At 38.7% G+C, this 72,089-nt stretch overlaps 1 protein-coding gene across 1 annotated transcript; it reads right to left on the bottom strand.

Annotated features, from left to right (window-relative positions):
- Window positions 1-1,279: 1,279 nt before the first annotated feature.
- Window positions 1,280-54,645, bottom strand: SI (sucrase-isomaltase). Its single transcript, XM_075033185.1, has 47 exons — window positions 54,522-54,645; window positions 52,914-52,987; window positions 48,561-48,681; window positions 48,363-48,472; window positions 47,523-47,674; window positions 43,650-43,821; window positions 42,207-42,306; window positions 41,490-41,602; window positions 40,581-40,706; window positions 39,610-39,741; window positions 39,305-39,424; window positions 37,377-37,490; window positions 34,928-35,012; window positions 34,189-34,306; window positions 33,628-33,799; window positions 32,832-32,948; window positions 32,138-32,292; window positions 31,460-31,544; window positions 30,131-30,187; window positions 29,348-29,472; window positions 28,861-28,949; window positions 26,137-26,186; window positions 24,633-24,803; window positions 23,552-23,701; window positions 21,720-21,926; window positions 20,718-20,872; window positions 19,316-19,484; window positions 18,349-18,445; window positions 18,125-18,237; window positions 17,896-18,021; window positions 16,964-17,092; window positions 16,738-16,845; window positions 16,392-16,454; window positions 15,982-16,116; window positions 15,376-15,460; window positions 14,312-14,450; window positions 10,841-10,974; window positions 10,364-10,398; window positions 10,156-10,272; window positions 8,773-8,921; window positions 7,701-7,785; window positions 7,549-7,605; window positions 6,793-6,917; window positions 6,419-6,507; window positions 4,882-4,931; window positions 2,598-2,768; window positions 1,280-1,342 (listed from the first exon to the last, which is right to left on the bottom strand). Exons 1-47 carry the CDS (start codon window positions 54,643-54,645, stop codon window positions 1,280-1,282), a joined length of 5,433 nt encoding a protein of 1,810 aa, XP_074889286.1.
- Window positions 54,646-72,089: the final 17,444 nt, after the last annotated feature.

A 72,089-nucleotide genomic window follows, 5' to 3' on the forward strand; every position in this document is an offset into this window, starting at 1 on the left:
CAAATAAAACTAGTAATAAAAATAAGCTCTTGGAAGCCTTTGGCTGTACCTGGTGTTTCACGCATCGGTCGGGTGGGTACAAAGCGGTAGGGCGCAATGTGAGAGAGAATGGGTGGAAGGCTCGGTGACCTGCACCTCCCCTCCGCACCGATGGGACGGGTCCTGGTGTCTGCTTACTTACACAGCTGGTCATCGCTCGCTCTGGAGAAACGGTGTGGTTCGTTCCTTCAGACAAAAATATTTGTCAAAATGGTAACTTCAGTCCTCAATGATCATTTTCTCTGGACTGCCAGTTTCTTTACAGGGAAGTTTCAATACGTTCAACCCTATAATTACACTGATGCACCTCTGAGATGTTGGCTACTTAGCTGTTTTTACCACAGAATTTTAAAGCAGAGAAGAATCCTTTAAATGGATCTTAAGCACAGTCACTAGAGATTACTACTACCTCTGACAGCAGTTTATTCCCATCAAATTTAATTGTAAACACGGTTTACCAATCTGTTTAGATCATATGCTGCACTCTTGGGATACAAAGAGTCTTTAACATGAATTACTATTATAGTAAACATACAACAACATTTCCGTCAGTGAAACAAAACACTCAGAGACCAACGTTCATTAGTTAACCTTGAAACTTCAGGTCTAATTTTACAACTTCAGATGAAAACACGGGGGAACACAAATGTCTGGCTAAAATCATACAAAAAAAACTTCAAATGACTTGCAAGTATCTTAGTATTTTATAGCTCAACAACTTGAAACATCGTTTCATGCTAAATCAGTAATCGGAAAACATTTACTTCATCTGGCCTTAAATACCTTGTAGTAGTAACTTGCATAGGCATAATTAAAATCAAGATGAAAGTTAAATATAGGCAGAATTATGGCCCCAAATCCATGCGGGTAACAACACCAACAGTATCTTTTTTACAAAATTTGGCACACGAAGTCAGCCAGAAATTCAGTTCTGAGAAAACACTGAGTTTTACATATTCAGTTCTCAGTTTTGAAAGATGAAATTACACTGAAGTGCCGTACTGTTTAAAATACAGATTTTGCATCCCGTGGAGACATCATAGTTAGCCTTCAACAATACTGAAACGTGACTGCTTTATACGCATAATACCTGAAGATGAACTGACTGTAACTAGTATGTTTTTATTGTTAAAAGTATTCAAAGATGACAAAGAGGCACTTTGAAAATTGAAAAATTGAAAGATAGTTTTGAAACAATGAGAAGATCCAGTGGTGTGGCTGATGTTACTTTGCAGGCATTTTAGCTCCATTGCACGGTGTAGTCTTTGCCCAATTCAAGCTGAAGCTTGGTGATTGTCAGGAGCTGTGAATAAAACAGACAAAATGAACAATTAGTAACTCTGACCTGAAGATCCACTGCTTTTCTGTGTTCAGTAGAGAAAGTGGCTTCTCATTTTAGCTCATAAGAATTTATTCCTCTTCCTAGAAACATAGTTTAACCAGCATAGATTTGGGAAGTCTGATCGTGAGGCTCTGATCCCTTCCCTTCATTCAGAGGCCCTTTTAAAACTGAGGTTCCTGTTCTTTTTTAAAAAAAAAAGGAAGGAATTTTTAAAAAGCAGCAAATCTTGGAACATACTGTAATTCAACTGTGCATATGCATTCCCTTTTTTTCCATCCAAAAGTCAACAGCAGAACAGAACACTTCCATTCTCTCTTACATTTCTAAGTCGTCTTTTTGGTTAGGTACAAAACTTACATAGTTCTGGCTTTCCATGAAAGAGAGAAAGAACTAAGACTTAACAGAATACTGAATTTCAAAGGAAGGGTGGCAAGATCCCAGTAACAGAAGAGGTGAGGCAGTCTCTTTCTGTCGGAAAACTGGCAAGACTGAACGCCTCAGCAGTTCTGTTCATATTTGAAAGGTGCTCCATAGGAGTGCCATCTCGAACAGCTCTGCAGTTAGACACATCTAGTGCAGCTGCCTTTAGGAATGCTTCAAATTATTGCTGGGGCAGCTGGGAGGGGGTAATGCCCTGCATAGGCACAACCCATGCAGATGGAAACCTCAGTGCTCTGAAGTTGCCGGAAGGTATGCCGAGAACTTTAGAAGAAGTGGAATTTGACTTGTACATGTAGGAACCCTGTGCTGCAATGCCTACAGCCGAAAACTGACATGACAGAATAAGAAATGGTGGTAGGCAAACGGCTGGGAAATGAAAATGTTGTCGGACAAGACTGACAACAACAGGGTCATGTAGAGACTATGAAAATACTTGTAGTTGCTTTTCCTTCCTTCAAATCTCACAGGTTGCAAGTAAGCTATTAAGAAGAGTGGAAACCAAGCACAAACCAAAATCCACCACTTTTCCACTGTCAGAAGCAGTTTGCATTCCTCAACAGTAATTGCTATGCTTAAAACCTTTACCACACTTACTGCACAATATTTACTATATATTAAACAGTTTATTATATAGTCATTATCTGATGGTAGCTTATGTATCTTGCTGAAATATATTTTAAATATGGTACTATTACAGCTGAGAGCTGAATCTCCAACAGTTTAAGAGCACATATGCAGTTGTGAAGGTGGTATTACCCTGCCAATGGCATCTCACCTTCTTGGCGTTATTGTAGACCATGATGTGAGAGGATGCGATTGTCGCGCCGTTCTGCAATACGGTCACCTGCGTAACGTTGGTGGGCACCCCCAGGACTTTAATTTCAGTAAACATTAAGTTGTTTGGATCAGTGTAACCATGATGCAAAACTGTGATATCTAAAACATTCTGAAAGGAAAAGGAAAAAACCCTATCATCGGAGATTGTCATTAGACTGGTACAAGTCCACTTGAGCTTTTCACTTGCTTTCCTCTCTTCCTATTTAATTTTTTGTTGTTGTTGTTCTTAAATACCTGTATGTTGTTATTTGTTTTCCAAATGTTGAAGGCTTTGGTTTTCTCCACATTGTTAATCTGGCTAGATCCTGGGCTCTGCTGTGTCTTTAATTGCTGCTCGGCTGATAGATGTGAGGAGTGAAGCAAGGAGATGCTCTTAAACCCCTGACACGAGCAGCAAGTGCTGCATGGACAAACCCCTCCTTCACTGTCACAGCCTCATCTGCTAGCTTCTACGAGGCCTGGTCCAGGCTCTGCTCTCCCTGCTTTATGCCCTCCCAGAACAGCTCTTCCACCCCCATCGTCTCCCTCAGCACTCACAGGTTCCCTCTCATTTCCAGCTGCTGTGATTTGTAAGTAGATTACGGGCATACGGTTTCTTTAGGCTGTACCCAGCTCCAGTAGGTCTCCAGAGAGCAAATGCCATGCTAAGTAGCCCGAAGATGGTGCCTGCTGGTTCACAGACCAAGTGAAAAAAAGTGCTATGATATGATTCTGCATATTTAGTGTTTAGGCATTACTTTTAGTGTGAGTATTTTTCGCTGTTGGTTGATTTTCTTTACAAACTTTTTGTAAGAGCAGGAAAAGGTGCATTCATTTTATAATGTCCTTGCAACTGGAAATACAGAATATTAGCAAACCAAACTTCTCTTCCTTAGCAATTAGCATCCAATTTTTTGACAAAGGCAGAATTAAATGAGAAGAAAGAATAGTGTGGATAAAATTAGAAGACATTCTGGCACTCTGGAAAACTAATGAAATAACAAAGTGTGTTTTCTATTACAATAGAAAAAGCATTTCTTTTAAACCAAAAATCCATATAATTGCAGTCTAATTTAGTTCCAGATATTCAACTGGTTATGATAAAAATTGAAACCCAACATCCTAGAAATGCCAGTACTTAAACACTCCTGTTGATTGACTTCGTTACCCAGGAGTGCATGCCAGATTTTCTGTGTTGAAGAACAAAGAGAAAAAGAAATCCTGAACCGAGGCAGTGAGACTGCACGAGCCGCTGCACAAAGCTGTGGCTGGGACTCAGCTGGTTTTTCGGCTCTCCCGTCAGGCTGCTCTCGCAAACTGGTATGGCCACAGCAGCAAAACGCACCGTCTCCTATGGGATGCTGAGATGTTTCTATAGAAGGGGGTCAATGCACACATCCTAGGATGCCTGGAGAACTGGGACTTGGGTTTACGACTCATAAGCACAAACACATCTGGTCTGTCATCGATGGGAGGGCATGAGTAGGACTCGTGAACGGGGCAGGTCCTGTTCCCCCCTCATTGTCATTTTAGAGTGATTTATTTTGTGGTTGCCAATGACTGTGTATTCTGCTGTTTCTGTCCAGAACTAAGATTGCACACAGTAAATACATTCTACAGTGAATGTGGGCAAGTATACTAAACAAAGATGCTTTGGAGCAGCAACATAGCTTGAACAGCAAGACAGATAACAGCAAGGAGGACCCTGAACTTGCAAAATGGATTAGGAGCAATTTTAGGTGCCCATTCTTGAGAAAAAACCCAAGTTCTTTGCTGGGCAGAGGTATTTCTCTGTAGCTCTAAGCCAGGGTCAAAGCCTTTTGTCCTTAAAGCTTCCTGTTTGCAGCCTCCATCTCCCTTCTCACTGGCAAGGGCTGCTTTTCCTGGCATGGCTGTTCTGACCCATCTATGTGCTCCAGATGTTCTCCTTTGCTATGTGCTTTCAGTTTTTAGAAAACAAGAAATAAACTTGTACTTTCAGAATTATATCAGAAATTACAGTGCCATAAATGTACATCCTATTTAAAAATACACTATAATTGATAACTTCAGAATAATTCTTAAATTTGTTCTTGACAGTTTAATCATATTACTTGTAGTCTATTAGATCATGACCACAACTTAATGTTAGGGTGGGATATCTAGACATTATGAAGTCCCAAATTAAAATACCTATAGTTAAAATATAATAATAATAATCACCTAAAGTGATTATTCAAAAAATGTAAGCTAACGTTACTTACCTGATTAGCAGTAAATGATGTTAGCAGATATACACCATCTTCATATGCATCTGTTAAAAAGAAGGAATAAAATAAAAAGTATTTGCTATTCACCTTAACACACCAAAATTTCAGTTAAAAAATTGTGTCCATATACTATACACAAATATATGCTATGTCTATCTATACATAACTAAAGAAAATTTCTGTATTTCCCCAAGACATATGATTTTAGATGGAAAATACTTTCATTATAGGACTGTGTGCTATTTAAATGAGGACAAAATAAAAACATTTTAGAGGTGAGATACAAAAGAAGACAAACAAACAGTGTTAGGAAGATCAAGGATGTTAAGACCAGCAAGAGAAAAATGTTTCCCACTGAAGAAGACATGGGAGTTGTTTCCCACATCCACCTCTATTCACTGTTCAAGTACCCGTGACCGTGATAGAAATCGCTGTTGTATATTTTATCAATTCTATTATTCAGCACTAAATGCACTCCAAGTAGCGCTGATAATCATGGGCATTGTAGGTTCTTGCCTTTCTACACTACTGAAAACAGATCACAGGCATCCTGGTGAGATACACCTTGTACTCTATGCTAATGTCATTTATCATCAGACTTCCATAAACATAGCCATCATTTCCGAATTCCAGTGCTAGCAGGCAGTGGTGCCTGTATGTGAAGCACCTCAAAATACACTAACAGCATCCTGCAAACTTCCCTACACATCGTTATGCAAAATAACACCATTTTCTGCATTACTTGCAGTAATGTCGGGTGATAGCTTATTGTTATTACAAGGGTAATACGCTCTGGATGGAAAGGATCAATGACATTTAAGTATCTCTTATCTGAAGATGATTTAAATTTAGTAATGTTGAGGAAATTAGTTAAAGATTCCCACATAATTCATGGTTATGGTTCCCATAGGTTTGAGGACAAATCTTTGTTATCTGTGTTGCCTTTCGTCCAGGGCACAATTTCATTTATACAACATATTAACTCTATAGAACATAGCATTATGCGGTTTAAATCAGGAAGAATCATTTTACTATAATGCTAAATCTGAAGGTTGAAATTCATTTTTTTCTCTGAAGGCATGTTCAGGTACACCCTCCAGAAATGTGATTGCTTTGGCCAGAGTCCATCATTTCCATCTGCTCCTAAAGCTCCTCCTCGAACACCCCTCGCCGCACTGAGGACTTCTAAGGCAGAAACAACCACCAGCACTTCTTTTCCAAAGCGACGGCTAAACGATGCAGTTTCTTACAGCACGGAGTTGCCACTTTGACAACTGCATTACTGTTAAAAACTGCAGACAAAAAAGGCATGAGTCAGCTACTGAGCGTTATTTGCTTTCCAAGGACTGCTGTAATTTGTTTCATCTCTCCCCAGTTCATATCCTCGGGTTTTGTTTTGTCTGGTTTAATCTGGGCTTTGAATATCTCCAAGGGTGGAGGCTCCACAGCCTCTCTGGGCAACTTGTTGCAGTGTTCGACCATCCTCACAGCAAAAAAAGGGTTTGATGAAGGCAAGGAGCACCATACATACCAATGCGAACCCCGTCATCCCAATAAAGCTGTCCGTCTGCAAACAGAGTGTCATTCAAAGCAACAGTGAGTCCCATGGGGTTTTTTCGGCTATGGAAAACACAATAATTTTTCCTCAATTTCCTCAGCTAATCACATTTCATGTGTATCAAATGTTAGAAATGTTAAAGAAATATTGCATGCCACTCAGTTGATCTCCCATACTCATCTTCCTAAGCCCAGACTATTAAACTTAAAAGAGACCATTAGGAGGAAACCAAAAAGAAAAACCAGCTATAAAGCTCCCATGCTATCATACATGTAGTTTCTCTGAGGCCTGGTAGTATTTATATGTAATTGTGCAAAACTAAAATTTAAATTTTCAGTTCATCTTACCTGTAAAAAGTTGTATTAGCAGGTCTTTGCCAAGCGAGGATGTATCCGCCTCGGATATGCAGGTTGATATGTTCCAAAGGAGCTGGTAAAAGTTTGAATTGTCCCCGAAAGCCAATATCTTCATCCTATGTACAAAAAAATAAAAAGTTATCTACTGAACGGCTCTCACTTTACAGGGATTGTTTAGAGTGAAATGATAATTTTTTGCTAGACAGATTAATTAGTAGTTGTTACTGCTGGAGTAACTACCCTGTGCTTTTAAGAGAAACTCTGAAATTCTGGATCCATAAAAGACTGGCTTGACCATAGGTGACAGCAGCTGAACCAAAGGGGCCAGTCAGGTGAAATACAAACTTGTGATTAATGAAGTGACTTTTGATGCCTGCTCTTCCTGTTACCAAATCTGTTCTTATTTTCTGTGAAAGATGATGTGGCTAAACCTGTTTTGTCTTTCTCCATTCCAGCATTCCTTACAAGGACATTATGTATATCATTTGGGGGTTAAAAAAGTCAATAGAAGGACTTAAAATTAAAGGTATTATTTCACCTTTTAATTTATCCTAACTACGGCTGTGTTATTATTATACAGGAATCCAGGATTTTTCTACCAGCCAAGTAGATGTTATATTGCTAAGAACTGATACTGAATGCACATCGTAAAAGGGAGAGAGAAGGTTCATACCTCAGCACACCCTGATGCTGTCTGAACAGCACCGTGAAGAAGACATGTGAAATATAATTTTTAAAATGACTTACTGTGTAGTAATCATACCAGCGGGCATTGGGTAAGTAAGCATGCACTGTTACAGCATTCTGGAATTAAACATACATGTTTTAGGTACCTTAAATCAAAAAGTGAAGTTTAGCTATAATGACTTTAATATTTTCCTAAGTGCTTAAAAACGTACCTGTTGCATCACAGGGCTGATGAGTAGTGCAGGTCCCCAGAGGAACTGCTCATATATTTCCCAGGTTGTTCTGTCTTCCACAAACCTGCAAGGTAACAGAATAAGGATTAGACATTGGGTGCTGAACTTTTCCAACATGTTCCTTCTTTAAGACATTTTGGTCAGTAATTGAATCTGCTGTTCCTAGTATCTACTATTTCCTCATCTTTATTCTAGTATTAATAATTCATAGGTCAATTAATGCTTGCCAGGATACATAAAGATCCTAATGTGAAACTCATTAGGGTTATTAGAGCTACTACTTAGCTTTCTTTTTTTGCCATTTCTTTGCATTTGCTTTCCAGTATATTTACATCACAACACTCAGAAGGTCTGTTGTGCTTGGCCAGTATTAGCAAAAATAACATTAGGTACTAGACAGAGTGGGAACCACATTCTAATTTGTGCCACTGTTTTTCTTAGACAGTTGCTTTGAAAAAAAGCAAGTCATTACATGCAAATAACTTAGTGTTCCTCAGCCAAGACATGCACGTAGATACTAGACCACATCTAACTCCACAGCAGAAGTTAAAGGTTTTGCAGGTACTGCCCCGCCTGACAAGGAACAAAGGCGGCTTTATGTGTTTAATAACTTTTTTTAAAAAAAACTGCTATTTTAGATTGGACATGCACAAAAAAGCACCATTTTCCCCTGCAAAACTCTCATGATTTGTGGCAGAATTCCCTCTATTTTGCTTAAAGTTTTTGTCCAGCTTTTTTTGCAACATTTGTTTTTTTCATTCTGTATATGCCCAGCATTTTGTTCCTTGCCTCTAAAGAGGTTAAAGGTGAGCTTTAAAATTTAAATATTACTCCTAGAGAAGAAAATGTTTTATTTTGCATAATGAAAAATGGAGAACTAGTGCTGTTCAAGTGAGACTTGATATTGAAAGCTCATATTCTCAATCTCATGCTTTTTTTTTCTTAAATAAAAATTGCTGTAACTAAGAGAAAACTCTATTGTTAGGAGGGTCGTAATGACAGAAGTTTTAGTGGAAATTCCTAGTAAGTAGAGCAAAGGAGTCACACTTACTCATGGAGCATGGGGCGGATCACAGTGCTGCCATGGGCATGGGCATCATGCATTAATGTGTAGAGATAGGGTAACAGGGTGTATCTTATATTCAGCACGTTCCTGGAAATCTCCTCAAATGTTGAGTTCCAGGAAACAGGATCTTGCCTCTGAAACAGAACAGGTCATTGTTAGTCAAGCTGGATTGTTTTCTTCAGAAAAGCTTAAAAAGAAAAATCAACATAGCAAGAAAAAGCCAAGGAGTTCCTCTGAACTAGAACACCTTCATTTATTTATTCTTCAATTAAGGAGTAAGAAGTGACACTAAAAACTGACACTGTCAGCCCTGGGAGGGGAACTAGAAAGAGGGAAGGTGAGAAGAACCTGGGGAGGAGTACTCTAAAAAATGTTTGATGCAAAGTGTCCTGAAGGCATGACACATCCCAATGTACATAATTTATTATCCCTCTTTTCTGCAGGGCAGCACTCGGGACTTGCAAGAAGAGACTGAAGCACTAATGACTGATGTCAGGGAGCACTTCCAATCTTTATTAAATGTATTGAACAATACCTTGGCAAATTGGGTGAGACTGGAAGCAACATGATAACCCTGAATCTGCATTTTTAAAGGCTTTAAAAGTCCTATCGAAAGGTGTGCCGCTGCAAGATAAAGCACACGGTTTTTGAAAAGGAGACTTTAATCCATTAGATATATGCCGTATAAATAGCTCTACTCTGCTAGACCTGAAGCTTTAACTGGAATAGAAGTGCTGTTTCCATTTTTTTTTATTTTTCCAGTTATCTTGTTTTACAGCTTTCTACAATATAGTCCTTAGCCAGCACAGACCTACATTTAGGCAATTATTATTTCCTTTACTCTTAAAAGAAATACAATATCTGATGGTGGCAAATGTGCAAAGTACAGAAATTGCCGAGTCTTACTCCAGAATCTTATTACACTGTTCCATTTGCTCGTTTGTTGTATAATTATGGACAATTAGGGCTGAGAGCACCAAGGTCAGTTTTGCTCCTTTAAGTGTGTTTGCCATAAAAGCGCTCTATTTTAGTCTTGCCAGTGTAATGCATTTAAATAAAAATGGCACACAGGGAAAAATATGTAGGAGTTTGACTCTGTCAAAGCAAACTGAGGGCATGCTTCCTTCAAGTGCTCCAAATCCCAGAGCAGCCCTTCTGTGGGCATAAAACCTCCCAGGGGAGGGGGAGGCTTACAGCAGACCTAGTGTATAAACAAAGACAATTTTTATTTGATAAAGAGCCAAACGTGTTCTTTTCTTGTCCGTTTTGCTTGGAACGTACTTTTTTTGAGGCAGGCCAGCTTGTGTGATGTTCTGGCTGGCCTCTACATGTGTGTTGCAAAGGTCCTGTTAAAAAATTGTGACTCACCCTTGTTCCTTTCTGATTGTGATTCCTCGAATATGGGTAAAATGCGCCCAGCTGCATCCAGCGAAGACACAGCTCATACTCGGAGTCTTTGAAGAAGCCACAGATATCGGCTCCTGTCTGAAATTTTTAAAATTATCTGATTGGAATACTAGAAAATCATGTACAGCATCAAGATAATTAAATGTAAGGTAATAATTCATTAGCTCACATAAGATATTCCAAAGAGACTGAACTCCATCATACCTGAAAGGAAAAACAATGCAACATTACCAGCTGTTTTCCCACACACACACTTTGGTATGCTAATGGTTACATAGATAATACATACTGTAATGCTGAATGGGAAGAAAAAAAAAAACCAGACACAAACCCCACAATTTCTCTAATATGTCATGTTTTTCTGCTACAGAAAGAGATGGGAGCTGGTTGGTAAGGAGCAAAGAAAGAAATGAGTGGCAGGACACAGGGCATGAAGGGGGCTGCTCCCAAGGGAATAAAAGAGCTCCCAGCACCTAGTGCAGACACAAAGAAGACGAAGTAAAAATGGAATTGACCACGAATTCTGGTTCCTGAACTAAAGTGCTCATTTCAGCTAAAACCACATGAATACGAAAAGCAAGTAGATGAAGGAAAAGCAGTAACTGCCCACAGTAAATTGAATACAGATACTTTTCCTTCTACATACCAATAACAGATTTAGCTAGCTGATCCCAAGCTGCAGTGTTATCACCGAGCCAGTGTCCTGCCCATCTTCCACTACTGGGATATGTGGAACGGGTGATTACGATCCCACGCTCCTTGGTGGCACTCTGCAAACCGCTGACATTGAAAATAGACAAAAAAAACAAATTACACGAGAAATAGTACGTAAGAATTTATCACATAATATCCTCTGAAAGTAAACATAAGGGTTTATATTTTCATAGCGAAGGGCAGCATTGTTGTATGCATGAATATGTGTACATCCAATCCAGATGTGCTTTTTACAGCAATTCACTATGATTCACACATACACAGAAACTTGGCAGTGTCAGCCAACCTGTAGCTAAAAGGACAACTGCCATCAAGGAGGTGCTAAAATACAGATTTCCAGCTCAGGCTAATTACTGTGTGGGAAAATACAAATGTAGCCCAACTTGCACATTTTATACAGGCTCCATGATGTGTTCCAGGGCACATCATTGCTTTCTAGAAGTAAAAAAAAATCATTTTCTTAAATAAAGCCTTGGCTATTGCCACAAAATACTTGCAAAGGCAACCCAGTAAGATTTAGGGGAAAAAAAAATTTAAAAAAATTGCTGAGTTCAGGGGAATTTATGCTTCCTAGTTGCACCGCCAAGGATACGAGCACCTTTGCAGCATATGCTGTTGGTCTGTGCCATGTGACTGGCATGGACACATTACTGCTCCACTTTCTTAGAAGAATTCCTTTGCAGTCATGCACACGTACTGTGAATCTTTACAGCAAAATACTAAACCACAATACTAGTTAGAAAGCTACACTGATTAAATCGCACGGCTCGCCAGTGCTAGCTCCACAATAATTGCCTAAACAGCTGCTTCAATAAGGCAATGGCACAATTTATTTATTTTTCTACAGGATTTGCAGCTTTAGTGACACTATAATTACAGCAAAAATACACAAGTCCCTTAAATTATTGTAGTAATTAAACTAGACTAATGTGCTGTAATTATTTCTTCCAAGACAAACAGTAAGTTTTCTAGTATCTTTTCTTTCTTTGTAACATACTACCAAACATTTTCAGCCTCTGCTTGGTTTACTCTACTTCAACAATGCTTTGGAAATTGCAGCTAAAATTTCAGATGTAAAGAAAGTGAATGGTGCATGTAGAACTGCTCATGGATGAGCATGGCCCAAGTGTTTTGCCAACTCGAGGTGCCAGCTCTCTGCTCCAGGACTGAGCCAAAGCTGCACCCATGAAAAGCGATTACTCGTGTCACAAAGCCCAAACTTACCTCCAAATGGTTACTCTGTTCACATTCTCTACTTCTCAAGTCTATGCAAAAGCCTCATTATGAAACAATAGCGTTAAACCAATGCCCAGAAGCTCTCTCTGTCTAACCAATGGAGAACCGAAATTACATCAAGTTATATAAAAAATTGCTGTTCACTTTTAAGTTACAGGCTTTGTGAGTTTTGCGGGCATACGATCTTCCTGTTTAGATGGTTTCCTACTAGAATAACTTATTATTACAACATGTCTTCAGTTGCACAAGTAATCCTTCAGTTAGTACCAAAGAATAAATTGGGAGCTGAGATGTATATATGTATGTACATATATGCATTTTTTTTTCTATACTCACATTTTTCTGTAAATTTCAAGTGTGACAATATCTGTATAAGCTGTGTAATTTATCGTAGTCATTTCTGTTACGGTACCTCTCGAAACAGAAGGAAAGATTTCACTACATTATTTCAGCTCATACTTAATACACAGAAACAATGGTACTATTCCTCTCAGTGTTGAATTGTTGTCTACTTACAATGCCCAAACCACATGTGATTTGGCTGACAGCAGAGGTATGGGACATTCCTTCCTGTCCTGTCAGCAATTTCACTCCTGCCTTGACTGGCAGCGCTGCGATGGCACGCTGCCTAATATAACAGCCACTCAGTCAAAAATTCAAGCAGCCTTGATATTTTCTTTCTTCATGGTAATATCAAAGTTACCAAGGGCTTTAAGGTCGTTAAGACCTATAAAGAAACACTGTTCCTTGCTTACTTATTGAATTGGAAATGAAACAGCACAGATATATTATCATTAGATCAGACGTTATCTAAAGCAGGCTGGGGTGCTATTCGGAAAGGAACAGATAACGATGTTTGCCTTGGAACTGAGAAAATAAATTCTTAAAAGTAAAGCGTTATGCACACAGTTTGCATTTTAAAAGTCACCGTTTCCCCTTTTCGCTACTACTCCATTTGTTTTAAATAGAGGACATAATCGAGCCCTTCTTAAATTAACATTGTTAAAAAACGATATTCATTTTCCCTCACTGGATGTATAGTTTATGGCAAAACCAATATCGACCCTGAAGTAAACCAGGCTATCCTAGCAAAACCTAGAAACAAAAAGTATTTTATATTTTAATTACAGTAATTATGTGAGGCTATCATTGAGTAATTACTGTTCCCAACAGCTGATCAAAATGTTCAGACCTGTTCTCCGTTCTGCCTTGTGAATGAATACCCGAGCGGTACCTTTGGATTGACTGCTCCCGTTTACAATGCAGAGCATCGCCCCGCGATGGCCTTGGTGGCTGTCTCATAATAGAAACCTCTGCTGGAAAGGCAACATGTTGTGTTTGAATGTGTTGGGACAAGGAAATGCTCGGTGGTGAGTAATTGCATCCAAATTAAACTGTATCAGAAATAACACTGTCTTTGTTACGGACTCAAATATAGACAGAGCAGCACATTAATTACTGTTAGTGCCATCTTTTTTCATAATTCAGGTCAGCAATTAAGCTTGTACAACATAACATTTATATGGATGAAGTCCTCAGAACTGGTATACCAGGTATACCAAGAATTGCTCCGCAGCTAGGTGAGCAGTAGGTTCCTTTAGTACCAGGCTTGGGTAAAGTGTCTTTAAAATGTACCTTGAAAATTGCATCTGCTCAGGGTCAGTGATTTCAAAGCTGCTAAACTCAAAATAAAGACTTTGCCTGCATGTCCTGAGACAGTAAGTGATGCAGCCGCAGGCATGGACATGCACGAGCGGTGTGTTTTTTCTCTCGTAGCTGGCTCCAATTGCAGGCGGTATTTATTGCAGTGAAACCGTGGAAGCACAGCTTCAGCTCAGACCTGCGCAGTCCCACCTCACCTTCTCCTGCACATCCTTTCCAGCAGCTCAGGTTCATTCCAGCCGGCTTGCAGCATGGGTGAGATCTCTGCGTTAATTGAGCAGTAACGTGCCTGAAATAATACCAACTGCAAGAGCTATAGGGCTGCTGCTGAAACTTTTGAACATCAAACTCCACTTCTAGCTGAATTGAAGGTATTAGAATGAGAAGAAAGATTTCTCAGAAATGTTAAATAAACTGATGAAACTTTTGGCCATAAGAATGTACACAGAACATTCCTTTGTAACATATTTTGGAGACAACAAGAAAGTGTTCAAACTTCACTTACTCCAGGGTAGGTTTTGTTTGTGACCATCCATAAAGGCTGTGGACATCGTAGTGTCTAACTGGGGTACCATCTGGAAGATATTGCTGACCTTCCATGCACAGAGTTTTGACAGTTAATCCATCTGACCGGTATCCCAAATCTGATGGAAAGGGAACAAAAATATTTCTTTTTGAATAATGAACATTCAATAATGATTTGATTTCTTTTTCTTAATTTTCATAATGTCTTAGGAGTTCAGTCTCTTTTAGGCATGTATACTATCATTTATTTATTCGTAATTATATAAATAGCATTTCCAAAATGGAATATTTCTAATATTCACATGTAGGCATCTGGGTCTGTAAGTGTTTTAATAGCTTAGTTACAGATGCTCCTACTAAAGAGGCTCAGAGTAAACAGAGTATATCCAAATTCAACAGATATTGCAAATCTTTGTAAACACTGTCATATCATCCACATAAACAGAAAAAAGGGTGTGGTGGGGAGTATGGTCTGTGTCTGAATATTAACTTCCTGAGAATTCTTGAGAAACTCTTCATAATAACTGAAGTCAACAGTAAGCAACAGGAGTATGCTAATAAACCATTAATAAATAATTACTAATTAGTACCACTTTACAGCAGTACTTAAGTAAAGCCAAGCTAAGAAAGCTAAGTATTTCAAGTATTTGACTGTATAGACAAATGGTAATGAGAGGAGACAGAAGGATATTTTCTAAATTTTTAATTAATTGCAGTATTCATCTGAGAAAACTGCAAAACAGAGAACTACTTTCTCTACCATGCCTAAAGCAAAGCACCTAGATATAAAATAGGTATCAAAATCCATATGCAAGGAAGTAGTTGGAAATAACTCTATTTTTAAAAAATGCCATGCAGTTACTGCTCCCACGGAAACAGATGGGGTTGAAGTGTGCCCATAATCTCAGAAAAAAAGGGCCACTTTCAGTTAGGAGTTGTGGTTTTATATAACTAACTTTAGACATTTATGCCACATATACCATATAAGAAATTATGTAGTAACCAGAATGATCTAAAACTGTTTTAAGGAGTGGTCAGACTTACAAGGTATATACGGTGGCATATTTAGGAGGTCATTTCTGCAACCACCAATGGCACCATTCAGAAAAGCTGCTGGTTCATTCATGTCCTAAAAACATAGAGCAAAACTTGATTATATTTGCTTCAAACCTACAAACCACACTAAATTCTAAAGTACAAACAAGCAGCCTTGTAGCAGTCCTCAGGAGCCCTTGCAGCTGCAGTCTCCGTCTGCCGTTCCATGTTTTCTTGACACATTCCCATGCGGCACGCTGCAGGGATGGGGAGCCACAAACCGTTTCGAGGGAAGAACGGTGAGTCTGGGCTCTGTTTCTCCTTTGCAAATAGTATCGCAGTGGAGGAAGAAAGTCACGATACACCGAGGCAGTGCAAGCGTAGAACCTAGAGCCAAAGTGATGCCTTTGGCTGGGGGCTCAGGTTCTGCCCGGCGCTCTGCTTGCTTTCCCTCCTGCCTATGTTTTTTATTTTACTTAATGGCAATGTAATGCCAGATACCCTCTGAGCTTCAACAGCAGTACATACACTGTGAAATGTGGCCCTCTCTGCTTGTGTCTGGCAGAGGAAAAAAAAAAAACAAAAACCAGAAATCGAATGCATTTCTACACTTACAATCCACAGGCCATCAAACTTGATGCTTCTTGAGGCGTTGGTGGGATTGTTGTAGAACTCCAGGATTTCTCTCTTCCACCACCCCACTGTGGAATTGCGGAAGAAGTCTGGGAAAGCAGCATGTGCTCCATAGATCTGTACAAATAGTAGGAAAACAAAACAGATATAGGATTGAAAGCATCTCACTGTTAAAATGTTGGAATTTGTTTAAAACATAATTAAGTTTTTTAAAAAAATAATACAAAAAAATTAGTTGTTCGCTAACAACTTTGGCTCTGTTAGGAAGGCTAGCCAGTTTCTTCACATTATTCCTCCCACTGGATTTATCAGCTAGTTTGCTGCTATTTTCCTTAATTAATGTGCTACTCTGTCTACATTTGAGTCCATAACAAAGCCATACCAACATTTACCTGTATTTGGGTTTGCTCAGGCAGTGACTCATTGACTTGTACATTGGGAAGAAATGGCCAGACCTAATAGGACAAAGGACATTTAAAAATAATTAAACCACACTGAATATAAAGTGAGCATCAGCAACAGACAGATACAACCATTCTTCCCTGATACCTGTGTGAATGACAACACAAACTGAAGACAATTCACTTTGTAGTATTTATTCAATGTGTCATTTACAGCCAGGCATGAATATACCATTAGCAGACTTTCCCCTTATGGACAGCACTGAAGTCTAGGCTGACATGATACTCGCTTGGATACAGCATGCCTCTACTGTCATCAACTTTTTAAGAAGAGTACCTTGGAATATATGATGTCATTGGTATTGGGCCATTTTATGAAGACATCGTCCTGCACACCTCTTGAATAGGTAGGATAATTGGTTTCATTTGCAGATATGGCTGGATCCTACAATTAAAAACACTCTTAACCCTTATGTTCAAAAAACAAGTTTAGAAATGCTGTTGAATATATTCTGCATTCTGCAATGGTATATTGAAATTTAAAAGCAGTATTCAAAACTGACCAGGATAATGATAAATCTCATTCCCTCTTCTTTTATTCTGTTAATCAGAGCTGGTAATCCAGCGAAGTGTGTGCCAATGGTGAAGTCCAGTTGCCTTTCCATATGGTCAATATCTGCATATTGGACATCCTGCAGTTCACAAAAACAATTAATGTAAAATGAATTTTTTTCTTTTTTTGCCAAATACATAGTTATTGAAAATCTGCCAAAATAAGTAAGCTGCTAAACGTTTGAACTGTAATATTGGAAGAAGCTGTAACTTTAAGCTAAAGCTATTAAATGAATATTATACAACCTATCAGCAAGTCCAATACAAAATAAACCTTTCACTACTGCATCTAGTCTGAGGGTAGAAATTAATACATGATAGAGAAAAAAGTCCTGGATTTGTACATAGGAGTATGTACACAGAAACTGCACATATGTTACCATATCTATAAGGAAACACTGGAAACGGTCGTTCTGTAACAAAATAGTGGTGTTAATTACATTTAAAACGAAGAGTCACACTCAATTTACAGTATAACTTTGTTAGATCTTTGTGCTGTTCCAACTTTCCCAACAACAACCTGTGTCAAATCATAGCTGACTTGACACAGAGCAATATACCATTGAAATGATGCTGCTTCATTTTCTTTCCTGCTTGTTTTTCTTCATTCACAGCCAGCACGGCAAGAGCCCATGACTGACTAAGGCACCTGGGTGTTTCTTTGGTATGAATGGTAGAGAAAATAAAGCAGGTGAAGGCCCACATTTAACATGGCCCAGAATGCGCAGAGATGTTCAGCTCTGGCAGAAAACATAGTCTGCTCTACTCTACCATGGTGGTGGGTTTTTTGGTTGGTTTTTGAGTTTGTGTTTAACTAATCTTAGTTAATACTATGAAGCCAAAAGCTCGGGCATGAGCTCAAATGTTACTGCTGCCAGCATACATAGGGAATCCCAGCTGCCTTCATGCCTTCCACCAGCTGGGCAATTTCTGAGTCGTTCCTGTATCCATAGCGGCACAACTGGAATCCCAAAGACCAGTAGGGTGGCATGACTGGTCGTCCAATCAGCTAAAAATAAGAAAGAATATTTGTGGTGAGTAGGTGAGAACAAAACCAACCAACCAACCAACCAAAACCCAGCATTTAGTTTGTAATAGAGTAAGAATCCTACTCCAGTGTATTCCTGAACAACAAGTTCTGGCGTTGGACCCAAAACCATGTAGAAGTCAAGAATTCCTCCAGTGGTGCGGTACGTCAGGGCAGGGGTTGGCTGGAACGTCACGTCTGGAAATAGAGGAAGTGAAATGAGAAAAGTATGCCTGGATTCACCACTATTGCAAAACACTGACCATGAAAATAAAACACATTGAGACAATAAAGTGAAGGTTTTCTTACCCATTGCATTGCTGTTAAGCAAAAGAACTCCATGGGCATTACCATCTTCTTCCAGAGCCATGTAAAATGGCTGATAACCATAGGAATTCAACTTGTACTGCAAACAAAATAAAATACATTTTACTGGGGAAACATCATAAGCATTCACTTATTTACATTTATTAATAAATTTAATAAGACCAGACACACAACTGCCAAACATGCAACAAATAAACTCCAAAATTACATACTTAAACCCTACATACCTGCAAAACATACCCACAGAAGATTATTTTCAACTTCACAATTTGAGTCAGTCTTGTTCAGACTGACCAGGCAGGAAGGAAATTGGAGGTATTACTGCCTTTAAAATTCGCTAATGAGAAAGTGCTTTCTCAGGACAAAACTCTCCCTTCTTTTCAAACAGTAGCAGGTGTCTATATGATCAGGAGATGCTGGTGACATTCTGTTTTCTTTCATTTACTGAAAAATATATTAAAACCTGAACTGGAAATTAGAGTTATAACTAACCAACACTATTTCATTGATCATTCCCTGCAAATTGCAAACATTGTGCTATCTCATAAGAAATAACACAAGTATACACACAGACATAAGGTTTCTGATTTACCTCTCTAAACTAATCCCAAAGTAGTAGGAGTTGTCCTGACTCATGTCTAGCTTTCAGAATAATTAGCTGAGAAGAATAAAAAAAGGAGGAATGTGCTACTATTTCTAAGCCATTTGTTGTCTTCCATCATCTGACTCAGGGCCTGAGCTCCACACATTGGTCTTGCTGGTCACAAAGAACAGGTTTAGAGAAGACCATTGCCATTGAGACACCGACCAAATTATAAGCCCCGAGAAATACGGTCAAAGCCAATAGGTGTGTCCAGTACCAGCAGACATCCACTGGGCATTAAAGTCCTGCTGAACACCTCTGCACATTAGGCTCATTGGTCCAAAATCCACGTTTACTTCTACTTACAGTAGGAGGCTGGTCCCTTGTGAACATTCCCCAGGTATGCCAGCTCATGTTACGTCGAAACATGGTGTGCTCAGTTTCTCCAAACCCATATATATACTGGGAGGCTAAGCGGGTAGAAATCTGAATGAACATGTCACTGAACGTGAAGGTGGGCAGCTGCGAATCCCAGCTGAAATGGAAAGAGGAAAATAAAACCAAGAATATAGTGTCTTCAGTGCTGTCTTTAGCTGGCAGACACTTTTTTTAGGCTACTCTTTTTCTCTGAAAATCTCACTCTTCAGTAAAAGTGGAATAAAACTGTTATGGTTATCAAGAAAACTTAAAGCACATGAAATGGGGATGTCTAAGAATTTGATACACAGTTTAGAGACACAAAGTCCTCTGTGTCTCTCAGATATATATTATGCACAAGCATCATGCACGGCAAGTTGCATCATATTTTGGCAATTTAGTGAGAAAATGTGTTTCAGGAGAGTGTGATCATATTTTCCTCCCAGACTGATCCTTGGTGCCTCATGGAATACAGTAAATAAGGTGCTTTTTATAGTTCACTGGACTTTTTGTGTAGATTACACTGAAACTGTATTCATAGGTGTCATTTGTTGTAAATCAGCTTCTTTACAGTCGGAAACCAAACTGCAACTTGATGGTGCTCTGCCAAAGAATTACATCATTCTGGGAGACTGAACTGCAGTTTGAATGATTACTCTGGCTGGCAAAAAGTAACTCAGCTTGCAATTAAGTTTTGAGTACTTTAAACAATAACATAAGATTTTTTTTTTTTTTATAAAAAACATAACACATGCAACTGCTAACATCATTGCTCTCTGTTTTCTAGCTGTGACTTAAGCTTTATCAAGGAAAGAAATGAAGCTCCCATCAGACTTATTAGCTGTCATGTTACCAAAATCCATCTGCAAGATAGTGGAGACACTACTTTCTTTTTTCTTTTTTTTTTTTTTTTCCTAACTATTCCCCGAAACAGAACCAAATGATCAGTCCTTAATGATCAGTGCTGTGGTCCCCTAGGGAAAATTTTAGGAAGCGCAGAAAATTGTGCCTCCCAGGGACTTGGGAAACACACAAGAAATGGCCTTTGGAGTTGTCTATGTTCCACACTTCAACATGTTGTAGAGGACTTTTAGCAAGTGTCAGACCAGGAAGTGACAGGGGAGAAACCTTACATAATTATGAGAAAAGATAGGATATTGCTCAGGGCACCTTCTCCATCCTCCACCTGGTCAGTGCTCTCATACAATGCAGTGGTGGAGCAGCATCTGGCATTTGGCTTGGGAAGGATACAAAAGCCAGTCTTAAGGTATTTAAAAAGTAGTATACAAGAAGATTATTTGGCTTGAAAAGATCTAACAAAACCAAGTGAAATAAAATGACTATGGCTTACATGAGTGTTCTTGTGCTTTTGCGTCGAACTTGTATACCAAATGGTTTTTTCTGAACTGATACTTCATAGAGTCGTTCCTTGTCTGTGCTTGTTGGGGAGCTCGGGAGATTTAGTGGTACTGGAACCTCATATCGTGCATTTTGGTAATCATAAATCTATGAAGTAAAAATCAATTAATTTCAGTGAATGACTTGTTTGAGATCTTACCTGTTATTGATAGAAATCTGAATCTGATAGAAAATTGTTGAAAACACTTGCTGAGATGAGTATTTTCTTTCAATACATATTCTTTAACCAATTCTTTCACAGCATTTGGTTTGGGGAAAAAAACCCCACCAAACCTTAAGGATTTATTTTGGATCAGGAATGGCTTGTCTAATTATTTATATGAATTTAAAGTATATACATATATTTAAAATATAGGGGTGTGTATATATATGGTAAATATCTTTCTGATTCATCTTTTAGTCAACTTAGGGATTCTTTTTAAAGTTTTCTGTATTCTGAAAGCTGACAGAAGCTAGTTTTTGATGCCTGGCCATTTTAAGGCATCATACTTATTTCAGTATTATTAAGTGCACAGTAATAAGTTATAGTCTAAACAATTTATTTGTTTGTTGTATTAAAGATTTTAGAAGTAGAATGATTAATGTAAAAATAAATTGTACAGTCACGGTAATGTTTACAGATAAATTTACCTGTATATTAGTAAACTGTCTTCAGTTCCATAGTTTCTGGTTGACATTACACATATACATTGACATTATAACTTTGTTTCATATAATTTCATTGTAAAACTGAATACAAAGTTCTAGGACAAAAAAAGATGTAAGCTAAGAGCAATAACAACTAATTGCTCAGAAGGAGAAATCTATTTAGGCAAGGGTGCTACTGTCTGTGTAATATAAAATCATCCATAAAAAGCCCTTATAATTTCCATAAATAAGACTATTTTTAACAATGGGACATTACATACTTAAAGAAATTCTGGAATGACATTACCTTAAATTGCAGCATGTGGTTGAGGTGATATTTCACCTCCAAGCGTAGTGTACTAATCGGTGTAGTGAAATTCTCATTAGCTCTGGTCTTGGCATTGTTTAAGGTGAGGTTGGCTGTGAAACCTGACGAGGTATATTCTACTTTGTCTACAGAGTAAGCATTTTCGGAGCTGTAATAGCAAGGTGGAATGTCCGAGTTTGATGTTACCTGCTGCAAACAGAAATAACTTACAGGTTAGTGAGCTACACTGGCCTGCTGTATTTTTTGTTAGTTATTAGAATGGAATGCAAAGCTCCCATTTTTTTCAGATATCTGTCAAATGTAGAATATGGGGGAAAAGTTAATGCAACTAGTGAACAATAAATACACAACCTATTGATCTCTACACTAAATCAGATATAATCAAACAATCCAGTCAAGGCTGTACAAATAGTTCAGTCAGGAAACTGAATCCTTGTACAATGAAGGTGGATTTAATTTCCCTGTATCTGTGATCTTCAGTTCAATCCCATAACATGGCTTAGTTTTGGCCTGTTGAAATTCCTAAAGCTTCCTCCCTTTTAATCCCATTGCTCTCTGGTGTCTGGCTGCCTTCAAGGGGATGTGCCCAAAACCCATTAGATATTCAGGCAACATCAGATGAGAGCTTTCCATTGGCTTTATTCACACAAATTATCCTTAAAACATCCACTGAGAATTACATCCTATTTATCCAAGATCTCCTGACAGCAAGATCAAAATTACTTGCAGTTGCCTGCTACAGTTGAACATAAACACTCAAACTAGGTAGTCTGAGGTTAGATGAGCTGATGTAGGTTAATGCATTAGCCTTTCACCTCCGGATACTTACCATCAATCCTGCCTAGTTGTTCAAATGAAACCATGCCTGCGCTGCACATCTTAATTGCTAATGAATATTTATTCATCTGTCGTCACCACATTCACAGCGCCTTTCAACTTGAGCAAGCGTTCAAAACATACCCAGTCCATAACAGGACCAGAGTTCGATTTCACAGGAAAAGTCATTTCCAAATGTCCAAAATTACAAAAAATATTCCTAAGAGTGCAACAAGATCAGGACCGTCCATCAGCCAGTTCAGCTGTTGCTGGTCCAGGAGCAGCTAGCAGAGAATTTGGGGCTTCATGCCTAGGAGATATGTCCAAGCTGCAAAATTTAGATTTAGAGGAGCACGGACTAACTGAGTTGGAGGGACCCTCTAAAGTTCAACCCTGCCAGAGCACGCTGCTCCCATATGTTTATAGCCATGGGATATTAATAAATGAAACTATGTGGCAAAGCTCTGCATGTCAGAGATTATGATTTGGAAATACCTCCTCGACAGGGATATAAACAATTAAGTTCACATATGAACCAAAATTTCCAGGGGATTCAGGGATTTCCTCTCAAACTGAGATCCAGAGGAATGAGTTTGACTCAAAATGTGCTTCAGTGACTATAAAGGTGAGAGAAAGGGGATAAGCCTTGCAGGCCACTGTGCCAGTGAAGCAGAAGAGGTAGGTGAAGATGCGAGTCTCAAGCCTATTCTATTTTTTCATAACTAATATTATTTCTTTCCATCTTTCATAAAAATACCACCTTTTCCCTCAATTTCTGATATACTTTGGAAGAGCTTACACGGTTGCCAGCTACCTTAGTTTTAGTGAGGTAAATAAAATCTGCTAGTACAGGCCAGCTCATGCCTGTGCCCCCATTTTATTTAAATCTGACAAATGTGCCAGACTACTTTTTCCACTGTAACCACTGTGTAGAGAAAGCTATGATTCTGGAAATGTTTCTATGTCATTAGTTTAGAGAAATAATTTTTGCTTACTTCCCAGACACAGCCAAGTTGTTCACATTTTTCTTTTGTTGGATCAGGACTGGGATAACAATTAAACCTTTCATTGACACTCAGCTGTTGAGTCCATTTTATCGTGTAAGATTTTCCCAGTTCAAGTTGAAGTCCCGTTATATGAGCAACCTATAAATATTAAACAATAAACAGTTATTAAATCCCACATGACATTCATCTTTCTTTCCATCAGCAGAGATGCCAGTCCTTGAGATCAATACACTTTGCTACATGACAACTCACAAAACCCCCTGTCCTGTAACATTTGATATTGTCTCACTTTTACAAAAACACACAACTGAACTTCTTGCAGATAAAATCTGAAAAATTATGAATCTAAAAAAATTGAGTCAATCCCACAGCTTCCTTGGAAGCAAAGAGGAATAAAGATAATAGCACAGCTCGTTCACATTTTGAAATATGAATGAAGAGATAAGAAAAAGTTAAAATATTTTCATTTTGATTCAGTAACTAAGATACCATAACAGGTAACTCAGGTGCTTGTAATAAGGAAAGAGGGTGTACAATGCAAGCTCAAAGCAATGTCAGCACTATCCTTAGTGTGGGAAAGCACTTTCATGAAAGCTTCCCACTAGCAGTAGCACGTTCACTCGCTTTGCAGTTAAATGCACTGTGTTGCTGCTTTCCTGTATTCATCCTGTGCAAAACTCTGTATAAAGTGATAAAGGAGGCTTAAACAGTGTGCTTGATTTTGTTTTAAAAATCAATGCATAAATATTCATCTAAAACACAAGTATTTGTTACCCTCCTCCAATATCAAACAAAATCACAAAGCTATTCCTCCTCTTAAAAACTAAATGTTGCTACATGAATAACTGTATAACTAAACTTCCTCTGGCACTGAGGGTTTGAGAGCAAAACTTAGATGCACTTTCTATGCAGCTGAGTTGAATGCAATTGTACTTTTGTTCTGTAATAAAATACACGAGATATTCTGTTGAAACAACATTAGTACTGAGTACTGTCCTTTGCAATATATAAAATAAAGGTGATGCAATTTCAAAGATGTTTACTTCCCATTATTCTGTTATCATTTTACCTTTTCTGAAGGATAATAGGTGATATTAAGTGGAGAACTTTCCACAACATTGTTCTGAGATACAGTAACTGCCGTTATTTCCTGGAGCGCTCCCAATATCTTGATTTCTTCAAATTTCAAGTTGTTTGGATCAGTATAATTGCTGTTTATAGCAGTCATTTGTAGCACATTCTGAAATATAATAGTGATCACATTCTCATAATAAAAAAAAGAAATTCTGCCAAAAATCCTTGTGATTTAACTTTTTTTTCTAATTACATCTTCATACTGTAGCATAAAGTAAGCCAATACCTTTTCCCTAACATACCAATTATTGCCCTGCTTATTGTTATCACAATAATGCTTTTCTACCATGTACATAATACACTTCATAATTGTGTTTCAGCTTCTTTTTTGCTTGTTTCGGAAATAAGAAAAGGCTGACACATGTCTGTGACAGGGCAGATATAACCTCTACTCGACTGTGATCTTGTCGGGTTCTAACAAGTGAAGGTTCATATTCACTTTTCCTCATATAAAAGTACCAGTTCCTATTGAATTGCATTAGTTATTATTAGATTAAGAGTCCAAACAGTGGAACTGTACCATGGCTGTCACATATGCCAGTGTATAACTTCCTTATTACCCACCACATGAAAGTTTATGTTAATTTTTAATTCGACATCACTGGGGTCAACTGATGATTTGGCTACAAGAGTTTCAAACTGCAATAGTAACTAAGCTTTCTTATCACAAATAATTATATGATTACATAGGATTAAAAACCCCAAAATAATGCATGTACTTCCACTTTCTATTCCTTTGCTTCCACTCCTGTCTTCCTATGCATTCTCTCTCAGTTGCTGCCCTGTTGTTTCACTATGGCAAGGAAAAGAACACGTTTAGCAAATATTATTATTATGATACAAAAAAATTTGTTAGTTACTTGGAATCCTTGTCATATGATAGCTCCAGTCAATATTGAACAGAAATACTATCCAGACTTCACCCTGACATAAATTAACCCTGCCAAGGCAGTTTCAGTTAAAAAAAATATTAAAACTTAGTCATGAAGTAGATTCTGTGGATTTGGACAAGGCGTAAGTCTTCCTCACTCTTTGGAGATATTCAGATATATATTTTTACAGTATACAAAGATTTTTTTCAAATTTCTATTATTTTGAGAATCACAAACTCTATATTCACCTCCTTTTTGACTCTGTTTTAACTGCCACTGATGCTTTATAGTTCTCCCATTCAATAAATATTGCTACTGTGTTTATTTATGAAAGGAAATAGGAGTTCTTTACATATTTACATTAACTAGGAGAAGAAAAGACAAATAGCAGATTTTCACCCCAGTACATTACAGTATTTTGAACATGACTCTGCTTTGACTTTGCCAAATATTTTGCTTCTCAGTAAATATTATAGGAGAATAAGGAGAGAGAAAAGAATGCCCTTTGAAGATACTATTGATAAAAATAAAAGATGAAAATAAGATCATTTAAAACAAAATACTTACATTGGAAACTGTAAACTCATAGTAAATGTAGGCTTGACTCTCAACTGTACCTAAAAGGTAAAGAAAGAAGTTACAGTTGCAGTGCAGAAAGGAACAGCATTGAAACCAGGATTGTACACTGCTAGTGACTGATAAGTTGCTAACTATTAGCATTACTGCATTCAGAGACTACAGTGAGCAACTCAAATATTTACTAATGTTTATTTGAGGAACTGAAATTCCTCTTTTTATTTTTTCCTTAGGCCAGTCTCCTAGGAGATCTAATTTTCCAAATTTTCCAAAAATTCATTGAAATCAGCTTTTCTAAAATGTACTAGTTTTTTATTTTACTGTTATTCCTTCTTAGCTTCTCTTAAATGTAGATGTATGGCTCAAAGTTAATCCTTTAAAATACCCTAAATAAGTGCTTTACATGCAAAAATGACAATACTTTCTGCCACAGATCTCTAAGAGAGGAAATAACACATGACTGGGAAAAAGAAATACAAAAGTTGAGTCAATATCTGGCAGGTTTTTTTTCCATGTATGAAAAGAAAAATACCGTCATTGCAAGCAAATTGTAGACGGGTTCCCTGAAAAGACTGCAACCTGTAAGTTTTGGGCAGGAAATAAAATCATAAGATGTTTTATTGTTTTGTTTCTCAACAGAAGCAAGAATAATAGCTTCGTTATTTTAGGCCTTGACAAAGGAGTACATACAGCTGTCATATCAGCAACCACCCAAGGCCTTCAATATTTACGGCAGCAATAATCACCTGAATCACAGCTCTATTTCTTAAAAGCATCCCAAACTTCCACAAAATTTAAAAAAAGTAGAGGCTTGAAAACTTTTCTGAGAGATATGATTGGTATAGTTAAAATAACACAAGGGAGCTCTACAGGTGGAATGCATAATGAAGAGGACAAGGTAGCTATGAAATTAGGAAAGGGGGGTGCAGTTGTGAATCTCAAGAGGTGCTTGGTTCCATGGAAGTTGTCAGAGCCACGGGCCCTGCACAAATGAAACAAACAGATTGTGACTAAGGATAAAGGAAGCTTTTAGCAACTGGAGGATAAGCCAGAGAAACTGGACTGCTTAAGTATCTAGAAGGTGATTAGTTGTATCAGAAGGCAGAGATAAGAATGCACCAATTCAGTGGTGAGGTTAATTCACATGAAGATGTCTCCTGAAAACATGTATGCATAGTTAGACAGATTGTGTATAAAATACATCCATGAATCACTGTCTGCAGGATGTCTACCTAATTTCAGGATTATAAATTAAACATGCACATAATATTGTAGTGTTATTTATTTTTACCTCAGTAGTAATACTACTCCAACCTCATTCTTATCTGTACATTCTTAACTGTTGCAGATTTTCCTATTTTCTAATCTACATTTTATTCCAGTGTAGCTAAAGAAACCTCTGACACTTTTGCCACTGACAGCAGCCTATAGATACAGTAGGACGTCAATTAGAGAAGATCGGGTCTGCTTGAAGAAGTGCAACAGTATTAACTGGCATATGCCATAAACCAAAGTCCTCAGCTCTGACTGTTACAGTTTGTTGCACATAAAACAACAAAATCTGCAAAATACAAGTCCTTAAATCATTTTAGTACAAGCCTGAGTATTTTGAAAACATTCTTCAAAAAATCATTTCAGGATAACCCTTTGAACTGCTTGCTGACTTTTCTAAAAAGTACACAATAAAGGACAAAGGCTGCAAAAGCAGCCTAAAGGATTTAAGTACCCCAAACCCTTTTAGTTTAATGGAAATAGGATGCCTAAACTAAATCCTCAGAAATCCCACCGAAAATCCCACCGTTCAAGATACTTCATTTTTCAACATTTCCTTCACCTCCAGATTAAAATGAAGAATATATCTACGGATATCGAATGGAAACACTCTTTCCATTGCTCTAGAATGAACTCTGCTTGCCTTAGACATGCACATATTCCAAAAGCATTAACTTTACTGAAAGCCAAAATGAATTCAACCTTATATTAAAAGTTTGTGTTGTGGTTGCTGGTTTGTTTGTTTGTTTTTAAATTTCAACTTCAGTTGAATTAAGTTGTGACCTTAATCTTACACTAAGCAAAAAGGTATGTGTGTTGTAAATCGTTTGACAGAGAAAACCTCGTGAGGTAAGTAGTAGTGACGCCAGCTGATCACAAGCGATGAGGTTGACAGGCCTTGGCATAATCATAGTGACTGTCCCAGGGGGAAACAAGTTCTCCGGCAGCTTTACTAAAGGCGAGGTTGGCAACGTGACAAATCGAGCCCGTACACACTTCCTCGTGTGCTTATGCACCAGTATCCCGTGGAAACCAGATGGTAGAAAAAACGTTGGCTCCAATACCGCACTTCTGAGTTAACAAAATTTCTACTGTTTTCACAAGCAATTTAAGTAATTCCAGAGACTTAATAACAGTGCTAGTTTTTCATCTTCTATCAATTCTTAGTGTCGAACACTAATTATGTGTGTTCTTGCACCCGTTGAAACTAATTTGGATATATACCAGAATATATATCAATCTTGACAGCATGGTTTAACAGTCAGCATGCTAATGCACCAAACCTTTACATATTTAAGGCTATAGTGAAACCTGAACACAAAAACCTATAAATCTTATTCTTGGAAATCTTGTTCTTGCTCCATGAAATCAGCAGGAAGATTGAAACTTGTACATAATAATGCTGTGTTAATCATACTTATTGCACTATTGGTAACTGCTCACCTGTGGATTCTCCATCATCCCAGAACAAGTGCCCAGAAGCAGCGTTGTTGTCATCCAGGGCAATTATAAGTCCCATGGGATTCTTGCGGCTGTGGAAAGAGAGGCTTTCTGTCTTACATGTATAACAAAGATCTAAACGGTCTTAATACATCCTTCATGTTCATGTTAAGAACGTGACGCTCAAGGGGGTTGCAATACTTTGAGAATTGCCTTACATTAGTCCTTGGTTGCCTTTCATTTTCATGTAAACGGATTAAAATACATGGCAAGTTTACAAAATGCTATGCAACTAAGCCTGTAATTAATCATTGAACCTGTAATGTAAATGGTTGTGGAAGTGAGGTGTGGCTCACTCTTATTCCCATATTTCAAGGTGAAAATGCTAAACACAACGGGCTGCTACTGATTTGTAACCTGAAAGTCGTGAGCCCAGTCTTGAAAAAAAAAAGAAAGCCCAAACATAAAAGCATTCAGATTTGGAGCATACCTTGCAACTGTTGTGTTAGCTGGTTGTTGAGTAGGGTAAATATAGCCTCCTCTCAAATGGAGTCCCAGTTTGTCTGCTGGCAGGTACATATCAGTCCACTGCTTTCTCACTGACATTTTTGCCCCCTTATTGACAGGGATGTAAAAGAGAACGGGTATGTTGCATTACTCGCTGCTGGCAATGTTTTCTTAAGTCCTGAGTTTCATCGTAACGCTTCCTTTTAGAAAATGCTTAAGTTATGTAAATATCTATGTGCCAATGGGCACATAAAGATAAAACAACTCCACCAGTCAATATGATCTAATGTCATAATTCAGCATCTCTCACCATTTAGTTTTGGCTCAGTCAACACAGAGAGCAAGTCCTGTTGGGACTCTGACATGAATATGGGAATCTGACGTGAGCACTGTCCTTTTTCAGCCATCAAAAGGATCATCACAGCGGTGGGAAACTTATTTGCAGAAATGAGATTCGTAAAGAATAATTGCAGACTCTTGTATGTTATAATTATAATTATTGTATTTTATTTTATTTCAAATACAGTTTTTGTTAAAGTTTGCACTCAATCTGTCTTCCCATCTCCTGCACTATGTTCCACGCCTCTGTGTCCTTTCTTGAGGCACTGATACATGTACTTACCCCACCACCCTTCATCCCCTGTCTCACCATTTCCTTCCTGCGGGCTTTTCTTCAGGTCTCTGTCACCAAAGCAGGGCTGACAATCTTATTTTCTCACATAGCCATTTAGAAAATCTCCCCATAGTATCCACTGCATTTACTCACCGTATCATACTCATACCATACTGCATCGGGAATATATGCTTGAATTACATCCACACCCTGAAAGGTGAACAAAGAAACGACTTTCATATTTGAAGGGAACTTAATCAAATAAACTAAATTTTCCAATAAAACTAAAGTTCACATTGCCTCTTCGCTGTTTTCTGTAATGGTTTTTATGATGATGTCCAGAAAGGAAGAGAGCAATCCAAGTACAATTTCTGCAAATCTACTGGGAGACCACTGAATCACCACTCTACAATGCGGCAGCTCATTGCATGCAGCCCAAAGTCACAGTGCTTCAAATCCAGTGGCTCAGATCATAGCCACAAGGATCGCTGTATCTTCTTTACTTTCACATTTTTCTGGGCTGGCGTCTTTCAGGTTCTTGCTTTCATTTTATGTATTTAACAAACGTTTTGTGCTTCTCCATGGCATACGTGTTACCGGCATTAACAATCATTATTTACAAGATTCTGCCACAGAATAAGCCACGACCTATTTGTTTTCTTGTTGCACCACAGACAAGCTGAAATGCAGCAAGACAAGCTGATTCTGAAGGAAATTCAGAGATGATACAAAGTTGAGGTGAACCAGAGTATCATTCCAGATGACTTTGACTCCCTAGAGGACTGGAAAATAGGAGTGGGATTTAATAGCACAAAGTGCAAGATTTTCCATTTCAGCAGTGATAAAAATATGCTGTGTGCTCCCTCACTGGAAGCAATAAATGAAGGGGGAAAAAAAAAGAAAATAAAGAAGAAGCAAAACCAAGGCTTGTTAGGAATCCATCAACAGCCATAAGTCAGTAATATGTTGTACCCATGAAAAAATAAATGTAATCTAAGCATCTAGCAAAAAACCATGTTTGCACTGGAGATAGAGCTGTGTTAATGCTAATAAACAAGGCCCTCTGCAATCACTCTGCCAATAGAGTTTACAGGTCTGGTCAAGACAGAAGAGTTCAGACTAGAATGGGACCAGAGCAAATTTCCTGGGATCCTCAGGGAAATGGCAGAGCCTATTTTTGCAGTTCAGTTTGTTCAGCATAAAAAACCAAGGGGGAGTGTGATTTCAGCAAGAAATGTGTATATAGTAGAGGAGCTATAACCTTTAAGCTGAATAACAGAATTGTCACAAGACTGAACAGCAAAGGCTCAGAACTGGGAGGTGGTTTCTAATCAGAGCAATAAAGGAGGGACAGGAATAGTGTACCTTGGGGATGTAATGCTGCAGTCCTCTGCCAGAGAAAAGGGCTGGAACTGGTCACTCAGCGTGTCCCTGTGCCCCATGAAGTGGTTATGAGAGAGATAGCAAAACAGCCAAACCTACCGGGTCAAGTACAGGGGAAACAAGCAGCCCAGGACCCCACAGGAACTGCCTATCCACACTCCATGTCACTTCGTCAGAGTAGAACCTGGGCAAGTGGGAAGGATTGAGCAGTAACTGGTTTTTATGAACTATACCACCATCAGCAATCCCAATATTTCAGGGTACTGATTGTCTAGAATCAGATTGTCCAGAATCATGACTGAAGAGTGTCATATCAAAATTGCTTTGTTTTTTTTTTTTTTTCATCTGAGGCAATCTGAAGATGAGAAGGTAAGGTCTTACTAGTTTAGTTAGTGTTCTCTACACATGTGTGAACTTGTAGGTGCGCGGGTGTTCTTGATGCACCTTATTCAAGAGTTTCCAGGCAAGGAAACATCTATTCTAATATGTCTATATGATGGTGGAGAATAATTTGATTAGCTGACAGTTACATCTCATAGCAACTCCTAAGAGTGACTGATAATAATATATGTGTATATGCAGAAATTACAGATGGTTTCTGATTACTCTTCTGATTGCTCCAAAATGGTATTTCGTGAATTGAGAAGTTGTCTATATATATTCCAATGTGCATTTTCACAGACTACATCAGTGTTTAGAAAGTCCCTAACAACATTTAATGTGTCTGATTTTTTTATTCCTCATAAAACTATCACAAAGGCTGATGAGTAAACTTACTCATGCAAAACTGGCCGTACAACTGTGTCTCCTTGAGTATGAGCTTTATAAAAGAGTGTATACAGGTAGGGCAGCAAAGTGTACCGAATGTTCAAGTAATACTTGGAGGTTTTCACCAAGACCGAATCAGGTCCAAACACAGCCGGATCCTGAGGCTGAACACAAATATTGGATTATTAATATTTTCATCATGAAGAAAACATGCAAAAAGTGGCTGCTGTTTCAGAGAGGCAGAAATTCAATGGTGCACAGCTACACAGTGTTTGCCTTTTGAGTGGTGTGACTGGAGGTCCTGCTCCTTCAGGCTCGCTCTGTTTTGTGCTGCATGTCCCTCCTTGCCCATCTGCAAGGAGGGCACATCAGGGTTAGCCTGTGTTTCATCCTGGGATGCAGTCAGGTCCATGCTAAAGGGCTCCCAAGAGTCAGTCTGATGGGTTACAGAGCTGTGAGTCCTTGCCCTTGGTGATAGGCACATGATGGGGATGATACTGTTGCCAATTAAGTGTAATCTCAATTAACTTGTAAGAAGCAAAACCTCTCATATCTAAGGTTTCATAAAGAGAGTTTAAGTTTCTGCCATTTTCAAACTGGTCAGCTACATAATTGTCAGTGATAGTAATGATTACTAGTGATACTATTAAAGGGAATGTGGTTGGGTAACACAGAGCATTTTGTAAGAGAAAGCACAACTTACTATGAATCCTTCAGCATTGTGATTCCTGGAAAATGGATAAAATGCTCCTACTTGCATCCATCGTCTGCAAAGTTCTTCTGTGGTGTTGTCAAAGAAACCACAAATATCTGCTCCAATCTTTAAAAATAAAACAGAATGTGTTGGATGTACAGTATGCTGCATGTCTAATCTCTACACAAAACTTCTAGTTTTCAGAGATGCATTAATTTAACCTTAATTGCTAGCCAGAGTGACTGGGCCATTCAACATATTTGTACATTTATTCTTTCAAATTCAAGGAAGTTGTCCAAAAAATTAAACTGAATACTAGCTAACATTGCCCATCATTCTATTTCTTCCAAATCTTTACCTTCCTGTTTGATGCTAATATGCAATAATAGGAAAAAAAGCTCAAGAGCCATACAAATTTAAATCATGGAAAGGAATTTGGCTATTTCCCTTATAAATGGATGTCTCTATTTCATTTGAAATGATAAGGAAAACACCAAAGTGTTTCACATCAATGACTAGTGTTTAAAAATTACTGGAAGTAACAGGTAGCTTGGAATATATAAGATGTTTGTTACCCACATTCATCTCACTGTACACACACAGCTACAGTAATCAAAATAAGTGGCCTAAACAAAAAATAAATAATTGGAAAAAAATGTTAAACCCAGATTCCTGAAAGGGATTCATCTGGAGCTGAAAAGCTAAGATGGTTATCTAGATAGCATAGTAGATAATCTGTTATCACAGAGGCAGAGTTACTGTTTATCCATATGTTTTGAAAGGCTGTCACAAACTGATGTCATACATAAGGAATTCCAAAGAGGTTAAAGTCCAGCATTCCAGGTATTGCCCATTTTAAGTGTTCCCATGTTGCTGCATTATCTCCCAGCCAGTGTCCTGTGTGCTTCCCTGATCCAACAAAAGTAGACCTTGAAATAAGGAAGCTTCGTTTTCCAGGAAACAATGCTTTGATGGCTCTTAAAAGGAAATGAGACTGGAATTATGCAAAGGAAAAAAGATGACTAAGACATCAATAGTTTTATATAAGGCAGATTTACACTGACTGATTTACAATAATTATTCATCCCCAGGATGTGGACTCCTTTACAGTTAACCAGGTGTATTTTAGTGACGTTCAGGACACTAATTTTAAATAATCATTCTATACAGACTTGACAACCAATGTGTGGCTTTTACTACCAACTTTAGTTAGTAGATTTTGCCTTAGCTGCATTGGCTTAAATATAATACAGTGTTTTCCAGGAATTGGGTTCATTTAGAAGTTAAATCTCTTGCTGTTTTGGAAAATGCAGACCATGTACTGTTCTGAAACCTTTTTGTAAAGATTTTAGGATGCATTCCTTACTTCTGTGTTGATATGGCCATGGAATATCCATAAAGGCTATGGACATCATAATGTTTCCCCCACTTCTGCACTGCATCCATACAAAGCGTCTTGGAAAACATGAGCTTATCAAGAATACCTTCAATAAAGGAATACAAAAATCATTTTTAAAGTACATTTTTATCACGAATATTTCCAATCTTTTCTTTAATGCACATTCCTGACATTCAAGCCCTTTCTTCTCTTTAATGTTTGCACTAAGGAGAGTATTTCTACTACAAAACCAAAACGCTGCTCTTGGCTGCTGGTTTGATTCATTGTGGCTCTGTGACCTTTTCTACTCTTGAGCTTTGCACCCATTCAAGGAATAACTGATAACTACACTCTAAATTTCTGAATCATCATCTGACAACATGTTGGCAATTGTTACTTAAACCTACAACTTAATATAAACTATGAACTCCATTTTAGTTCTGTATACATCTCGAAAACTACTGATAGTGAAAGAATATCATTATATTATCAGACATAATTAAGGGAACAACAATATTCTGTAATAATTTGAAAAGGGAAAAAAGCCAGTTATATAAACCACGCCTTCGACAAGGGCCAAAGTATACAGGTATTTTCTGTCAATAGTAATGCTCAAACCCCACCCTTAAGAACTACCCTAAAATCACTTTGCATCCTTGTAGCCAACAGCACAGTAATTCATAAACTTTTTGCTATTTCGCTTCCTGGTTAAAGTAGATGGACTTACTGGGAGTGAAAGGAGGATAGTTTAAGTCATTCTGTGCACAACCTTTTTTTGAGCCTTTAACGAAGTTGGATACTTCATTCATATCCTGAAAAGGTAAGGTGCAGAATGTAATAAAGTTTCCTCAAGTATATTTTTCCAACGAAGTCTTACATTCTATTCTCTTATCCTTTAAGGAATAATTACTTGGAACTTGTACCATACAATTAGGCAAGAATGATATAACTCAGATACTGATCTGGTTCATTTCTGTGTTAATATAGACTTTTATATGCAGGTGAGCATCATGTTGCAAGAGCTACACCTTATCCCTCCACAGAAAGAAACTGCAAGAGGTGCTCATGTATACATTGTCCCTACCTATGACCAACTCCACACATCTCTCAAGGAAATGGCTTTGATATGGAGCATGTGTTTGGAGAGAAATGCAGAACCAGAAAATGTACATTGTTACTGTCAAAATACACAAGGTGACTAGATATTCTTAAACATCTCCTTTATAATACTTTCCAAACCATTATACTTTCAAATTGTGCTGTCTCCTTCCATGAATATTTTATGTGGTAGTGCTGTAAGTGCATTTCTGTGTGCATCCCTGAATGTGCTGCAGGAAAAGCATGCATGGAAGAAGAGAGCAAATGCATCATAGAGGCACTGGAGTCAAATCCCTTCACTCGAACTATTTGCTCTCTGTAAGAGAGCTGTGCAGTCTTACACTTCATAGCTTCACTTGATGGAACCACAGAGTCAGCAAAAATAAGTGAGAAAAACTCATTGTATCACATTGTATTGGGTTTGCATGGCAAGGTTTTGGTACCGGGGGGCTACAGGGGTGGCTTCTGTAAGAAGCTGCCAGAACCTTCCTCCATGTCCGACAGAGCCAATGCCTGCCGGCTCTGAGACGGACCCACCACTGGCCAAGGCCAAGCCCATCAGTGACAGGGGTAGTGCCCCTGGGATAACGTATTTAAAAAGGAAAAAAAGTTGCTGGGACACAGAAACTGCAGCTGGAGTGAGGAGTGAGAAGATGTGAGAGCTCCAGCCCTGCAGAGCCCCAGGTGAGTGCAGAAGGAGGGGAGGAGATGCTCCAGGAGCCGGAGCAGAGATTCCCCGGCAGCCCATGGGGAAGACCACGGTGAGGCAGGCTGTCCCCCTGCAGCCCAGGGAGGTACATGGGGGAGCAGATCTCCACCTGCAGCCTGGGGACGACCCCACGCCGGAGCAGGGGGATGCCCAAAGGAGGCTGGGACCCCGTGGGAAGCCCGCGCTGGAGCAGGTTTTCTGGCAGGACTTGTGACCCCGCGGGGGACCCACGCTGGAGCAGGCTGTGCCTGGAGGACTGCAGCCGGGGGAAGGGACCCATGCTGGAGCAGTTCGGGAAGAACATTACCCTACTCTGGTTTGATTGGTAATAAATTAAACTGATTTTTTCCCCAAGTTGAGTCTGTTTTGCCAGTGATGGTAATTGGCAAGTGATCTCTCCCTGTCCTTATCTCGGCCCACGAGCCTTTTGTTTTATTTTCTCTCCCCTGTCCAGCTGAGAAGGGGAGTGATAGAGCGGCTTTGGTGGGCACCTGGCCTCCAGCCAGGGTCAACCCACCACACACATAGCAGCTGAAGGACTGTATTTTGCCATACAGATTAGTTTAAAATTGTTACAGCCTTTTAAAACGCAAAATATTCAGTAGGTTCTTGTTTTCTTTTGAAATATTTATTTATTTTTAAGTAAAAGGAAGTAGGAAAACCACAAAAAGAATAAAAGGAAGAATGCTCTGAGAGAGAGACTGAGAAGTTTAAGTACAGATTTCCTTCAGGCATCCACTTTTAGAAGCTTTATTACAGGATATTCCTCTAAAAAACTAATCTGGTCAGTCAAAACGGTTCTTAATTTCATCTGATTTCCAAAAACTGTACCTAAAATCCACTGCACCAGACTGTATTTTAGTCCTTTTGTGGGAGAACCTGTCTAGGGAGCCTGATTTTTCCAAATCCTTAAATGGAGTAGCAATTGCAGATTCACTAACTGGAAATTCCATGAGCTACTTGGAGCATAGATACATAGATTATTCATATTATACCCTGTATTCAGGACCTGTTTATCACACATTCACTAAGCAGGTATGCAGGTCTCCAAATATTGCCATTCTGAATATAGAAGTGTGCTGGCATTTGCCTTTAGCAACAGTTCATCAATTGAAGCATTTTAAAGTGTCACTGAACATCCAAAAACCAGCACACTGATCATTTAAATGCCATGATAAATGATTCAAATTAAAATTTAAAAATTCAAATTTGAATTGCAAATTCAGCACCAGAAGACTTACACATCCTGCACTGATTTCAGGTTAGTTATAGTAAACATCCCTTTCAAATTCAACGCAAATTGTGATAAACATCTATCCTTGCCTATTTTTAAAAATAAAAATAAAAAAGAGAGTTCTGAATTACTTACAATCCAGATCCCATCATACGGCACTACGTCATAAAACAGTTTGCATTCTTCCACCCACCAGCTAGTGCAGTCTGGGTTGGTGAAGTCTGGGAACACAGATTCCCCTGGCCACACCTGCAATATTAGAAGGGAAGTAATTAATTAAACTTTTAATGATATTAAAAAGAGTTCCTAGAATCATAGAACAACCCAGGTTGGAAGGGACCATGAAAAATCATCTGGTCCCATCTTTCAAAGGGAACCCGGATGAGATCATCTAGCACCCTGTTCAATCACAGCCTGAAAAGCTCCACTGCTGGGGACTACTGTGTCCCTGGGGAGGGTGTTCCGATGAATGATTGTTCTCACTGTGTCCTGGTTTTAGCTGGGATAGAGTTAATTTTCTTTCTAGTAGCTGGTATAGTGTTATGTTTTAATGGTATAGTGTTGTGTCTTGAGTTCAGTATGAGAAGAATGTTGATAACACACTGATGTTTTCAGTTGTTGCTAAGTAGTGTTTGTACTAAGTCAAGGATTTTTCAGTTTCTCATGCCCAGCCAGCAAGAAGGCTGGAGGGGCACAAGAAGTTGGGAGGGGACACAGCCAGGACAGCTGACCCAAACTGGCCAGAGGGATATATTCCATACCACATGACATCATGCCCAGTATATAAACTCGGGGGAGCTGGCCTGAGGGGCGGATTGCTGCTCGGGAACTAACTGGGCATCAGTCGGGAAGTGGTGAGCCATTGCATTGTGCATCACTTGTTTTGTGTATTCCAATCCTTTTTTTATTAGTATTGTATTATTATTATTATTATCATCATTATTATTATTTTCTTCCTTTCTGTCCTATTAAACTGTCTTTATCTCAACCCACGAGTTTAACTTTTTTTCTCTCCCCGTTCCCACTGTGTGGGGGGGAGTGAGTGAATGGCTACATGGTGCTTAGTTGCCCACTGGAGTTAAACCATGACACATTGTAAAAAATTTACAGTGCAAATTGTATCTGTTGCCCCTCATATTCTCCATGTGGCTCCTTGTGAATAGAAAGCCTCTGTCCTCTTTGTAGCTGCCCTCTACATACTGGAATATTGTGATGAAGTCTCCTCTGAGCCTTCTCTTCTCTAGGGAGAAAAGACCTAATTCCTTCAGTCCTTCCTAAAAAAGCAGATTCTCCAGCCCTTTGATCATCCCTGTGGCCCTCCTTTGGACACTGTCCAGTCTGTCTGCATCTTTTTTGAATAGTGGGGACCAGAACTAAACACAGTACTCCAGGTGCAGCCTGGCAAGCGCTGAGTAGAGTGGGATGATCACATCTCTATCTCTGCTTATAATGCCCTGTGGATGAAGCCCAGGATCTGATTTGCCTTCATTGCTGCAGTGGCAAACTGCTGACTCATGTTCAGCCTGTTGTCCACCAGGACCCCCCCAGTTTGCCATCAAAGGCAGTGATAATATAATGATCTGACGATGATTTTGAACGACAAACTGCTAGAGTGACAATAGCTTGCATGCTGAAGGAAGGCAGAAAGAGTATGAGTTTCTAAAGTTTGGAGTTTTCAACTGCTTTTAAGTCATATGAGGAACAATACACAACAGAAAAATTTCTCAATAGAAGTTAAAATTATAAATGAAAGGGGTAATGTGGGAGCTGGCTCTTCAGTCACTACTGAAAATAAAGAGGAGCTGGCTGATGAATTGTCCCTGAGCCTTAAACTACTTTAGTTTTCTTTTTTGTTTAACATAAAAAAAAATGAAAAAAAAAATCAAGAAAGGTTGGGAAGTATCATATCCTAAGTGAGACCTTATAAACTTAGTTCTCACTGGCAGGTAATTTTACTGAAAGAAGCAACTCAGAAAAATGAGAGCTTAAAAGCAGCCCCCTGACCTAAATTAAACTGTAACAGTGACAACAGACCAAGTTCAAATGCATGAAAATGCAATTACCTCCCCAAGTAATGCTGTTACTCCATCCGATTCATTAATCCAGACTTTTTTGCTCTCTCCCCTGACATAGCTTCCATATGGAGTCCCATCAACTAGATTTTGTATGCTAATAGCAGGATCCTAAAAAAAAATAAAATTAGAAAACAAAAAAATAGGAAGAAACCAGGATACACTCCATCAATTATTACAGACTACTAGAATGTTAGGCACTAAATGTAATAACTGCATAGAATAAGCAAAGTATAATAATAAATAGTTCTAATGATAGTATTTACATGGGAAAAAAGAAATAGTTAAATGCTTACCAATATGATAATATATTTTTGTCCATAGTCATGCATATAAGCTGCAAAATTAGGGAGATCTTGAAACTTCACTTTATCGTAAGTAAAATCTTTCTTTTCCTCCATATAGTCAATATCAGTGATCTGAGCATCCTGAAAGGGAAGGGAGTTCAGCTCTAACATGAGAAGTGATATGTAAAGGTTTTGTATATTAGTCCAAGACAATTTATTCTGACAATTCCTGTTTGTCCTATAGTGAATTTACTGTTGGGACTTTACTGCAGCCTGGCAGAAAGTATGCTGTCGGGACCACTTGCAACGTGCCTCTCATCTCATACTTACAGCCTTAATTAATGGTACTGACACATCTTTTGTGCCTAAGAAGAGCTGCATTTAACATTAACAGAATTTAAATTAATGTGTATATTGGCACCCTTTCAAATAGCCCCTGGACGTGTGGTTATTTCTTTGCAGTTGCCTGACTTCAAGAGCTATCCCTTTAAATCCGAACAGTTCTTCCTCAACTCTTAGCTTAACATTAGAGTATTTTCATTCTATTTAAGCCATCAGGCTAATGTAATCTCAAATCTAATTTTAAAAATTAATTGTACTTTACCTTTGGCTGTCGATTAAGAATAATATATAGTTCCATAACTGTCCACAGGACAATTAAAAAAAATAATACATGGATTAGGTATCATGAGAAGGTAAGTGGATATAGTTGGAAAGTATAACTGAAAAAGCAGTACAATAACGTGTTCAAATGAAACGTATTGTAATTAAGCTCCACCATGTCCCACATTCTGATAATGGGACTACCATTAAAATGCACAAAACCCTTTGACACCAGAAGCTTATATGTTAAAATTTACTAATTTAAACTGTTTTGAAATGAAGCAGTTGCAGAACACGACAATCAGGATCTCTGGGTCATTTCTCCTGCAGAGCCCTGCCTTCGTGCGGTTGCTGCCCTTCTCAAACCCCATACTTACATAAGGGAGTCCAATCGCCCTGTTCCTCTCCACAACTCTCTTCACCTCATCCAGAGACCCGTAATTCCAGCGGCTGAGCTGGAAGCCCAGGCTCCAGTAGGAAGGCAACTCTGGCAGTCCCACGAGCTGCAAGTTGAGAGCAAAAATCCCACTCATCGTCAGTGGAGGCTGCATGCATCACCTTGGTGCCCGTTTCCCTAGATCCATACTCTCCAAATCTATTTGAATAATATACACTAAGCTTGAGTGTGTGAAATGAGCAGCCCACTCCCAAATGCAATACTTTTCTATGATTCTTTCTTTATTTTAAGAAACACAAATATTTTGGGACAATCCCCATTCTTTAAAGGATGAAACCTAAGCAGATCTCAAGAAGCATAGAAGATACCAGTGATATCTTATGACCATAAAATCATGACATCCATGTAAGCACATTATCTACCCTATAATACTGCCATATGAACAGGAATTTGTCCTTATAACAAGAGTAAGCCCCAGCAAGGAAGCGTAAGTTATTCCATGTAGACCATTTCTAGCTCCAATGACCACTGTGTAAATCAGTTGGGCCATACACACTGATGATGGGCCTCAAGCTGCTGCATGGTCTCTGTTCCAGCATCTCCAGCAAGAGTAGTGCTCACGTTTCAGCTGTCCGTAATAGGCCAGCTAAAAATATCTACACCCCAGCTTAACACCAGCTAGCTATTACTAATGACAGCAGTCACATTAGGGACATACTAACAGTTATTCTTAGTTAAATATATACTGAGTCATATTTTCAGTTAATAGATAACACAGTGAAGACATACTGTCATATAAAGAGGCAGACCTCCCCCCCCCACAAAAAAAAAAAAATCACAAACACTATTAAAAATCTGTTGAATGCATAATCTCTCTAGCTAAAGGTACCTCCAGGTACTCCTGGACTACTTGCTCTGGAGTGTTCCCCAAGAAGATATAGAAATCAAGGATCCCACCAATGGTTCTGTAGGTCACAGCTGGAGCAGGCTGCACCACAAACTCTGCCGGAAAAGAGTGCACAAAACCAATTTTGAATACCAGCTAATTCTAAAACACCTTTGTAATTTTCTAATTGATGATAAGAAAATTTACTTAAGAAGAAAACACAAACTAAATATACCTAAGGAACACAAACGCATTAATTGAACTTGCAATGATGGGGAAATGTATTCAGAAGACTCTTTTAAATGTCCATATTTCCATTCGTTTACATTCTACAGAGAAGAGTATCAGAAGGAATCCAATGGCTCAAACTTTTATCTTTAAATTTTTAGTATAACTTTCCAGCCTCAAGAGGCATGAAGAGCTCTGTAAAGCATACATATATGCATGCTTACCTAAAGAGAATAAAGGGCATTTAACGTCAAGTATTGCTAACTCCAAATTTAGGCTCTGATTCCACTGTTCTGCACATCTGCACAAAGCTGCACAGGCTTCAGATAGGTTTCTGTCCCTCAGGTTTCCAGCGCAATCTTCATGTTAACTGTGCGCTACTTACTGCTTATGTCGCATACGCTAAACACTACAGTTAGGATCCCAATCCCACAGATCATTTAAAAAGATATTTAACTGCAGTGCTCAGACCTGCAGAGAAAGCTTTCTTACCCATGGCATTGCTATTCATTAGGAAAACACCAAAAGAGGCTCCAGTGCTGTCCTCCAAACACAGGAAGAAAGTTTGAACTCCGTATAAGTTATGCATTGCCTTAAAGGATAAAAGTAAGCTGTTAAAATCTAATAACAGTATCTGTTCTGGGATATTTCAAAATATATCACAGGTAGAACTTGAAACGTATCAAAGTACAGCAAACAACAGAAATAAAAATCCTGACTTTCCTACACTTCTGTTTTCTCTTTCCTGGCATTCTTCTCCTTTATGAGAACATTTCCCATTAAAAGAAAAATCTTCCCCAAATATATAGATAACATAAGCAAGCAGATATGATGGATCTTCAGGCAAGTCTGCATATATTGCAGTACTATTTCAGGGTAATATATATGCACATCAAGTGAACAATAGAACTTGAAGGGTGCTTGCATCACCTTTCACCATAGATTAGATTTTACATCTAATCTATATTTCTATTAATCCTGCAAGGTAATCATTTTTATGTCTAATCTATGGAAATAAGAGAGTGCCTTCCTTCTTTTTTATTTCCTTTCTAATGTTTTTTCCATTATTATTCGCAACAAAAACCTTAGAAATTTTAACAATTGTTGTAATAGTTGTGCTTCTTCCCCTGCAAAAGAAAACTCAGAACAAATTAATGAGAAACAGAAGTTGAGCAATTTGAAATTAGCCTAACTTGATTCTGTTCACTGTTAGTGTAGTTTAATGACTCTACACTCAATACAGCCATTCAGGTAAGAGCTAACCTCAAACCAGAGAAGATAGTGAGAAGGTGTCTCAAGGGAACAGTACAAATTCCAAATTATTAATTAATTACATGTAGTGGTCTCACACTCTAGTTTCTCTTATTTCAGCAAAACGCTGAAGTGCTAACTCAAAGTAAAGCATATGGGTTGTTGCTTTATGAAACTGAAGTAATAGCGACAAATAAATAGTCATACAATTAACAAAAAATGGGTGCCCTGGAAATCATTTCGTAGAGACACAGCCATACAAACTATAGAAACAAATAACAGGTAACAGACAAACTTTATCTCCTAAGGAGACAGCTGTTAAAGAGAACTTTTCCATCTTTTGCTGAGCTACAAGGATGTTAACTGAAGGAGCATGTGTCATCTGTACTGAATGCTGCATGCAGCAATGCATTAGGACATACTCTTATTTATTTTCTTTATCAGTAGAAACTGAAGACTCTCATACATTAATGTTTATCAACTGGTTTTCAACTGCACATCAACACAAAAATCAGAAATCAGGGAACGTTTATCTGTACCATCTAGCTTTTAGTAATAACACGCAGTGCCTGAAAAGTCTTTGGGGAAAAACTGAGTGAATATTACTAATGTGTCTACTGCATAATGGGTTTGGATTACAGACATCATCTGCAAAGAATGAGATGGAATAAAACCAGTCCTTACTCCAGAGGGGCCAATATCCCTGCTGAACATGGGCCAGGTTTTCCAGTTAACATCGTGCCGGTACTGCTTATGCACGTGCTCTCCCACGCCATAGATGTTGCTGCTAGGTAGTTTGATTGATAGCTGCAAAAACTGGTCCGCATACTGCAGTGGTCCTATGGTAGTATCAAACCTGATGAAACCATTTAAAAAAAAAAGAAAAGAAGTATTTTACCAAGAGTTGTTGCAATAATTGTTTCTACTCCTTTTAGTTAGACTTGGATAGCAGGTTCAGGTCTCCACCCAGACACCTGAAGCAGAGGGAGGTGGGATGGTGCAGGGCTGGAGCAGAGCGACCCTTGCACAGATGAGGAGATGAGCGGTGCCTGTTGATCCTGTGGAAACCTCTCATACAAGTGGCCCATCTATTTTCAGGGGTACATTTGTGCTCCCCTCTTCCACCAAAGCTTCCCACCCTGCATCTGTTGTGCTGAATCCTGAATCCACTCTCTGTGGCCACTCACAGTAACGGGGCAGATGGAAAATTTCTGTGGGTGGACAGAAACACAAAAATAATCCACTCCATCAGAATTTGCAGATCAATTGCAGCTTTTTCTTGCCGGGAAAAGGGAACAAGACCCACTCTTGTGTCCTGCTAGGCCGGTCGCTACAGGGAAAGGCAGACTACGGCTGTGTGCTAGCTCTCGAATAAGCCAGGAGTGGGCGAGCACAGATTGAAGAGATAATGTGATCCTTAGCATGGCTCAAATCCCATTTGATGGCTATCACATCTCCTGTGGCGCGTTCTGCATAAAGCCACTTCTAAGCTTTTTAAGGAACGTGAAGTTGGTGGTGTTGAACATAGATACAGAGACTATCGTATATATCTGTACGAACGGAACAAGGCGGAGATCAATATTCCTCCTTTACATCTATTAGCAAAACACACAGTAAAAGTCAATTCCATCAATAAAGTTTCTTCTGTTATTTTAGTTTTGCACATTTTACCATTCCCTTTTCATTACAGACAAACAAGTCCTGTTCCAAACAAGGGTTACAAGAGCTTCAAATACCTTGGCAAAACCTAATTTCACTCCTTCTTTCTACAGGGAGGACTCAGGAAATGGTGGGGAAATCTGAGCGGTGCTGAGGCAGCGAGCAGCGGGAAGCAGCCCGAATCCTGTCATGGGGTGCACTGAGGAGCAGCTCACTGCAAGGCAATGGACTCATTGATTCGCTCTCCTTCCTTTAGCTCTGCTGAGCTATTGCGGCTGTAACGGTGAACCAGACTCTAGACTCGCTTGACCAGCCACATTACAGGTTGTGACCCCCCGCCTCCGGTCCCTGATGCTGCCAAAAAGGCTTCACTGAGCATCTTAGGCATCCTCCTTCCTGATGGATGGAGGGGACCATGCACAGGGGTCTGCTTCTACAGCCAGGTGTGTGCCCACACCACCACCCAAATGGGATCTTTTTCTATCATGACAAGAATGCCGGGATTTTGGTCCCATTTATTTTAGCAATAGAATTAAATATCTCCCTAAGAAGCCAAGTGCACAGGAATGGTTGGGACCGCTTTGCATTTCCTAAGCAACACCAAATATCATCCTGGGTAAGGATCTTCCACAACTCATGGAATTAATCAAAACATTACATTTCATTCCTTTTGACCTTAATCATGTTCATTTTCCTCTTTCATTCCTCTAAGATTTTGAACATTTCCAATTGGTAAATGTGTCAAAATCTACCGTACCCAGAAGTAGTTCGAGTTTCCATCAGTCATCACTTTTTAAATGAAACAATCATAAATAGAACATAATTGTGAGTGAAAACACATTTGAAGCAGAGAGCAATTGGAATGAAGCTGTTCCTTGGGTTTGAAGGTTGTCTTCAGCTTCATGAAACCAAGAGCTTATCGAAAGCAGAGAAAAAGACTTATTTTCAAAAAAGCAGAGAAAATGACCACAATCTACCATGAAGTGCATTAACATCACACACATTTGAAAGGCATATGCTTTTATCTACTCACTTTAAGTAGTTTTAATTAGAAACTCATTTTACAACTCTATTTTTGTGTGATATTTGTGACATTTAACAGTCATGGTATTCATATAGTGGAGAGTAATGTAACTTTCTCTTGACTTTACGCAAACACAGCCAAGTTAATTTCAAGGGACTTTATCACTTCAGATAGGTTAGTACACTATAACTACATTTATCGCTATGAGTACGTAATTATGAGTAAATTCTTTTATGCATAAAGAGGTCCTTAAACTATTAAATAAATACACAGTGCATTAGCAACTCCAAACACTGCACAAACAAGCAACAAAACCAGGGCAGTTTGGGCTTACTACAAATTTAATCTGCTCATATTACTTTTTTTTAAAGTTAAAAATACTGGCACTTGAAAGAGGCTTCATAGGTCAAATCCTCTTCTGATGTGTTTCTGTCCAGTTTTAATTATGCCAAGGACTATCTTGCCCATCTGCTCAAAGACTGCACTGAAACTATCGGGGTTTTTTTTTTTTTGGGGGGGGGGGGGCGGGGCGGGGGAGAAGTTTGTATTTCCAATGAAACTATGGCAATCTTTCAGGTTGTCTTGCAAATGATGATGGTAACAGGTCGGTCAGAACTGTAAGTCTTTTGAGGGGCTCAAGTGTAACAAATGATGATGGAAGGTCATAGGCTTTATAACTATCTGGGTAATTAGGATTTTTGTCATGAATTGTGATAACACATTGGTCCCCTCTCTTCCTTCTCCAAAGAGGTCTCCCTTTTGTGTGGTTGTTTAGGAGGTGGCAGAAAGCCCTCATCTTGTGTAAACAAATTTATCAGGCATTTATCTGTGAGGGGCTGCCCTTACCCCATGCTAACAACAGCTTGCTTGAAGATACTCAAACTCAGTCAAGCATCATTGTATTTTTTTTCTTTACAGACAGAAAATGCAACCGCTTTTATCAAATTAAACAAAAGCCAAAGGGAAATACAGACAATCTTCCAGAGCACTGTTTCAACATGGTTCTATTGGACTAGGTTTCTTATTCCCCCTCCACATACCTGTTTAATCAGTCATGCACTGCTGAATACCAAGTCCATCTTTTGTGCTCTCTATAATTGCAAATCAATCATTATAGAGGACTCTAAGCAAGAAAACAATACTAATAAGAGCATAAAAGTAATCGCTAATTAATTAAACTTGAAGCGTTGATAATCCAACTGGCCTAGCACTCTGACAGGTAATCATTCTTGGACTGATTTAATAAGCATGTTCATCCTGACACTTCCCCCTTCTAACAGGCCTTAAAGCCACACTGTTAGGTTTGTAAGTTTGTTTTATTTATTTATTTTTAGTACCTAAATGGGATGAAAGCACTCAATGTACAAGTCTGTCAAATATTTTACTCACAGCACTACGTGACCAGCTTATCAGAGGTTTGCATCAGCTACTCATGGATATCATAGGTCTGAAGGGCAACCTGGTTTTGGTGATTCAGAGCTTCACCATGATTGCAACAAATGAGATAAAAGATGCAATGAAGAGCGTTCCCATGTGATTTGAAGCACTGGCAAGGAGTTCTCCGGATCATAAAAATTCCCCAATTTGATGGAACAAAGTAACTGTAAAGATTTCCCTAGGATTGGGGGAAAGTGAACAGAGCCAGGCCTAAAACCTTTTAGACAGAGCGCTCCATATCCCAGAATCAGTTTCCAAAGGCCTCGCAGAAGGCCTTGCAGAACATCCATCAGTCAAAAGAAGAGAAGTAGATTACATGTCCAAGGGGGCACCTCACACAGGGCACCTTGGACGTACATTGCTTGCGTGGCAACATGGGCTTTCAGAGAAAACCAATGAGATCTGTGTCATTCATAAAAAGCACCAATGTTACTTACAGCACTCTACCGTTGCTCACTCTGGTCACCACAATGCCAAAGGGGTTCTGCTTGACATCCACTTTGTAGTTTAATTTGGAGGCTGCGGATCCAGTGAAAGGTCGCACATGCTCATGAGGGACTTCAAATCTTGGTGTTTCAGGATCAGTGATCTGCACATATTTAACAACAGAAGTGTTGGGCTTTTAAAAACTAATGCCCAATTCAAACATTTTCCAGCATTAAACATAGAGTTCTGACTTAGGATATTCCCACCCCCGTTCCAGTCTCCTCTTCTGCCTTCATTGTTATTCAGTTCCAACTTTCATCACTCATTTTCAGCCATTTCCCTCATAATACTTGACCCTGTGTTTCCCTGGCTTAGTAGGAACCCACCAGAAGAGGAAGGTCTCCCACAAAAGAAGCCCTGCTCCATCCCAGAACCCATCGCTACCCTACATTCACAGTGCGTACTGTTGAGTTTTCCATAGAAAACAGAAATCATTCAAAAAGCTAATGTTGTCTGTCAAAATGATTGAGAGATATGGCCAGGCCATAAATTAAAAGTAAGTAAATACATTTATCCCCATAATTTTCCTATGATGAGTAAAAAAGGTAGGCAATATAAAAGCTGAGCTTCTCAAAGGTCTCAGTAATTTTTCATGCAGAAATCCCACTGTGCTAAATGCTTGTTAACCTGATGCATTGCAACAGCAGAGAGGACAAAGAAAGGAGGAGCCGAGCAGTTCAGTGGGAGTCATGAGGGATTAATCCACCCCTTCTAACTCACTGCACAGGAACAGCCAGCCTAAAATCTCGCACAGAACATGAACCTTAAAGCAGCACAGCAGCAAGATTTACCTTGAACCGGAAGCGATTTGGCGTCTGATACTCTCCTGTAAGGAGGACAGTGTTGATATCATTTCCAAACAGGGAAGGTGATGGCAGCCTTGTTAACATAGTCTCAAATCCTTGGGAAGAAAACACATGTTGCAATGTTATTGTGTTGAATCAGACACAGGCACAAACATAAATTGGGGAGCTCAGCCTGCAGCTTACCTGCCTGAGTTGATCTTGTTGACCCATCCACTTTGTACCCATGGTTTGAAGCAAAAAAACACCAGGGCACACTGGTATCACTCCCAGGACTCCAGCAGCAGCCACGCAGGGTGCAGGTGCTCTGATTGAAGGACATGAGGGGCACAGATGAGCTGATTTCACACAAATAAATCCTCTATACTAAAACAGTTAAAATGCACATGGAGTGTATTTTACCCCAAACACCGGAAACCTTAATAATATTTGCAATCAGATCAACTCCTTCTCTGAAACTCTATTGAGTGAATTTAATGGCACAGAATACACTTAATAGAAAGGACTTTTGTGGAATCAGAGTAGAAACTTGCTTAATAGACATTCATTCTTTCTTAAAACCACAAGATCCACAGGCAAAATGAACATTTAAAAAGAATTATTGAAATATTTGAGCTGTCACAGATGCAGTATAGTCTGGCCAAAAATCACACACTGGAGAGAGGGTGAAAGTTACAGTTGGCTTAATATCTGGTAAACATCTGGTTAAAAATCTACATATGCATAATTGATCCTCATGTATAATACCTACATTTTAATGTAATTTTCTAATATCAGAAATGTTCAGATTGCTTCTGCAGAACCTCAGATTGAGATAAATCAACTTTTTTTTCAAAAAACCCCAAGCAAATAAACCTATTGTTTAAAGCATATATCTCAGTGTAGTAGCACCAACCTTTACACTACCTTTCAGTAGTCTAATAAACTACAGTACCTTTGCTTTGCTGTTAGAGATTAACTTATTCATGTACTGTTTGCGTGAGTTTTATGTTTGAAGATAAGATTTGGGTAATACACCACTAAGTTTCCACACATTTTCTCACATTAAAACCCCAACATACTACTTAGGGCAAAGGGCAGTAGTAATACAACAAGCTTCACTGGAGGCTAACAGCAGTGTCCATAAGTGATCTCGGGTATCCAAATCCAACATGCAGATCTTCAAGACCTTTCCCTCTACCTGCCCACTAACAGAAGCTGTTTCTGCCTTCATCTGATTATGCTCAAATGTTTTTGGTGTTTGTGCCATGCTTATTTAAAGCATTCTGCAGCTTGAAACAGGTGGAGACGGTCCAAAATCTCTATTGCTGCTGTCCTTGGCGACAATAGTTTCTGGGTTATAGAGCCCAGCCTGGTTGATGCAGGTCAAATGCTTTTCTCAGCCTCTGAACAGAGCAAAGATAAGCCAGCTCCAGCCCAGAAATCATGCACGTGGTGAAGGAAAGCACAGAAGGAGCTCACAGAGCCACCGGCTTGGGAAGTCTTAGTGCATTTATTCGGTAACGATTGCACAGAGCCCAGAAATCTCTGCAAAACCAGCCAAGACAAAACCCAGATTCACCAAACAGATAAGTGTTTGTCTCTCTGTCATGGACTCATCACAGCAGAAAACATGTCTGCTGTCATTTCATTAGGTTCCAAGCAAAAAACCACAGTTGGAGGAGAGATATAGTGACTCATTTTCCTCCACATCGATCCACAAAACAATGCACTTTCGAAGGCTGTGAAAAACCCATGCTCACTTTCCACCTTCCCAATGCTCACCATGAGAGCTCCCTATTTCCCATTGTATAAACTATTTCAGAGTAAATGAGAAGAAGCACCAATCCCCTCCAAGACTGCAGAGATCACAGCTTTACTCCCTTTCTTCATTTACTTAATTTCCTTCGTACAGAGGGGAATATCCGAAATACTTAAGAAAAGAGTTGCTACCTCCGTCCTCTTATCCCTTCCTAGACCAGTGACTATCCCATGCAATGCAGAATAGCTTGAACAACAGATTTTCCTAAAGCCTGGTAGTTCAAGCATCTGTGTGCCCAACTTTGTAAGCATGCTTTTCTTTTTCCCCAGCTACTTCTCATGAATACTTGTTGACTATTTTCAGCAGCAGTTACTTTACAGTTCAGTGATGTTCTTCTAGCTAAATCTTATTCTAGTGGATTTGTAAGCTATAGCTCTGTATTTCTGAGGTACACTGAACTTGCTGCATAAGGAAGTAAATAGAGAAGTGCAAGATCGCTTATGCCTGACACAGGGAAAGGAGCAGAGTTCATCCAAAGACACTGGAGAGGCTGTTATAAAAGCTTTTGTTTAGTGTAAATAAAGATGTGAGCTGATCACAACCTCTGAGCTATAAAACTAGCATAATAGATACCAATACCCAATAAAGCCAAAGAGAAATAATCGTTGATACGAGGAAACAGTTTATGCTGGGGTACACTAGGAGATGGCTTCTGACCATTGAACTGAACACCAAGGATTAAAAGAATAGCTTGTCTATGTGCTGATCTAAAATGTTTCTCTTATGTGCACCCAAACAAACCTCTGCCAGCAGGATATTTTGGGAAAAAACCCACACAAATCAAAACAAAACCCAACAATACACCTTTTCCCCAAGCTTTCAGAGGTATCAGTCCAATAATGGATTACACTAGCTCTGCTTGTGGTAGTTCATTTTTTTACTGGTGCGTTCTTCTTGTCTAATCAAACTTCATGGCAATTTTCCACAGCAGTGAATAGTTAAGAAATAGCTACTGTCTTTCTGCATGTCTATCTTTGTCAACACTGTGATCGGTTAATAAATATCTATTTGCTTTCCATACTTCTATCCTCTGCAATCCTACTCATTTTCTGGCTTCGTCTAGGACACTTCAGTGAATAAAGAAATCAAGACAGACACTAACCTGCTATATGAGCTTAAGCAAATCATAATTTTCCCAGCTGCTGTTTTTTCTGAAAACTACTAATGGGAACCACCACAGAAGAGCTATGTTATCCTAAGCAGGTACCTGTAGTTTTACAGCTCTGCTGTTTGCTGTATTAGAATAGCCTAAAGAGGGACAACCAAAATGCTTCCAGGAGAAAATTTATACAGGAATGAATGGGCACACCGGGGTGGGACTCTGGCACCTAACAGCTTTCATTCAGGGCACAGGTTAAAGGTGATATTTACGTCTAATCCTGTGAAATCTGCTGCCTGGTCTTCACCAAGGAAAGAACAGATTCAGGAATCATTATTTTACCTCTAATTCCAGAGCAGGTACCCCAACATTCAAAACTGCATCTCGCCCTACTTTTCTGCTGGTATCTATAATTTGATTATTTTTAATTCTTTCTAATCAGTGATGGTAAAAAGCAAGGACAGACTTACAATAAGGCTTCCAGTTGCAACCAGAGCAAAACAATTTCCCTCACTGGATGATGAGTGCAGCACGTAATGTGGGGTGACTGGTTCAAAGGTAGTAATTAAAGATTAAAGTGATCTGCATGACTGCTCCTACTGTGGTGTGCTAGCTCCTGGGAGAGTGAGGGAACCGAAAGAGTAGAGGAATAGGTTGTGATTTGAGCCTTTACTAACCTGTTCACCCACAGGACTTTATTGAACTGTATAGTATAGCAAAAGCCATGGCATGATAGAAGCTTTAACAACTGTCATTTCTGGAATTAGACTGGGAATTTCCTGAGTGATTAAGAAGCTGGTTAATAATTTTTTATAACTCTGTGAATGACATAAACTTCATGCATCATAATATATTCACTATTTTTTCTCCTAAGCTGCCTCCGAACCAAAGATAGTTGCCAGGCATCTACGAGCTTCCATCAGACAATGGAAACATCCATTGCAAAGATGAAAAATAATAATGATAAAAATAACAATAATAGCCTTTCAAGACCAACCACTACAAAAATGTTCTGAATATGAGAGCACTGAAAAATTAAGATGATACTTTTCACTGGGAATCAAGTCACAGAATCTTAAGCCAAACGGTCATTTCTAAACTCTGCGCTCTCCCAGGTAAGACACCAGAACCAAGAAAGGAAGACACTGAGATTCAAATGCGTTCTGAAGGGAAATTGTGACCATGTCTCTTATTTTATAAAAGTCTTGTGCACCTGGTTAAAGTGCATCTTCACCTGCTATTTCTGCCATTATAAATGCTAGTACTTGACCATCAGACAAAAAGAAACTGTTCAGGCAAAGCTGTTAAAAGTAAAGAGTGCCTTTTTTTAACTGCATGATGTCTGACTAATTTTGCTTCCACCTATCCCAAAACCAAACTGCTGGGGAGTACTTTGGCAGTGGTCTTTAACTTTTGACAGCAAACTGCTACAGTGGCTAGAAAAATCAGACCTTCCATCAATGGGCTGAAATGGGTTATAAAGGAGTTAAACTTCACTGCAAAGTGTTCAGGCAATCACAGATTAAAAAAGGTTAAGAAAACAACTGATATAGTAGAGACAAATTAAATTTTTATAATTAAGCCTGAGGCTTTATGGGATGAAGATTATTTTCTAATTTTTTCTAGAATGTTTTCAGACCTTTGTTGCTACTTGATCCGGGATGCAGTCAATTCTCTCTGCTATTGATATGTTCGGACATTCTGGTGAAAATTCTGTTAGGGAAATAAATTAATGGGTTATTACCAGGATTTCCAAAATGTAGGAAAATGCTTCTGCTGGCTGTTTCTCACCATCTTGAAACTCTAACCATTAATACAGATTCAAATGGGTGTAAACTATCGCTACTGTGATTTATTTTTACCTTTGAAAAGTTGCACACCACTATTTCAGATAAAGGTAGGACAACTTCACTTTAAAGTTTTTGAACATATGGGTGACATTGCTAATTTTATTTCTTAAGGTATACATTAATCCAGTTTTCAGTAAGTCCTGTAGCTCTATATGCATATTGTGAAAATATTGTGAAAATACATGCCAAATTAAAACTGGAAGGACTTTTCTTTTTCTTAATTGTACTGTGCTGCTGCTCTCACAGGTGCTCCTTCCCCTGAAATACTGTTCTTCCACAGGACCTGGAATTAGAGCATCAGGCAAAAGCACCTTAAAGCTCCATTAAGATGCTCCATTAGATTTCAGGTTCGTCAGACTGAATTTAAGGTGACCTCTTGGCAACTTTAGCTGACAAAAGGATACCCAATGGTTGCTTTCAGTTTCTCCCAACAATGAAAGCTACTTTACATATATTTTGGAACACTGCACATGTTTGGAATGAGAACTATGAAGTGTAGAAATCTTGTCTCAGACTGAGATGCACACAAATGCACAGACTCGCCTGTTTGCATTATCTGCAATATACGCACTTGTATCTTTTTGCTCAGGCAGACTCCTACTCATTTTGAGACTGAAACAGGCAGCAAATATGCAGATATTAGTCTGTATGGGCAGTTTTACTAAAACACCAAAGTGTTTGTTTTGGATAAGCAATTATTTTTATTTTACTGCCATTCTCACCTCCAAGTTTTTGCTTCAATCCCCATGTGTAAACGGAATTACTCACACAAAATGGAACTCTATGTAAAGCAGGGTGCTCTGCATCACACGCCTGAAAGACAAGTGGTTTCTAATGTACCAATACAGGAAACACTATAGGTTTTTATGGTTACAATCTATGTTCCACACAATTTGGCTGTTGCTACATTGTCTCCCTGATACCATTTTCTTTTTTTCAGTGTTGTCTTTTCTATATTAAAAAATTGTGAAATCATACCAGTGCTATGTTTATAAAACAAGTCCAGTCTTTGGAGGAAGGGATAAGGTTTTTTTCATGAAAATAAATTCTGAGTCACACTATTTATTATGTTCATCACTGGTAACTTTACTCATATTATCTGTAGGAAGGATTTCCCATGATTGACCTTTGGGTAATAAGAACATAACAGTAACACTAAGAGTCAGTACTTTACAGTGGTATAGGTGGTTTTTTTACAGCGCTTACAGTGATTTTTTTTTTTTTCCTTATTGAACATCCATGTTCTTGAAAAGCCTGAATCAAACAGTGACAGAAGTAATGCCAATGATTAGTTCCTGAAGCTCTGTGGCATTTACAACAGTCTCCGCAAGCAAAGCTCAGCAGGTCCCACTCAGGGTTTTTGCTCTGGTCCTACAGCAGCAATGGGAAGTACTTGCCTGTAGTTTTGAATCCGGATAGTCCTGACGCTAAAAGCCCAATGAGGACACAGGCTATGATCGCCACCAGGCAGAAGAGGACGATCAGGGTGATTTCCAGCCCACTGAACTTCCTCTTGCCCATCTAGACCCAGAGAAACACCATTGGTAAAAGGAAAACACAAGTAACAGCTTTGAAAACTCTAGCAATTACATTACTAATTTAATAAATTAGCAAAATTTATAAATTATTCAGGTTTTAAACCATGTCACCCCTAATCCCAAGGTTTAAATAACACACTTCTTAAGGACTATGTGCAATGAATCTCCTACGCAGGATAACTCGCACAGCACAGATTACTGCATTATTACACTAGTGAACTATCACTGAGAAATGTATTTTCTTCCCTGCAAACCACTTCACACACAAAGAACAATTTTCTCCTGAGATTAACTATGGAGTTTCTTACTGAAATTCCTGAAACAAAAAACAAACAAAATCCTCTTCCCATTTTCTTCCCCCCCCCCTTTTTTTTTTGCAAGTTTTCTTTCCTTCTTTAGAACAAACACAAACTGTATCCTGTTTCACAAAGGAGGATGTTGATTTGTTACAAGCGTACTTGACAAAACCTCTAATGAGCTCTGACAGCGTGCTTGTGACACTTGGAAAAGGCAAGACATGGTTAACAGGGTAAATTACTTGTTTGTAAAATGGAAGAATATATCATGTGTATAAGCCCATGGTACACTGGTTGCTGCTGAAATCACAACTGAAATGAGGCAGAGTATGTTGATGGAGTCAGTGCCTTCAACTACTATGTAAAAGTCGTCTTTTTCCCATTATTGTCTTTTTTGTGAGGCACAGTGGAGCAAGGCGTGCTGCGCCAAGGGGGCTGTGCTGGCTGCAGAGCCACCTGCTCAGCCCCATGCGAATAACAACACGGTACCATTAACATTGAACTGCACACCAGCAATAAAACTAATTAAAACTAATCTCCAGCATCCAGATCAATATACATTGGCAGCTGCTACTGCATTTAACATTTGGTTAAAAACATTTAACCTTCTAAAACAGCCTTAAATACAGAGAAATTGGTTCTTTTTAGCTAAAGCAAGGAAGTGTGGGAATACATGTGCATTGCTCTGACATATAGCAAAACACTTTTACATGTTTTAGTGATGACCCAAAGGAACGAAAAATACTTTAGAAGGAGCTCTTTCTTTTTCTGTGAAATAACAGTTTAAGTCTATTGTATATACTTGTCTCCCATTTCTTCCAAATATAACCCACCACCCTACCTGTACCCCTATTCATGGCAGTCCCACAGCCACAGGAATGAATGTAAGTTCTTTTGTGTGATGTGCACTCAGCAGTGAAGTAAAGGTCTCCACAAACTTGGAGGCAATAGAAGGAATGACATACCTTAAAGCCCCTCTGCTTCCTTCATCTGCTGCTCTTGATTGTAAAGCTCAACATCAAACCTGAGGCTTTATCCTTTGCTGTTATCAGGTCATTGCATCGTTTGCTAACTGATCTACCAATGGCAGGTACATACATATTTACAGGCAGATTGCGGAAACTCTTTGAACTAAACGTGGTTACTGTGATTATTGCAGCCAAGGAATGGCTGGTTAATTAATAACATTTTGGTTCAATATGATGCATCACATTCTGCAGCTGAGAGAAAAGCAGCCATAAAATGCCAATAAGCTTATCCATGTTGCATGACTAAACATGAGTTTTTATTCTCTTTCCATATCTTTGTTACTAGAACCTTTATGGAACCTTCACATTCTCTGTGTATCATTTCTCCTTTAAGCACCACAGGAAGTCATTAAATGTTCCCAAATGAGGAAAAGAGCTATTAAAATAGTTGCAGGAGAAAATCCAATTTATGACCATTAAAACTTTTTTAGGAATTAATTATAAAATATTAATTCTAATATTAATAGAAACAGATTTCATGGGATACTAACAATAAATGTCAAAAGGAGAATAAAAAGATGAAAGATTAACATTGACAAGAGTTTATAGGGAAGAGGCTTCAATCATAATCTTAATATGAAACCTTCATACATAACTGGGTTTTGTCTTTTTCTCAAACAGATAGATAGAATCTTGACATTAAATCTTTATTTTCCAAAGGAAAGCTTTCAATTCATACTATTAAAGTATTTACAAGTTATTTTTCAGCAATGTAGAAATAGCTGAGAAGTGCCACTTGTATTTTTTGAACTGTTCACAAATTTATTCAATTTCCTCAATATCTCACCTCCAACTGTGAAGTGCAGGAATGAGATGTGTCCTCTCTGAGCACAAAGGGAATGGTCCTCTTTTCCTTAGTCAGCACTTAAAAGAAAGAAAATCAATCACACATATAGAGCACCGGGGCTCTCCTGTAACCATCCATCTTTATACAAATCAATGCCACCACTCTCAATGACTTTGTTTTTGATATGCAGCCTATTATTTAGCTATCCCACCCTCTCCATTCCATTGTAACATCACGCATGTCCTCACGTGTGCGAGTAAGCTCTGGAAATGTAATTCTAACATCCCTCTCAATATTGCTAAATATGCTGCTTTATGAGTGCATATTGAGAACTAATGGTTTCACATGGATTATGAAGATTTCAATGGTTTGGGAGGCCTGGGAGTTTTGTTTGATGTCTATCTGTTTTCCAAGGTTTATATCTTCATTTAACTGTTCCAGGAAAGTACTCAGTCCAGCAAAGCATATGGCCATGTGTTTCATTTAAACATGTCTGCAATCACCCTGCCATCAATATAACCATTTGCTTAAGTGCTTTCCTGAATTCACGGTGCTACAAACTTGTATTACCAATCACCAAGTGAACATTTTCTATCAACTTGAGAGCGTAAAAGCACTGCACAAAAACATCTCACAAGAGGGTTAACCAGCAGGTTTCCTAGCTGAGTGTATTTTCATTAGTCTACAAAGGATATCAACAACAGGTTTTTCAGGTTGAGATGTGATATCGAACTCTGAGAAGGAGGAATGGGGAAGGCTCTTCAGTCAGGGACACTGAGAGACCATAAAGACAACCAAGAACTCTATTAAATCAAGTGCTGGAACAGCATGGTGTCTGCTGTGTCCTGCTTTGGTTTCCAGGAACAAAGAGCTGATTCATTTCTGACAGCTGGTAAGCAGAATACTAGAAGCCCAGGAATATGGGCTAGACTGTAGAGAATAGTGTAGGAAAACAAGCTAGAAATTAGGTATTGTTAAAAAAGTAGTAATTTACAAAGAGACATTTATCTCTTAGTTTTTAACAGGTCCATTTGCAATTAAATCACATACAACTTGAAAAACTTGTTAGCTGGTCATTGTTAGCCAGTTGTATTCATTCAGACAGTTGTGCTGTTAATTGAGTTTTCAGCTAAGGGACCATGTTATGAAAAAGAAATCACTTGCCTTTTTTCTATGGTTTCATGAGATTTGTTTTTTCACTGTTTCAGTATCAAACATTTACTTTAAGTTACAGTTTGGAGCCCTTAGTTCCTGCAAGAAGCTGCTTGCAGATGACCAGTTCAGTCAGGAACATAATCATTAACCATCAAGGAAGGATATCTATCACAGATCCAACAGGAGCACACTCCTGTACTCCCCACACGTGATGTTTGCATGGCTGAAACCACTCTTCAATCACCGTTCAGCAAATTGGGAGCTATTCAGTGCAGCTACGGTCATAGTCAAGGAAGGAAGAAGCCTGAGCAGTTTTTAGAGGCAGCAATGGGGAACCCTGTGATCAGAGATTCTTCTCTCAAGCCTGAGAAAAAGCAACTATCTTGATTTACCACCTTCTGCACATGACAAGGTAGCTGCCAACTGAGGTCTCCTCCTTCTCTGAAATACTAGATACAGCCCTTGTTCCTGCAGAAGAAGAAGGAGACATCAGCTGTCATCACCCTTCTGTGTACAGAAGCACAAGTGACTGTTCAGTGCAAAGAGCCATAGGTCTGTGCTCCACACCCAGGTCAGCTACTCATTAACTGACTGTCAGCTGCCAATCATCATGCACTCATCATCTGCCTGCCTCATGATTTTTCCATGTCGATAATGAAGATAAAAATAGTTCTGTGAATGCTTCTAAAGTCTTTAGATGAAAGGCACTGTGTGAAAGCAGGGTGTGGTCTTACCAAGACACAACATGAGACAAAACCAGGCAAAGATGGGAAAGCTTCTGTGAGAGCTGCAAGAAGATTCTGCTTTAACAACTTAGTTCAGATCTGACCAGATTTGCATTACTCTTGTGTGAATAGAATATTGCAGGGCCTCAAAGATACATATATGTTACTGTGAGGTCACGTTAAGTGAATTATGGTTTGATTAGTGATATATAGACCTTTCTACCTAGAGAACAGAAGAGGGTCCAGCCTCTCCAAGGAGTCACTGGATTGTTATCCCAGGCCTTACAGAACCCTGAGGTTACTGGCTGCTATACCCTGCTGAACAAATGCCTTGTGGTCTGTGACCCGAGGTATTGGTCCCCAGTTACCTGCTCTGGCAGGAGCACCCCATGGCTCTCCCATACTCGGGCTCTTCTCCCAGGGATGGGGACAGGGGGACCACGCACAAGTCCCTCCCTGGCAGTACGGGCACAGTTGTACTACAGTTTATATCTAAATATATATGCATATATCTGAATGTTACAGATCCTGCATACATTCAGTAATAACTTTTCCTGAGACAAAACAAATATCCTGGCTGGGCAAAAGTTAAATAACTGGGTCAAATCAACATTTTGGAGAGAGTCTCGGATTCTACGTGATACGACTGAACAGGTTGTTGGCAGGAGACCCAATCTGTTCCTGCTGTAACTCTGCTGCCTTAAGTCGGTTTATACTGATGATGAATTTGCTCCCAAGAATTTCAGGACATGTTGGCAAACTAATGAGGCAGACGTACGCAAGCAGAAAACTGGTCCAAATTCAGCACAGCTCTTAAAGGGCTCCTGGGAACCCCCTGATAAAATTCCACAATCAAATAACAAGCAGATCGCATGCATGTTACTCCTGCCCCCCAAACCTTCCTCTTTGACACTGAAATCACAGACGATTTGTTCCAGTGCTCAACAAAAAATAAAAACCTTTCAAAAATAGAAGCACAGCTCCTCTTCATACCAAAAACGATCAGGTTTTAGAAACTTCATTAGAACAACCCCAGCCCACAACAGAGAGCTAAGAGAAACTATAACTATACTTTTCCCATTCTTACATTCATCTGGAGAGAAGACTGGGTGTTTTCAGGGTTATTTCTGTATTTTACATAAACAGTGAATAAAACACACAGTGCTGAAACAGAGATTAGAGACTAGGACTCCTTAATTGGAAAAGAGTATCTTAGCCTTTCAGCTGAAGTCATTGCATGTTCTTTCTGGCTTGATAAGCATCGAATTATTAAACTATCCTGGCGCTGCTAAACAGGAGCAAAAGAAAATTTAGGTTGATACCTCTTCCCCTTTATTTTTTATAGATTGTACCTTATTTTCTTTATCACGTGAGTCAATGGAAACCTGGATAAAGTCTTCAGACCTTTGCAGAACACCAGCAAGCAGCGTCAGATGTGACAGGCTTGGTGGAATTCAACATGAAGAAGGTTCAGCACAAACCTTACCCAGTTCTTCAGCATTCTCCAAGACTGCAGTGAACATCTGGAATGAGCAATGTGGTTCACAGACTAGCTTTGCCTGTCGCACCACCACCCTCCAGGGCTCTACCAGCACCTATGAGCTCTGTAAGAAGACAGACTGTGAAGAAAACACCTTCAGAAGGTTAATTAATGCCTATAACAAAGTAAATGCTTGCCACACCATAGGCATCTTTTACCTCTTTTAAGCTTCAATAACCAGGGTCCGGACTAGAGCTTTGAAAACCAGTGTGAAGCAGCTTTTTTATCGAAATTTCTAGACAGAAGCCTTACCAGAGCTCCCTGGGAAATTTTTATCGCAGGTCCAAATCTGAGCGTGAAGGCACACTGTTGTTCAGCTTTGCAACATTATCGGCTGCTGAAGAGGACACAGAAGATTCCTATGTTTGGGGAAAAAACCCAACTGTGAATCAATTTTAAGGAGAAACTGAGCAAGAAAACTCCTAATGAAAAAAAGTAAGAATAAAAAATATGTACCTGCCCTGGAGTCTGCTTCAAACACCAAACTGAGATTAATGCAAATCTGGCCAAGCAAGACAAATAACTAGGAAGCCTCACAAATGCATTGCAAACTTTTTTTCCCCCAAAGAGACTCTGGAGAGAATGAATTTGAATTCATTCAAAGTTGTCTCATTTTCCCAAAGCACCTCACAATTCAAGATCAGATACTGTGAGCTTGGTCTCAGACAAAAGTAGTTTTCATTTTATAGCAATTGACAGCCAAAAGATTTTGATTTTGTTTACTAACCAGATACAGAAATAATGTCAAGTGAATAATTTCATTTTAATGGAAAAGTAAGCATGTTTGAAGTTCATTTTCAAAGTATGTGTAGTTCTAAAAGAAATGCAATTAGACATTGTATAAACACTATCTTTTTGTAGATAAATATCTTTCTGTGTGTCTAAAACATGGGCCTTTATCCTCATTCAAATAACACTTCCGAGACAACAAAGTATGGCGGAGGTAATGAACATAGTCTAAAATTGAATCCCAGTGTTATTTATGAATTTTTATTAGGTCAAGTTAGAGACCAGCACAAGCCATGATAGTGATTACAAAGATAAGAATTCCAACTGAATGTACACCGTGTAGAAAGGCGAAGAAATTTTGCAGCTCTTTGTGCAAAAGAGGAAATTACTTGTTGTGAATCTCTAAAATATAGCAATCATTGCTGAAAGTCTTACTGCAGTTAGTGAAGTACACATTTCTCAGATGCTTGTGATGATTCAGTTAAGACCTGAAATCAGCGCAAAAATGTTACAAGGCTTCTAAAAAACCCCAAGCCTTCTCATTCTTTTTTTTATAGCTAGTGAACACAAAAAGCAGAAACTGAGAAGGCGTCTGATGTAGAAGGAAGAAGTGTCATGATGGTTTGAACAATAATGATGAATATAAATCACTTGATTATGCCTGTAAATTAATAACTGCCATTCTTCAAGATAGCAGATGGTAGGTCTTAGTAGAGCCAAATCTTATGTATTGCCAATATTTATTGTTGACCTTTTCAGCTGAGAAAGGAATTACAAGATTACTTGAAAAAAACTTATTTTTTCTTTGGCCATTCATGCATCAAGATGTGGAAATATCGAAATGTGTTTGACACAGTTACTTGATCAAAATCTGTCGTCTGCTTTTTTATTTTTTAAGCTGTAATGAGATAGCATTAGGGATATAAAAAAATGTGAAGTGTCCTACAAGCAAGTGATTTGAACCTGTTATTTGTAGCTAACAATGTTAACTTTAGGATAGACTTTACTGCCTATAAACAAAGGGGGAAAAGGAGAATTAATATTTGCTTCCAGCTAATTGCTAGCTCCTGATAGTGCATAAAGTTCAAAAGTATACCACCAGTAACTCTCAGCTACATCCTCACAGGTCTTCTCTGCCATCTCAAGGATGCTCCAAAGAGCATAGCATTGTCCATGCCCTTAAGGAAGCTTTGGGCTGCTGCAGCACATTCACACTGAAGCCTACTGAGGGTGTTTGCAGGCCTATAAGGTCCATCAGCTGCCTCTCTGTCACTTCTTTGTGTCTCCCCTCCTTCACCTTGACCTTCTTATGAGTCAGACAATCTCTTGAACTGTGATCCCCATCTTCCTGCTATGCTTTGGGCAACATGCAGAGCACGGAAAGGCATTCTTGATTTGCAGTTTGATGGAAACACCCATCATAGCAAAGCTCAAAAAAACCCAAACAATCAGAAAGAAGTTTAATTCATTAGTACTTATTCCTCTCCAAATACCTGAATTCAGAGTTTGAATCAGCTAGCAAAATTACTTTAACGGAGCTCAGATGCTTTTTCAAGAAATGATGACTTTTCAGAAAATGAAGGCATTATTGAAGGGTGGAACTCAGCTGTGTGTTAAATCTTAATTGTTCACAAGGCATGTTGTAAGCTGACAGACCAAGCCCATTGTGGATGCTTGTTTTGGAGTCTTATTGCTTGGTTTGTTAGGTTTTACTGTCAAGTCTTCATTCTCTTAAGTTCTTCAGCTTTATGTGGTATTTTTTGGTTTTGTGTTCCTTCCTACCTGAAATGTACCAGCAGAAAGGAATCTTCACTTCTGCTAGCAGATCTAGAGGCATCAGAGACATTTTCTGAACATGGACACATCAAGTTTAACATTCAAGTTATAGTTTATTGCTTTGAATAAAAAAAGTGTATTGCTTCATATGAAACCTAATTGGTGAAAAATTGAAGAACTAGTTTCAGGAAACAAAAAGGCATGTATCAGGTATTAAACCTCTCTAAAAAAAAGAGTCCTCCTCCCCTCCTTTGCTTCCTTACAAAAGAGGGAAAACTGTCTTTTAAACCTGCCAAGGCATGTCATTAATTTTTTGCCTTCTAGAAACTGGTAAATTCACATACATATGTGCTTAACTAAAGCATGTGTCTAATAACTCAACCATAGGCAAAAGAGAACCTTGGATTTAAGAGCCCAAATCACCCCAGTCTGTATTTAGGTTGTCAAAATGCACACTAACATAAAATAAATATTTATATGACTACCTACTTGTGCCAGTTTGAAGACGCATATGCACAGACCACTAGGAAGCCCAAGAGTCTGCCAACTCCAAAGATTCTTGAGTCATATATCAGGCAGATCCAAAATAGTATTTGATATATTTTCTCATGCTATTAAAAGAAACCCCAAAACCACCACCACCAACAACAAAACCGAACTGGGGACTCTCTCTAGCTTTCTTGGCTTGTGAAGTTGCATACACACATTTTTTGCTCTTTCTTGTAACCAGGAAGGCCAGAAACTTTAGTTATTATTTTTAAATGAGGGTTAATATTTTCACTTCATTAGAAGAATAAAAAAAGATACCAAGTATTTTAAGGTGAAATTATGGAGCTGAAAAACTGACAATAACGTAAAAGCAATAAAAAACTCCAGCTAGTAAATAACTCTCAAAATATACCTTATTAAGTCCTAACTTCATTATCCACAATTCCTAACCTATTATGTTTTTTTCATATCATTATTGAACAAAAGCTGAAATGACAGATTGTCTCCCAGCTTTTGGAGTGAGGAAAAGATAATTCTGAAAGTAGCTGCTTAATGAAATCACTATTTTGACCCTTTGCATTTTTTTGTCAAAGCTTGTCTGCTGACTGTTTCTATGACTTTCCTTGTCCTTGCTGCAGATGGTCCTCCAGCCAGCGCCTGTGCTTCTTGCTGCTACTGAGCAAGAAACAAAGCAAAGCCACCATTATTATATACTGATTCCTCGCCAGCTTTTTAGTTATTTAGACCTTTTATTACAGGGTATTATTCAGCTTTGTATTTCTTTCCAGTAAAAATAATAGATGTTCATTGTAAGAAAACAAAAGGATTAAAGGCTTAGGAGCTTTTTTAAAAAAGGGTGAATATTTAATATTCATATATTTGTAATAATAACTGAAAGACGTGAATAACATCAGTGCCAAGAATCTAATTCCTTATGCCTCCATTTCTATATGGTAATTTAGTAACTACTCAGCAGGCAGGCTGGTCTGCATAAGTGACACCAGTGCTCATGCAGGCAGTATGGAACAGCTCATACTCACACCATTCAAGACGCGGGAAACCTCAAAGTTCAAAGACATATTATCTCCATTACTGTAGTCCCCTCCATAACATTTAACCTGCACAGTGACCTCTAAACTGTAGCCTTGCACCTAGTGGTAATGTTTGCATTGCTATGATGAAGTATTCAAATCCTGAAATGTTAAATAATCCCCTCAGATGCTTTTCACACACACATTCCTTACAAATCCTTAAGGATTCTGATCATACTGGTTTCAAGGTTTTCTCTCTAAATACAACAGCTGGAAGCTTTTTTTTAAAAAAAAACCCAAAACCACAACACTGATATTTTTACAGTCACTTGTAATCTCAAGGGGAAGTCTGCATGAAAACGTCAAATAGTGCCAGACTTTGAACAAAGCTTTGGGGCCAGTGACGCTGCAAGTGTTGTTGTGTAGGTGCTGCACATCACACCTTCTACAAATGACGATGCAGAAGGAGTTGTATTTACACCCAGTGCAGAGAAAACTCAGCCTTCCTCTTGCGCAAATCTTTACACATCAACTGATTTTGCTGAACTGAATTGCTTTTTACTCACTGAAGATCTGGCGTGTTCAGTAGAAGGTTGCTACTCATTTTCCCTGTTCCAGATGTCCAGATTAGGAAATGTGATCCTTTTCTTCAGCCCGCTGGATCTTCCTCTGTGAGCTTGTTGTAGTTTAATCCCAGCTGGCAACTAAGCACCACACAGCCATTCTTTCACTTTCCCCCCACCCAGTGGGATGGGGGAGAGAATCGGGGAAAAAAAAAGTAAAACTCGTGTATTGAGGTAAAGACACTTAAACAGAACAGAAAGAAAGAAAATAATAAACATAATAATAATAATAATAATAATAAAATGACAATACTAATAAAAGAATTGGAATATACAAAACAAGTGATGTGCAATGCAATTGCTCACCACTCACTGACTGATGCCCAGTTAGTTCCCAAGCAGCAATCTGCCCCCGCGGCCAACTCCCCCCAGTTTATATACTGGGCATGATGTCACGTAGTGTGGAATACCCCTTTGGCCAATTGGGGTCAACTGCCCTGGCTGTGTCCCCTCCCAACTTCTTGTGTCTCTCCAGCTTCTTGCTGGCTGGGCATCAGAAGCTGAAAAATCCTTGACTTAGTACAAACACTACTTAGCTACAGCTGAAAACATCAGTGTGTTATCAACATTCTTCTCATACTGAATCCAAAACATAACACTGTACCAGCTACTAGAAAGAAAATTAACTCTATCCTAGCTCAAATTAGGACAGAGCTCCATAGGTACACTTATCCTTCCTTGAGTCCTAAGCGAGTTCACAGACAGAAGCAGCAAACGATACAAAGGTACATGGTGCGGAGCATTTCCTGGGCTGCCATTCTCTGTCAACAGTGTTTATTTCTTGACACTCTGGTCACATCATGGGTACAGCAAACACCACAAAAACCCAGCCAAGGTACAGTAGCTGAAAATTGTTAGAAGCGGCTCCAGAAATCACCAGGTACAGTTTTTACTTGCTCGAGGAAGACACAAAGACCCTGTCCCTCTACACCTTGAGGTGTTAACACCATCATTCATTAACCAGAAGACTTATGTATCTTGCAGCTCATTTGAGGTTCTTTAATATCACTGTCACCGCCAGGCTCAGCACCATAAATTTTTGCATCGCTCTATCCCGTTAATATATGTTGGTTTTTTTACCTTGCCCTTAAGATATGTTTACGCTCTCCACATGACAAATCTCCCAGCTCAAGTGTATTACCTTGTGGCCACTTTATTTCCATTCTGAGATGCTCTCTCATACCATCTCCTCTCCTTTAAACACCACAGCAAAATCATGAGTCCAAACTGCACTATTTGTGTAGCAAATCGTTTTAACACTCAATTCCTTGACTCAAGCTCTTGCCAATACGTAATATAATCAAACAGGGAGGAAAATACCTTAGTGACTCGGTCTGGGGTAGAAAGCTACTAGGGCCAGGCAATCCTCTCCTCTTTGATGGCTGCTGGGAGAGCAAAGCTCCCAGTCTAGCCTGCAGCTAAATGATTCTGCAACTTGAGTGACCCCAGGGTGCACAGGAGGGTCTGAACAGAGTCACGATCTGCAGAGAATCAGACACTTACATGTTGCACAAGACCAGCACCAGACAATGGCTCTTGAAAGAGAAAAAGGCAGGGGAGACACGGCGAGGGAATGGAAAGACAGGAGCAGGGAACTAGCCAAACTGAGGAAAAAACCTCAATCCCATCATTTCTGTAGTCTCAAACTGGTGTCTCTGCAGGATGCAAAAGTGGCCATGCAGCATACTGATAACATTTTTTCCTGAGAGCAGGGTAATTTTTATGATAGGTGCTTAGGCAGCTCCCACAAGGAGCCGAGGTTGCTCCACTGCCAGCAGAAGAAAGGAGTGTCTGCAACACCCTTGAGCGAACAGGAAAACTATGGGTTATGCTAGAGCCAAGATGAGCTGGCAGTTACTTTCATAGCGACCAGCATACAAGAAGTACCCTAAGAAATACCCCTTAAATTACCAAAACAAGAGCAGCTCTGCAGGGCCTTGGTAAATAGTTATCCTTGCAGTTAACATTGAAACCCTTTATTAAGGAAGCATCGATAAAGAAGCATTCTTTTACTAATTCTACATGTTTAACACTGCATCACTCACTCTAGGAAAACTTTGCTCCAAGGAAGGAATAGCTTGACTACCAGAATGACCTTGTATCATCTATAAAGTTTACTAGAGTTGAATAAATAATTTGATTTCAGTTGCTAATACACTTTTGTGAACACATGTAATTAACCCAAATTAATTTTAAAATGAATAAATACATTGAGAAATTAGAGCAAATGAAGTCATCACTATAGTAATGTAAAACTTTGTATAACAGTCCTAATTTATCATGAAGGAAATATGAAAGCTAATGAATTCAGTACATGACAGCTTTTTACAAAAGGAGTAACTTTACCTAATTTTAGCCTGAGAAGGCTTTTTTGTACCTCTTATTGAAATCCTATTTCCTGTAACAAAGGGTCCCACAGCTGGGCAATTTTACCAGAAAGATCTTCAAAATTAAGAAAGCAATATGACATTTTTCTCCCTGAAGCATCACTAAGATCTCCCAATGCTAATGTGTTTATATTTTGTCATACCTAGTAGTTTCATAGTATTATTGTGTCATAGGAAGGATGAAGAGAAAAGGTAAGGTTGTCTTTAAAAATAGGTATAGTCTTTTAAAATAGATATGGGGTCATTCCTATGTGTAGTGTAGGATGAATCAAGTATTTTGTAAATTTTTTTTCAATATTTTTTATGTATGAAGGAAAAAATGTGAGCTTCAGAATACATGGAGTCACTTCTAGTACTTCTTCTGATTCAAGTTCTGTACGGCACTGTTATCCCGAAGCTATATTCCAATAATATTTATCTCAAATCAAACACCTGACTGTAACATAGGACACTTCCTTGTACTATAATAGCTTTGCCATTGTCCAACATGACGTCGGACATAAGCTGAAGGAGAACAGGGATCTCTGAATGGAACTATTCTAAGAAAGGAAAGACTACTCCCAAAGGAAAGTGCTACTTGGGGTAACTGTTAATTCTGAATTCTGTAAGATGATGCTTTTAAAAGATAGATCATAACCACTGAAAATGCTTCTACCTGTTAAATAATCTGTAGATTATTAAAAATCTACATAACTAAACTTAAAAAAAAAAAATCAGTTTGCACAAGGACATATAAAAGTGTACCTAGTTTATTAACAATAGTTTAATAACAAATAGTGGTGGAAAAAAATACAAGCTCTCCAAATATACCCTATAAATCTCTTATTTTTTAAATCCATGAAATCCTGAAATTCCTCAAAATCTTTCCAAAGGTACTAGTTTCAGAGTTGTGGTTGTAAGGATCACTGTATCCTCCAGAGGGATCTAGGGAAATCTTCCACTTAGTTTACTAGAAAAGAATCGTCTCCTTTGCTTACTGGCTTTCCTTCCCCAGGAATCATGCTAACGGGACCCGCAGATGGTGCTGCACCTCAGACTGACTTTCTTTTCTGCCCAGATTTCCTACTGGGGTGCTCCTCCACCTCTGCCTCCTTCCCTTTTATTCCAGTATCACTACCGAAATCCTTACAGTCTCATTGCTGTAAACACCAGCTCATGTCCAGACTCTGTCCATTATAAAAGACTAGAAGATCAGGAAGGCACCCTCTCTGTAGCCTTACTGATATTTCACCTGGAAAGGATATATACAACTGGGATTATAGGTGGATAAAGTCTCCTCTTAACTACACAGCCATGGTGGGATCACAGTGTAATTATAACAGGAATGCATGTCCGGTAGTGATGGAAGGATATGCGTTACAGAATGTTAGATCTTTAAATAAGGACCTTGTTAAATGGAAGATTTTTCTGTGTGAATCAGAAGTAGTGCAGCTGGTGTCCAAAGGAAGGCAATCTCAATGGCAAAATAGTAAGTAAAATGCCAAAACTGGTGTGATACTATTGACAAAAAAATTATTACTCACCCACAAGAAAACATCTCAGGTTCACTGAAAATGAGCTGAGCATTTGGGGTCACAAGTGTTCAGGTGGAGATACAGAGGTGATAAATATGAGAGAGAAAGACAGGAAAGAATTTTGTGGCAAAAAAATGTCTTAGACATAAATGTCTCAAAGAGTTGATGAAGAGGGTTATGTAACGCCATTAAAAAGTGGAAAAATAATAAAGCAAAGGGCAATCGGATACTGTTAGACAATGATGACTCATGGATATAAGGATTTTTTGTACCCTTTTGCTAGAAAAGATCTACTTTATTTAGCACATCTAACTTAAAATATAATGGTTGTGTGGTATATGTATTTGTACCAGGTTGAAGCAGTATAGCGTTAGCCACTGTAAAATATTATTGCATAACTTAAGTTTTACTGTCTGCGTCAAAAACTTGAGGTATTGTCAAATCAATATTACTACCTAGGTGATTATTGCAATTAGAATGAGATAAATTCTCAAAACTGAAAGTCTAGAAACTTGTGCAACAAATCAGAAAAGGGTAAAACTAGCTCAGAAATGATAAATAGGTTTGTGGAGACACGCTCGCTACCATTGGATAAATTACTCTTGAACATTTGAACCAAGTTCTCTTTAGAAAGTGGAGGATATTACAGTACCCTTTGTTTGAATGGTGGCATTACTCAAAAAGTTTGTTTTCATGCCAGGTATCACCCTGCTTCCAATGAAATATTATGCTAATATCTGAAGAGACATATTTTTGTAAAATGGTCCTAGAATGTTGCCTATATTCCTTGAGGGCTATATTTCAGGAAACATATGACTCTATACTCATTTTTTTCTTTGGACTGCTATCTGTTTTCAGCAGAACTTCCAAAATACACTGGCAGCCCATCGGGTTACAATGATTTAAAAAAAAAAATCATGAAGATTAAACATGAGTCAGTTGCTATGTAATTTAACCTATTTATAGCTTTATCAAAACCGAACATTTCCAAAATTTTTATTCATTCAATTCATGTGTATTTAATAGCAAAATTTTATGCGTCTTCAGAGTTTAACTACATAATATGAAATTTCTGTGGTTTGGCACACAAAAAAAAGCAAAATGTTTGGCTGTGCTTTTTTAAGAAAAACATACCAAAGCAAGAGTTACCTTCTAACTTAGAAGCAAACCAAGTGGAATCACCCAACTTGATCATCCATGCTTCATCATAGACAATGTGAGACTGGCCCTGAAACAAAGAAATTATGGGCAGAATTATGGCCCCAAATCCATGTAGGTAATACCAATTTTATCTTTGTTTACAAAATTTGGCACACATGCAGTCAGCCAGAAATCCTACTGTGAGAAAACACCGAGTTTTACATTCATTTCTCAGTTTTGAAAGATGAAGTTACACTGAAGTGCCGTACTGTTTAAAATACAGATTTTTGCACCACATGGAGACCTTGTAACTTTCAAGAATACTGAGACATGACTGCTTTATACACATAACGCCTTCATATGAACTTAAAAGTATTTTAAGATACCAAAGAGGCAGTATGAAAGTTGAGAGATAGTTTTAAAACAATGAGAAAATTCAGTGGTGTGGCCAAGGTTATTGTGCAGGCATTTTAGCTCCATTGCATAGTGTGGTCTTTGCCTAATTTAAGTTGAAGCTTGGTGATTGTCAGGAGCTGTGAAAAAACTAAACAAAACAAACAATTAGTAACTCTGCCCTGAAGATCCACTGTTTTTTCTGTGTTTAACAGAGATAGTGGCTTCTCATTTTAGGTTACAAGAATTTATTTGTTTTCCTTTACTTTTGTGTTTGTATCACTACAAACATAGTTTAACCAGCTTAGGTTTTTAGATGTCTGATTGTGAGGCTCTGATCCCTTCCCTTCATTCAGAAGCCCTTTTAGAGCTGACAATCTTGTTACTTTAAAGAAAAGAAAGAAAGAAAGAAAGAACAAAAGAAAGAAAGAGAAAAGGCTGCAAAACTTGTAATTCAGCTGTGCATATGAATCCCCCTCTTCCCCTTTTTTTCCATCCAAAAGTCAACAGCGTGATGAAATACTTCCATTCTCTTACATTTCTAACTCGTCTTTTTGGTTAGGTACAAAACTTACATAGTTCTGGCTTTCCATGAAAGAGAGAAAGAACTAAGACTTAACAGAATACTGAATTTCAAAGGAAGGGTGGCAAGATCCCAGTAACAGAAGAGGTGAGGCAGTCTCTTTCTGTCAGAAAACTGGCAAGACTGAACGCCTCAGCAGTTCTGTTCATATTTGAAAGGTGCTCCATAGGAGTGCCATCTCGAACAGCTCTACAGTTAGACACATCTAGTGCAGCTGCCTTTAGGAATGCTTCAAATTATTGCTGGGGGAGGCGGGAAGGGGGTAATGCCCTGCATAGGCACAACCCATGCAGATGGAAACCCATGCTGATAACTTTAGAAGAAGTGGGATTATCAAAATTTCAGTTCAAGAATTGTGTCCATATACTACACACAAATATATGCTATGTCTATCTATACATAACTAAAGTTCTGTATTTCCAGAAGACATATGTTTGGATGAAAAATACTTTCATTATAGGACTGTGTGCTATTTAAATGAGGACAAAATAAGAACCTTTTAGAGGTAAGATACAAAAGAAGGCAAACAAACAGCGTTAGGAAGATCAAGGATGTTAAGACCAGCAAGAGAAAAATGTTTCCCACTGAAGAAGACATGGGAGTCGTTTCCCACATCCACCTCTATTCACTGTTCAAGTACACGTGACCGTGATAGAAATTGCTGTTGTATATTTTATCAATTCTATTATTCAGCACTAAATGCACTCCAAGTAGCGCTGATAATCATGGGCATTGTAGGTTCTTGCCTTTCAACACTACTGAAAACAGATCACAGGCATCCTGGTGAGATACACCTTGTACTCTATGCTAATGTCATTTATCATCAGACTTCCATAAACATAGCCATCATTTCCGAACTCCAGTGCTAGCAGGCAGTGGTGCCTGTATGTGAAGCACCTCAAAATACACTAACAGCATCCTGCAAACTTTCCTACACATCGTTATGCAAAATAACACCATTTTCTGCATTACTTGCAGTAATGTCGGGTGATAGCTTATTGTTATTACAAGGGTAATACGCTCTGGATGGAAAGGATCAATGACATTTAAGTATCTCTTATCTGAAGATGATTTAAATTTAGTAATGTTGAGGAAATTAGTTAAAGATTCCCACATAATTCATGGTTATGGTTCCCATAGGTTTGAGGACAAATCTTTGTTATCTCTGTTGCCTTTCGTCCAGGGCACAATTTCATTTATACAACATATTAACTCTATAGAACATAGCATT

Source organism: Buteo buteo, chromosome 7 (genome assembly GCF_964188355.1).
Source record: "Buteo buteo chromosome 7, bButBut1.hap1.1, whole genome shotgun sequence".
NCBI classification, from domain to species: Eukaryota; Metazoa; Chordata; class Aves; order Accipitriformes; family Accipitridae; genus Buteo; species Buteo buteo.

Excerpts from the sequence above, each read along its gene's own strand:
- SI (XM_075033185.1), bottom strand. The coding sequence starts at position 54,645 with ATGGGCAAGAGGAAGTTCAGTGGGCTGGAAATCACCCTGATCGTCCTC. Across the intron at positions 29,473-30,130 it reads TATGGTATGAGTATGATACG|GGGGCAAAAATGTCAGTGAG; the intron begins GTGAGTAAATGC and ends CCTGTCAATAAG. Across the intron at positions 2,769-4,881 it reads CATCATTTACTGCTAATCAG|AATGTTTTAGATATCACAGT; the intron begins GTAAGTAACGTT and ends TTTTCCTTTCAG.